The sequence below is a fragment of the Pseudophryne corroboree genome, assembly GCF_028390025.1.
Source record: "Pseudophryne corroboree isolate aPseCor3 chromosome 3 unlocalized genomic scaffold, aPseCor3.hap2 SUPER_3_unloc_63, whole genome shotgun sequence".
Lineage (NCBI taxonomy): Eukaryota > Metazoa > Chordata > Amphibia > Anura > Myobatrachidae > Pseudophryne > Pseudophryne corroboree.
This window is the reverse complement of record NW_026967556.1, coordinates 665,028-737,116: the sequence shown is the minus strand read 5'-3', so window position 1 is coordinate 737,116 and position 72,089 is coordinate 665,028. Positions and strand designations below refer to the sequence as shown.

Genomic DNA, 72,089 nt, shown 5'->3' with positions numbered 1-72,089 from the left:
CCGATGCATCCTTGCGTGTAACGCCTACTGCTGCTGGCGCTGCTGTTGTTGCTGCTGGGAGTCGATGGTCATCCCAGAGGGGAAGTCGTAAGCCCGCTTGTACTACTTCCAGTAAGCAATTGACTGTTCAACAGTCCTTTGCGAGGAAGATGAAATATCACAGCAGTCATCCTGCTGCAAAGCGGATAACTGAGGCCTTGACAACTATGTTGGTGTTAGACGTGCGTCCGGTATCCGCCGTTAGTTCACAGGGAACTAGACATTTTATTGAGGCAGTGTGCCCCCGTTACCAAATACCATCTAGGTTCCACTTCTCTAGGCAGGCGATACCGAAAATGTACACGGACCTCAGAAAAAGACTCACCAGTGTCCTAAAAAATTCAGTTGTACCCAATGTCCACTTAACCACGGACATGTGGACAAGTGGAGCAGGGCAGGGTCAGGACTATATGACTGTGACAGCCCACTGGGTAGATGTATGGACTCCCGCCGCAAGAACAGCAGCGGCGGCACCAGTAGCAGCATCTCGCAAACGCCAACTCTTTCCTAGGCAGGCTACGCTTTGTATCACCGGTTTCCAGAATACGCACACAGCTGAAAACCTCTTACGGCAACTGAGGAAGATCATCGCGGAATGGCTTACCCCAATTGGACTCTCCTGTGGATTTGTGGCATCGGACAACGCCAGCAATATTGTGCGTGCATTAAATCTGGGCAAATTCCAGCACGTCCCATGTTTTGCACATACCTTGAATTTGGTGGTGCAGAATTTTTTAAAAAACGACAGGGGCGTGCAAGAGATGCTGGCGGTGGCCAGAAAAATTGCGGGACACTTTCGGCGTACAGGCAGCACGTACAGAAGACTGGAGCACCACCAAAAACGCCTGAACCTGCCCTGCCATCATCTGAAGCAGGAGGTGGTAACGAGGTGGAATTCAACCCTCTATATGCTTCAGAGGTTGGAGGAGCAGCAAAAGGCCATTCAAGCCTATACAACTGAGCACGATATAGTAGGTGGAATGCACCTGTCTCAAGCGCAGTGGAGAATGATTTCAACGTTGTGCAAGGTTCTGATGCCCTTTGAACTTGCCACACGTGAAGTCAGTTCAGACACTGCCAGCCTGAGTCAGGTCATTCCCCTCATCAGGCTTTTGCAGAAGAAGCTGGAGACATTGAAGGAGGAGCTAACACGGAGCGATTCCGCTAGGCATGTGGGACTTGTGGATGGAGCCCTTAATTCGCTTAACAAGGATTCACGGGTGGTCAATCTGTTGAAATCAGAGCACTACATTTTGGCCACCGTGCTCGATCCTAGATTTAAAACCTACCTTGGATCTCTCTTTCCGGCGCACACAAGTCTGCTGGGTTTCAAAGACCTGCTGGTGAGAAAATTGTCAAGTCAAGCGGAACGCGACCTGTCAACATCTCCTCCTTCACATTCTCCCGCAACTGGGGGTGCGAGGAAAAGGCTCAGAATTCCGAGCCCACCCGCTGGCGGTGATGCAGGGCAGTCTGGAGCGACTGCTGATGCTGACATCTGGTCCGGACTGAAGGACCTGACAACCATTACGGACATGTCGTCTACTGTCACTGCATATGATTCTATCACCATTGATAGAATGGTGGAGGATTATATGAGTGACCGCATCCAAGTAGGCACGTCACACAGTCCGTACTTATACTGGCAGGAAAAAGAGGCAATTTGGAGGCCCTTGCACAAACTGGCTTTATTCTACCTAAGTTGCCCTCCCACAAGTGTGTACTCCGAAAGAGTGTTTAGTGCCGCCGCTCACCTTGTCAGCAATCGGCGTACGAGGTTACATCCAGAAAATGTGGAGAAGATGATGTTCATTAAAATGAATTATAATCAATTCCTCCGCGGAGACATTGACCAGCAGCAATTGCCTCCACAAAGTACACAGGGAGCTGACATGGTGGATTCCAGTGGGGACGAATTGATAATCTGTGAGGAGGGGGATGTACACGGTGATATATCGGAGGATGATGATGAGGTGGACATCTTGCCTCTGTAGAGCCAGTTTGTGCAAGGAGAGATTAATTGCTTCTTTTTGGGTGGGGGTCCAAACCAACCCGTCATTTCAGTCACAGTCGTGTGGCAGACCCTGTCACTGAAATGATGGGTTGGTTAAAGTGTGCATGTCCTGTTTATACAACATAAGGGTGGGTGGGAAGGGCCCAAGGACAATTCCATCTTGCACCTCTTTTTTCTTTTATTTTTCTTTGCGTCATGTGCTGTTTGGGGAGGGTTTTTTGGAAGGGACATCCTGCGTGACACTGCAGTGCCACTCCTAGATGGGCCCGGTGTTTGTGTCGGCCACTAGGGTCGCTAATCTTACTCACACAGCTACCTCATTGCGCCTCTTTTTTTCTTTGCGTCATGTGCTGTTTGGGGAGGGTTTTTTGGAAGGGCCATCCTGCGTGACACTGCAGTGCCACTCCTAGATGGGCCCGGTGTTTGTGTCGGCCACTAGGGTCGCTAATCTTACTCACACAGCTACCTCATTGCGCCTCTTTTTTTCTTTGCGTCATGTGCTGTTTGGGGAGGGTTTTTTGGAAGGGACATCCTGCGTGACACTGCAGTGCCACTCCTAGATGGGCCCGGTGTTTGTGTCGGCCACTAGGGTCGCTAATCTTACTCACACAGCTACCTCATTGCGCCTCTTTTTTTCTTTGCGTCATGTGCTGTTTGGGGAGGGTTTTTTGGAAGGGACATCCTGCGTGACACTGCAGTGCCACTCCTAGATGGGCCCGGTGTTTGTGTCGGCCACTAGGGTCGCTAATCTTACTCACACAGCTACCTCATTGCGCCTCTTTTTTTCTTTGCGTCATGTGCTGTTTGGGGAGGGTTTTTTGGAAGGGACATCCTGCGTGACACTGCAGTGCCACTCCTAGATGGGCCCGGTGTTTGTGTCGGCCACTAGGGTCGCTAATCTTACTCACACAGCTACCTCATTGCGCCTCTTTTTTTCTTTGCGTCATGTGCTGTTTGGGGAGGGTTTTTTGGAAGGGACATCCTGCGTGACACTGCAGTGCCACTCCTAGATGGGCCCGGTGTTTGTGTCGGCCACTAGGGTCGCTAATCTTACTCACACAGCTACCTCATTGCGCCTCTTTTTTTCTTTGCGTCATGTGCTGTTTGGGGAGGGTTTTTTGGAAGGGCCATCCTGCGTGACACTGCAGTGCCACTCCTAGATGGGCCCGGTGTTTGTGTCGGCCACTAGGGTCGCTAATCTTACTCACACAGCTACCTCATTGGGCCTCTTTTTTTCTTTGCGTCATGTGCTGTTTGGGGAGGGTTTTTTGGAAGGGACATCCTGCGTGACACTGCAGTGCCACTCCTAGATGGGCCCGGTGTTTGTGTCGGCCACTAGGGTCGCTAATCTTACTCACACAGCGACCTCGGTGCAAATTTTAGGACTAAAAATAATATTGTGAGGTGTGAGGTGTTCAGAATAGGCTGAAAATGAGTGGAAATTATGTTTTTTGAGGTTAATAATACTTTGGGATTAAAATTACCCCCAAATTCTATGATTTAAGCTGTTTTTTAGTGTTTTTTGAAAAAAACACCCGAATCCAAAACACACCCGAATCCGACAAAAAAAAACCGGTGAGGTTTTGCCAAAACGCGGTCGAACCCAAAACACGGCCGCGGAACCGAACCCAAAACCAAAACACAAAACCCGAAAAATTTCAGGCGCTCATCTCTAGTGTGTGACCCGTTACACTGAATAGGTGAGCTCAGGATACACTCTCATGCTTATTAGTTCCACTTACACAGGCTGTGTGCGTGACCCGTTACACTGAATAGGTGAGCTCAGGATACACTGTCATGCTTATTAGTTCCACTTACACAGGCTGTGTGTGGTGACCCGTTACACTGAATAGGTGAGCTCAGGATACACTCTCATGCTTATTAGTTCCACTTACACAGGCTGTGTGTGGTAACCCGTTACACTGAATAGGGGAGCTCAGGATACACTGTCATGCTTATTACTTCCACTTACACAGGCTGTGTGTGGTGACCCGTTACACTGAATAGGTGAGCTCAGGATACACTATCATGCTTATTAGTTCCACTTACACAGGCTGTGTGTGGTGACCCGTTACACTGAATAGGGGAGCTCAGGATACACTCTCATGCTTATTAGTTCCACTTACACAGGCTGTGTGTGTGACCCGTTACACTGAATAGGTGAGCTCAGGATACACTGTCATGCATATTAGTTCCACTTACACAGGCTGTGTGTGGTGACCCGTTACACTGAATAGGGGAGCTCAGGATACACTCTCATGCTTATTAGTTCCACTTACTCAGGCTGTGTGTGTGACCCGTTACACTGAATAGGTGAGCTCAGGATACACTGTCATGCTTATTAGTTCCACTTACACAGGCTGTGTGTGGTGACCCGTTACACTGAATAGGTGAGCTCAGGATACACTCTCATGCTTATTAGTTCCACTTACACAGGCTGTGTGTGGTAACCCGTTACACTGAATAGGTGAGCTCAGGATACACTGTCATGCTTATTAGTTCCACTTACACAGGCTGTGTGTGGTGACCCGTTACACTGAATAGGTGAGTTCAGGATACACTGTCATGCTTATTACTTCCACTTACACAGGCTGTGTGTGGTGACCCGTTACACTGAATAGGGGAGCTCAGGATACACTCTCATGCTTATTAGTTCCACTTACACAGGCTGTGTGTGGTGACCCGTTACACTGAATAGGGGAGCTCAGGATACACTCTCATGCTTATTAGTTCCACTTACACAGGCTGTGTGTGTGACCCGTTACACTGAATAGGGGAGCTCAGGATACACTCTCATGCTTATTAGTTCCACTTACACAGGCTGTGTGTGTGACCCGTTACACTGAATAGGTGAGCTCAGGATACACTGTCATGCATATTAGTTCCACTTACACAGGCTGTGTGTGGTGACCCGTTACACTGAATAGGGGAGCTCAGGATACACTCTCATGCTTATTAGTTCCACTTACACAGGCTGTGTGTGTGACCCGTTACACTGAATAGGTGAGCTCAGGATACACTGTCATGCATATTAGTTCCACTTACACAGGCTGTGTGTGGTAACCCGTTACACTGAATAGGTGAGCTCAGGATACACTGTCATGCTTATTAGTTCCACTTACACAGGCTGTGTGTGGTGACCTGTTACACTGAATAGGTGAGCTCAGGATACACTGTCATGCTTATTAGTTCCACTTACACAGGCTGTGTGTGTGGTGACCCGTTACACTGAATAGGTGAGCTCAGGATACACTCTCATGCTTATTAGTTCCACTTACACAGGCTGTGTGTGGTGACCGTTACACTGAATAGGTGAGCTCAGGATACACTGTCATGCTTATTAGTTACACTTACACAGGCTGTGTGTGGTGACCCGTTACACTGAATAGGGGAGCTCAGGATACACTCTCATGCTTATTAGTTCCACTTACACAGGCTGTGTGTGGTGACCCGTTACACTGAATAGGGGAGCTCAGGATACACTGTCATGCTTATTAGTTCCACTTACACAGGCTGTGTGTGGTGACCCGTTACACTGAATAGGTGAGCTCAGGATACACTCTCATGCTTATTAGTTCCACTTACACAGGCTGTGTGTGGTGACCCGTTACACTGAATAGGTGAGCTCAGGATACACTCTCATGCTTATTACTTCCACTTACACAGGCTGTGTGTGGTGACCCGTTACACTGAATAGGGGAGCTCAGGATACACTCTCATGCTTATTAGTTCCACTTACACAGGCTGTGTGTGGTGACCCGTTACACTGAATAGGTGAGCTCAGGATACACTCTCATGCATATTAGTTCCACTTACACAGGCTGTGTGTGGTGACCCGTTACATGGAATAGGTGAGCTCAGGATACACTGTCATGCATATTAGTTCCACTTACACAGGCTGTGTGTGGTGACCCGTTACACTGAATAGGGGAGCTCAGGATACACTCTCATGCTTATTAGTTCCACTTACACAGGCTGTGTGTGTGACCCGTTACACTGAATAGGTGAGCTCAGGATACACTGTCATGCATATTAGTTCCACTTACACAGGCTGTGTGTGGTAACCCGTTACACTGAATAGGTGAGCTCAGGATACACTGTCATGCTTATTAGTTCCACTTACACAGGCTGTGTGTGGTGACCTGTTACACTGAATAGGTGAGCTCAGGATACACTGTCATGCTTATTAGTTCCACTTACACAGGCTGTGTGTGTGGTGACCCGTTACACTGAATAGGTGAGCTCAGGATACACTCTCATGCTTATTAGTTCCACTTACACAGGCTGTGTGTGGTGACCGTTACACTGAATAGGTGAGCTCAGGATACACTGTCATGCTTATTAGTTACACTTACACAGGCTGTGTGTGGTGACCCGTTACACTGAATAGGGGAGCTCAGGATACACTCTCATGCTTATTAGTTCCACTTACACAGGCTGTGTGTGGTGACCCGTTACACTGAATAGGGGAGCTCAGGATACACTGTCATGCTTATTAGTTCCACTTACACAGGCTGTGTGTGGTGACCCGTTACACTGAATAGGTGAGCTCAGGATACACTCTCATGCTTATTAGTTCCACTTACACAGGCTGTGTGTGGTGACCCGTTACACTGAATAGGTGAGCTCAGGATACACTCTCATGCTTATTACTTCCACTTACACAGGCTGTGTGTGGTGACCCGTTACACTGAATAGGGGAGCTCAGGATACACTGTCATGCTTATTACTTCCACTTACAGAGGCTGTGTGTGGTGACCCGTTACACTGAATAGGTGAGCTCAGGATACACTCTCATGCTTATTAGTTCCACTTACACAGGCTGTGTGTGGTGACCCGTTACACTGAATAGGTGAGCTCAGGATACACTCTCATGCATATTACTTCCACTTACACAGGCTGTGTGTGGTGACCCGTTACACTGAATAGGTGAGCTCAGGATACACTCTCATGCTTATTAGTTCCACTTACACAGGCTGTGTGTGGTGACCCGTTACACTGAATAGGTGAGCTCAGGATACACTCTCATGCATATTACTTCCACTTACACAGGCTGTGTGTGGTGACCCGTTACACTGAATAGGTGAGCTCAGGATACACTGTCATGTATATTAGTTCCACTTACACAGGCTGTGTGTGGTGACCCGTTACATGGAATAGGTGAGCTCAGGATACACTCTCATGCATATTAGTTACACTTACACAGGCTGTGTGTGGTGACCCGTTACACTGAATAGGTGAGCTCAGGATACACTCTCATGCTTATTAGTTCCACTTACACAGGCTGTGTGTGGTGACCCGTTACACTGAATAGGTGAGCTCAGGATACACTCTCATGCTTATTAGTTCCACTTACACAGGCTGTGTGTGGTGACCCGTTACACTGAATAGGTAAGCTCAGGATACACTGTCATGCTTATTAGTTCCACTTACACAGGCTGTGTGTGGTGACCCGTTACACTGAATAGGTGAGCTCAGGATACACTCTCATGCTTATTAGTTCCACTTACACAGGCTGTGTGTGGTGACCCGTTACACTGAATAGGTGAGCTCAGGATACACTCTCATGCTTATTAGTTCCACTTACACAGGCTGTGTGTGGTGACCCGTTACACTGAATAGGTGAGCTCAGGATACACTCTCATGCATATTACTTCCACTTACAGAGGCTGTGTGTGGTGACCCGTTAAACTGAATAGGTGAGCTCAGGATACACTGTCATGCTTATTAGTTCCACTTACACAGGCTGTGTGTGGTGACCCGTTACACTGAATAGGTGAGCTCAGGATACACTCTCATGCTTATTAGTTCCACTTACACAGGCTGTGTGTGGTGACCCGTTACACTGAATAGGTGAGCTCAGGATACACTGTCATGCTTATTAGTTCCACTTACACAGGCTGTGTGTAGTGACCCGTTACACTGAATAGGTGAGCTCAGGATACACTCTCATGCTTATTAGTTCCACTTACACAGGCTGTGTGTGGTGACCCGTTACACTGAATAGGTGAGCTCAGGATACACTGTCATGCTTATTAGTACCACTTACACAGGCTGTGTGTGGTGACCCGTTACACTGAATAGGTGAGCTCAGGATACACTCTCATGCTTATTACTTCCACTTACAGAGGCTGTGTGTGGTGACCCGTTACACTGAATAGGTGAGCTCAGGATACACTCTCATGCTTATTACTTCCACTTACACAGGCTGTGTGTGGTGACCCGTTACACTGAATAGGGGAGCTCAGGATACACTGTCATGCTTATTACTTCCACTTACAGAGGCTGTGTGTGGTGACCCGTTACACTGAATAGGTGAGCTCAGGATACACTCTCATGCTTATTAGTTCCACTTACACAGGCTGTGTGTGGTGACCCGTTACACTGAATAGGTGAGCTCAGGATACACTCTCATGCATATTACTTCCACTTACACAGGCTGTGTGTGGTGACCCGTTACACTGAATAGGTGAGCTCAGGATACACTGTCATGTATATTAGTTCCACTTACACAGGCTGTGTGTGGTGACCCGTTACATGGAATAGGTGAGCTCAGGATACACTCTCATGCATATTAGTTACACTTACACAGGCTGTGTGTGGTGACCCGTTACACTGAATAGGTGAGCTCAGGATACACTCTCATGCTTATTAGTTCCACTTACACAGGCTGTGTGTGGTGACCCGTTACACTGAATAGGTGAGCTCAGGATACACTCTCATGCTTATTAGTTCCACTTACACAGGCTGTGTGTGGTGACCCGTTACACTGAATAGGTAAGCTCAGGATACACTGTCATGCTTATTAGTTCCACTTACACAGGCTGTGTGTGGTGACCCGTTACACTGAATAGGTGAGCTCAGGATACACTCTCATGCTTATTAGTTCCACTTACACAGGCTGTGTGTGGTGACCCGTTACACTGAATAGGTGAGCTCAGGATACACTCTCATGCTTATTAGTTCCACTTACACAGGCTGTGTGTGGTGACCCGTTACACTGAATAGGTGAGCTCAGGATACACTCTCATGCATATTACTTCCACTTACAGAGGCTGTGTGTGGTGACCCGTTAAACTGAATAGGTGAGCTCAGGATACACTGTCATGCTTATTAGTTCCACTTACACAGGCTGTGTGTGGTGACCCGTTACACTGAATAGGTGAGCTCAGGATACACTCTCATGCTTATTAGTTCCACTTACACAGGCTGTGTGTGGTGACCCGTTACACTGAATAGGTGAGCTCAGGATACACTGTCATGCTTATTAGTTCCACTTACACAGGCTGTGTGTAGTGACCCGTTACACTGAATAGGTGAGCTCAGGATACACTCTCATGCTTATTAGTTCCACTTACACAGGCTGTGTGTGGTGACCCGTTACACTGAATAGGTGAGCTCAGGATACACTGTCATGCTTATTAGTACCACTTACACAGGCTGTGTGTGGTGACCCGTTACACTGAATAGGTGAGCTCAGGATACACTCTCATGCTTATTACTTCCACTTACAGAGGCTGTGTGTGGTGACCCGTTACACTGAATAGGTGAGCTCAGGATACACTCTCATGCATATTAGTTCCACTTACACAGGCTGTGTGTGGTGACCCGTTACACTGAATAGGTGAGCTCAGGATACACTCTCATGCATATTTGTTCCACTTACACAGGCTGTGTGTGGTGACCCGTTACACTGAATAGGTGAGCTCAGGATACACTCTCATGCTTATTAGTTCCACTTACACAGGCTGTGTGGTGACCCGTTACACTGAATAGGTGAGCTCAGGATACACTCTCATACATATTAGTTACACTTACACAGGCTGTGTGTGGTGACCCGTTACACTGAATAGGTGAGCTCAGGATACACTCTCATGCTTATTAGTTCCACTTACACAGGCTGTGTGGTGACCCGTTACACTGAATAGGTGAGCTCAGGATACACTGTCATGCTTATTAGTTCCACTTACACAGGCTGTGTGGTGACCCGTTACACTGAATAGGTGAGCTCAGGATACACTCTCATGCTTATTATTCCACTTACACAGGCTGTGTGTGGTGACCCGTTACACTGAATAGGTGAGCTCAGGATACACTCTCATGCTTATTACTTCCACTTACACAGGCTGTGTGTGGTGACCCGTTACACTGAATAGGTGAGCTCAGGATACACTGTCATGCTTATTAGTTCCACTTACACAGGCTGTGTGTGGTGACCCGTTACACTGAATAGGTGAGCACAGGATACACTCATGCATATTACTTCCACTTACACAGGCTGTGTGTGGTGACCCGTTACACTGAATAGGTGAGCTCAGGATACACTGTCATGCTTATTACTTCCACTTACACAGGCTGTGTGTGGTGACCCGTTACACTGAATAGGTGAGCTCAGGATACACTCTCATGCTTATTAGTTCCACTTACACAGGCTGTGTGTGGTGACCCGTTACACTGAATAGGTGAGCTCAGGATACACTGTCATGCTTATTAGTTCCACTTACACAGGCTGTGTGTGGTGACCCGTTACACTGAGTAGGTGAGCTCAGGATACACTCTCATGCATATTACTTCCACTTACACAGGCTGTGTGTGGTGACCCGTTACACTGAATAGGTGAGCTCAGGATACACTCTCATGCTTATTACTTCCACTTACACAGGCTGTGTGTGTGGTGACCCGTTACACTGAATAGGTGAGCTCAGGATACACTCTCATGCATATTACTTCCACTTACACAGGCTGTGTGTGGTGACCCGTTACACTGAATAGGTGAGCTCAGGATACACTCTCATGCTTATTAGTTCCACTTACACAGGCTGTGTGTGGTGACCCGTTACACTGAATAGGTGAGCTCAGGATACACTGTCATGCTTATTACTTCCACTTACACAGGCTGTGTGTGGTGACCCGTTACACTGAATAGGTGAGCTCAGGATATACTGTCATGCTTATTAGTTCCACTTACACAGGCTGTGTGTGGTGACCCGTTACACTGAATAGGTGAGCTCAGGATACACTGTCATGCATATTAGTTCCACGTACACAGGCTGTGTGTGGTGACCCATTACACTGAATAGGCGAGCTCAGGATACACTCTCATGCTTATTAGTTCCACTTACACAGGCTGTGTGTGGTGACCCGTTACACTGAATAGGTGAGCTCAGGATACACTCTCATGCTTATTAGTTCCACTTACACAGGCTGTGTGTGGTGACCCGTTACACTGAATAGGTGAGCTCAGGATACACTCTCATGCATATTACTTCCACTTACACAGGCTGTGTGTGGTGACCCGTTACACTGAATAGGTGAGTTCAGGATACACTGTCATGCTTATTAGTTCCACTTACACAGGCTGTGTGTCGTGACCCGTTACACTGAATAGGTGAGCTCAGGATACACTCTCATGCTTATTAGTACCACTTACACAGGCTGTGTGTGGTGACCCGTTACACTGAATAGGTGAGCTCAGGATACACTGTCATACATATTAGTTCCACTTACACAGGCTGTGTGTGGTGACCCGTTACACTGAATAGGTGAGCTCAGGATACACTGTCATGCTTATTAGTTCCACTTACACAGGCTGTGTGTGGTGACCCGTTACACTGAATAGGTGAGCTCAGGATACACTGTCATGCTTATTATTTCCACTTACACAGGCTGTGTGTGGTGACCCGTTACACTGAATAGGTGAGCTCAGGATACACTGTCATGCTTATTACTTCCACTTACACAGGCTGTGTGTGGTGACCCGTTACACTGAATAGGTGAGCTCAGGATACACTGTCATGCTTATTAGTTCCACTTACACAGGCTGTGTGTGGTGACCCGTTACACTGAATAGGTGAGCTCAGGATACACTCTCATGCTTATTAGTTCCACTTACACAGGCTGTGTGTGGTGACCCGTTACACTGAATAGGTGATCTCAGGATACACTCTCATGCTTATTACTTCCACTTACAGAGGCTGTGTGTGGTGACCCGTTACACTGAATAGGTGAGCTCAGGATACACTCTCATGCATATCAGTTCCACTTACACAGGCTGTGTGTGGTGACCCGTTACACTGAATAGGTGAGCTCAGGATACACTGTCATGCTTATTAGTTCCACTTACACAGGCTGTGTGTGGTGACCCGTTACATGGAATAGGTGAGCTCAGGATACACTCTCATGCATATTAGTTACACTTACACAGGCTGTGTGTGGTGACCCGTTACACTGAATAGGTGAGCTCAGGATACACTGTCATGCTTATTAGTTCCACTTACACAGGCTGTGTGTGGTGACCCGTTACACTGAATAGGTGAGCTCAGGATACACTCTCATGCTTATTAGTTCCACTTACACAGGCTGTGTGTGGTGACCCGTTACACTGAATAGGTGAGCTCAGGATACACTGTCATGCTTATTAGTTCCACTTACACAGGCTGTGTGTGGTGACCCGTTACACTGAATAGGTGAGCTCAGGATACACTCTCATGCTTATTAGTACCACTTACACAGGCTGTGTGTGGTGACCCGTTACACTGAATAGGTGAGCTCAGGATACACTCTCATGCTTATTAGTACCACTTACACAGGCTGTGTGTGGTGACCCGTTACACTGAATAGGTGAGCTCAGGATACACTCTCATGCTTATTAGTTCCACTTACACAGGCTGTGTGTGGTGACCCGTTACACTGAATAGGTGAGCTCAGGATACACTCTCATGCATATTACTTCCACTTACACAGGCTGTGTGTGGTGACCCGTTACACTGAATAGGTGAGCTCAGGATACACTCTCATGCTTATTACTTCCACTTACACAGGCTGTGTGTGGTGACCGTTACACTGAATAGGTGAGCTCAGGATACACTCTCATGCTTATTACTTCCACTTACAGAGGCTGTGTGTGGTGACCCGTTACACTGAATAGGTGAGCTCAGGATACACTCTCATGCTTATTAGTTCCACTTACACAGGCTGTGTGTGGTGACCCGTTACACTGAATAGGTGAGCTCAGGATACTCTCATGCTTATTAGTTCCACTTACACAGGCTGTGTGTGGTGACCCGTTACACTGAATAAGTGAGCTCAGGATACACTGTCATGCATATTAGTTCCACTTACACAGGCTGTGTGTGGTGACCCGTTACACTGAATAGGTGAGCTCAGGATACACTGTCATGCTTATTACTTCCACTTACACAGGCTGTGTGTGGTGACCCGTTACACTGAATAGGGGAGCTCAGGATACACTCTCATGCTTATTAGTACCACTTACACAGGCTGTGTGTGGTGACCCGTTACACTGAATAGGTGATCTCAGGATACACTGTCATGCTTATTACTTCCACTTACACAGGCTGTGTGTGGTGACCCGTTACACTGAATAGGTGAGCTCAGGATACACTCTCATACATATTAGTTCCACTTACACAGGCTGTGTGTGGTGACCCGTTACACTGAATAGGTGAGCTCAGGATACACTGTCATGCTTATTAGTTCCACTTACACAGGCTGTGTGTGGTGACCCGTTACACTGAATAGGTGAGCTCAGGATACACTCTCATGCTTATTAGTTCCACTTACACAGGCTGTGTGTGGTGACCCGTTACACTGAATAGGTGAGCTCAGGATACACTGTCATGCTTATTAGTTCCACTTACACAGGCTGTGTGTGGTGACCCGTTACACTGAATAGGTGAGCTCAGGATACACTCTCATGCTTATTAGTACCACTTACACAGGCTGTGTGTGGTGACCCGTTACACTGAATAGGTGAGCTCAGGATACACTCTCATGCTTATTAGTACCACTTACACAGGCTGTGTGTGGTGACCCGTTACACTGAATAGGTGAGCTCAGGATACACTCTCATGCTTATTAGTTCCACTTACACAGGCTGTGTGTGGTGACCCGTTACACTGAATAGGTGAGCTCAGGATACACTCTCATGCATATTACTTCCACTTACACAGGCTGTGTGTGGTGACCCGTTACACTGAATAGGTGAGCTCAGGATACACTCTCATGCTTATTACTTCCACTTACACAGGCTGTGTGTGGTGACCGTTACACTGAATAGGTGAGCTCAGGATACACTCTCATGCTTATTACTTCCACTTACACAGGCTGTGTGTGGTGACCGTTACACTGAATAGGTGAGCTCAGGATACACTGTCATGCTTATTAGTTCCACTTACACAGGCTGTGTGTGGTGACCCGTTACACTGAATAGGTGAGCTCAGGATACACTCTCATGCTTATTAGTTCCACTTACACAGGCTGTGTGTGGTGACCCGTTACACTGAATAGGTGAGCTCAGGATACACTCTCATGCTTATTAGTTCCACTTACACAGGCTGTGTGTGGTGACCCGTTACACTGAATAGGTGAGCTCAGGATACACTGTCATGCATATTAGTTCCACTTACACAGGCTGTGTGTGGTGACCCGTTACACTGAATAGGTGAGCTCAGGATACACTGTCATGCTTATTACTTCCACTTACACAGGCTGTGTGTGGTGACCCGTTACACTGAATAGGGGAGCTCAGGATACACTCTCATGCTTATTAGTACCACTTACACAGGCTGTGTGTGGTGACCCGTTACACTGAATAGGTGATCTCAGGATACACTGTCATGCTTATTACTTCCACTTACACAGGCTGTGTGTGGTGACCCGTTACACTGAATAGGTGAGCTCAGGATACACTCTCATACATATTAGTTCCACTTACACAGGCTGTGTGTGGTGACCCGTTACACTGAATAGGTGAGCTCAGGATACACTCTCATGCATATCAGTTCCACTTACACAGGCTGTGTGTGGTGACCCGTTACACTGAATAGGTGAGCTCAGGATACACTGTCATGCTTATTAGTTCCACTTACACAGGCTGTGTGTGGTGACCCGTTACACTGAATAGGTGAGCTCAGGATACACTCTCATGCTTATTATTTCCACTTACACAGGCTGTGTGTGGTGACCCGTTACACTGAATAGGTGAGCTCAGGATACACTGTCATGCTTATTAGTTCCACTTACACAGGCTGTGTGTGGTGACCCGTTACACTGAATAGGTGATCTCAGGATACACTGTCATGCTTATTATTTCCACTTACACAGGCTGTGTGTGGTGACCCGTTACACTGAATAGGTGAGCTCAGGATACACTCTCATGCTTATTATTTCCACTTACACAGGCTGTGTGTGGTGACCCGTTACACTGAATAGGTGAGCTCAGGATACACTGTCATGCTTATTAGTTCCACTTACACAGGCTGTGTGTGTGGTGACCCGTTACACTGAATAGGTGAGCTCAGGATACACTCTCATGCTTATTATTTCCACTTACACAGGCTGTGTGTGGTGACCCGTTACACTGAATAGGTGAGCTCAGGATACACTCTCATGCATATTAGTTACACTTACACAGGCTGTGTGTGGTGACCCGTTACACTGAATAGGTGAGCTCAGGATACACTGTCATGTATATTAGTTCCACTTACACAGGCTGTGTGTGGTGACCCGTTACATGGAATAGGTGAGCTCAGGATACACTCTCATGCTTATTATTTCCACTTACACAGGCTGTGTGTGGTGACCCGTTACACTGAATAGGTGAGCTCAGGATACACTCTCATGCATATTACTTCCACTTACACAGGCTGTGTGTGGTGACCCGTTACACTGAATAGGTGAGCTCAGGATACACTCTCATACATATTAGTTACACTTACACAGGCTGTGTGTGGTGACCCGTTACACTGAATAGGTGAGTTCAGGATACACTGTCATGCATATTAGTACCACTTACACAGGCTGTGTGTGGTGATCCGTTACACTGAATAGGTGAGCTCAGGATACACTGTCATGTATATTAGTTCCACTTACACAGGCTGTGTGTGGTGACCCGTTACACTGAATAGGTGAGCTCAGGATACACTCTCATGCTTATTACTTCCACTTACACAGGCTGTGTGTGGTGACCCGTTACACTGAATAGGTGAGCTCAGGATACACTCTCATGCATATTTGTTCCACTTACACAGGCTGTGTGTGGTGACCCGTTACATGGAATAGGTGAGCTCAGGATACACTGTCATGCATATTTGTTCCACTTACACAGGCTGTGTGTGGTGACCCGTTACACTGAATAGGTGAGCTCAGGATACACTGTCATGCTTATTACTTCCACTTACACAGGCTGTGTGTGGTGACCCGTTACACTGAATAGGTGAGCTCAGGATACACTGTCATGCATATTTGTTCCACTTACACAGGCTGTGTGTGGTGACCCGTTACACTGAATAGGTGAGCTCAGGATACACTGTCATGTATATTAGTTCCACTTACACAGGCTGTGTGTGGTGACCCGTTACACTGAACAGGTGAGCTCAGGATACACTGTCATGCTTATTACTTCCACTTACACAGGCTGTGTGTGGTGACCTGTTACACTGAATAGGTGAGCTCAGGATACACTGTCATGCTTATTAGTTCCACTTACACAGGCTGTGTGTGGTGACCCGTTACACTGAATAGGTGAGCTCAGGATACACTGTCATGTATATTAGTTACACTTACACAGGCTGTGTGTGGTGACCCGTTACACTGAATAGGTGAGCTCAGGATACACTGTCATGTATATTAGTTCCACTTACACAGGCTGTGTGTGGTGACCCGTTACACTGAATAGGTGAGCTCAGGATACACTCTCATGCTTATTAGTTCCACTTACACAGGCTGTGTGTGGTGACCCGTTACACTGAATAGGTGAGCTCAGGATACACTGTCATGCTTATTAGTTCCACTTACACAGGCTGTGTGTGTGGTGACCTGTTACACTGAATAGGTGAGCTCAGGATACACTCTCATGCTTATTAGTTCCACTTACACAGGCTGTGTGTGGTGACCCGTTACACTGAATAGGTGAGCTCAGGATACACTCTCATACATATTAGTTCCACTTACACAGGCTGTGTGTGGTGACCCGTTACATTGAATAGGTGAGCTCAGGATACACTCTCATGCTTATTAGTTCCACTTTACACAGGCTGTGTGTGGTGACCCGTTACACTGAATAGGTGAGCTCAGGATACACTCTCATGCTTATTAGTTCCACTTACACAGGCTGTGTGTGGTGACCGTTACACTGAATAGGTGAGCTCAGGATACACTCTCATGCTTATTACTTCCACTTACACAGGCTGTGTGTGGTGACCCGTTACACTGAATAGGTGAGCTCAGGATACACTCTCATGCTTATTAGTTCCACTTACACAGGCTGTGTGTGGTGACCCGTTACACTGAATAGGTGAGCTCAGGATACACTGTCATGCTTATTAGTTCCACTTACACAGGCTGTGTGTGGTGACCCGTTACACTGAATAGGTGAGCTCAGGATACACTCTCATGCATATTACTTCCACTTACACAGGCTGTGTGTGGTGACCCGTTACACTGAATAGGTGAGCTCAGGATACACTCTCATGCTTATTACTTCCACTTACAGAGGCTGTGTGTGGTGACCCGTTACACTGAATAGGTGAGCTCAGGATACACTGTCATGCTTATTAGTTCCACTTACACAGGCTGTGTGTGGTGACCCGTTACACTGAATAGGGGAGCTCAGGATACACTCTCATGCTTATTAGTTCCACTTACACAGGCTGTGTGTGTGGTGACCTGTTACACTGAATAGGTGAGCTCAGGATACACTGTCATGCTTATTAGTTCCACTTACACAGGCTGTGTGTGGTGACCCGTTACACTGAATAGGTGAGCTCAGGATACACTCTCATGCATATTGGTTCCACTTACAGAGACAGATGGCATTGTGTGACCTCTCTGTTACAGTGATAAGCTGACCCCCAGAATATGTTCTCTTGCATCATAACTAAGCTATTATGTGACAGCAAACCCCCAGCAGACCGTTCCCAGTAGTTATATCACAGACACCGTTTTATAGATGTGACGCGCAAGTCTACTGACGTTATCAGAGATAATTTGCTCTTATTGAGACACAAACTGACATTTCTGAACTGTTAAAGTTTTAATGCTGTTAAATAAACTAAATGTACGGTTATCTTTGTCTGTACTAAGAACTATTGTTTATACCAAGGATTATCGGTTATCAGCAAAAGTTGTATTCAATTCAGGAGTCAAATGTAGATACATTTGTTCCAATATATATACATATATACAGGGGTAAAGAATGTGTGGGATTCAAACAATTACAGGCGCTGGAAACATTTTTTAAATACTTAACAATGCGTTTCTAGGGTAGATTTCACTCTACTGTGTGTATAGAATTTTGTTTTCTTCCACAGGACGTCCTTTCCTCTCGTGTGGATGTTACCATAGGAGAAAAATAATACAAATGTGTAATAAAGTTTTTAACTGCACATAAGTCTCTCTTGTTGCTATGCACTTTAAACAGCAAGGATAATGTTCGATTCTTTGAAGAGGCGTACCCCAACTCACTTTTCCACACAATGGGTTAAACCCATAAAGGTATCTTTTATCCACCACTGTGTCAGAAAAAATAAATCTGGTGATGAACCCTTATAACCACGAAGAATAAGCGTACCGCACTTACAGAAAAGGAGACTGGTTCAGCCACATAAAGGTTTCTTTCGTGGATGACTTTCTATTCCTTTCTGCAAGGTGCTTTTTCCTCTCGTGTGGGTGTCACCATGGAAGAGAAGAATTGTATATATATGTGTGTAGTAACGTTTTTAACTAAATGAAATTATTCTTCATTACTGTGTACATTCACACATAAGGAAGTGATAGTTATTTTACTGGGAAAGCGTACCCCAACTCACTTTTCACATAGAAGGTAAAAGCCGTAAAGGTATCTTTTATCCACCATTGTGTCAGATAAAAAGCAATCTAATGATGAGCCCTTTTGACCAAGAGGGATAAGCGTACCTCACTCACAGAAAAAGGAGGCTGCTTCAGGCACATAAAGGTTTCTTTCATGAGTGGCTCTCTATTTCTTTCGACAAGATGTCAAATCCTCTCGTGTAGGTGTCACCATAGAAAATAATTTGTATATATATGTGTAGTAATGTTTTTAACTAAACACCGTTCTTATTCGCTACTGTACACTTTCATATATAGGAAGGTGATGTTTATTTCAATGAAGAAACGTACCCCAACTCACTTCTCAAATAGATGATAGAAGACCATAAAAGTTTATTTTATCCACCACTGTGCTAAAACCATGTCAGTCTGGTGGTGAACCCTTTAACCCAAAGGAATAGGCGGACCTCACACAAGACAGAGCTGATAGAAGCACATAAAGGTTTCTTTTTGTGTTCAGTAGATAAATGTAAGGTGTACCCTACTCACAGAGAGGGTACACCTTACCCCGCACATCTGGGTTTCTTTGGGAGACTGAATGTGCTGGTCAAACAAGGCTCTCGTCTCCGTGCATAGGGGGTAATTCCAAGTTGATCGCAGCAGGATTTTTGTTAGCAAATGGGCAAAACCATTTGCTAACAAACCAACAAACCATCTGCCTCCAGGGGAGGCAGATTTAACATGTGCAGGGAGAGTTAGATTGGGGGGGAGGGTTCAATCTGCAATCTACTTTGCAGTGTAAAATAAGGCAGCCAGTATTTACCCTGCACAGAAACAAAATAACCCACCCAAATCTAACTCTCTCTGCAAATGTTATATCTGCCTCCCCTGGAGTGCACATGGTTTTGCCCATTTGCTAACAAAAATCCTGCAGCGATCAACTTGGAATTACCCCCATCGTGTTCCCCAATAGTGGTGTATTAGTCAGAAAAAAAAAATTCTCACCCACAATGGGTCCACATGAAATGGATATAGTTTTTATTAAAAAGAAAACAAACAGATATTTTTTAAAAAAATTACAGAGTCTGAAAAGGTGGTAGCAGCAAGACTCTAACATAAAATACAAAAAAACAATCCAAAAAGCACAAGGTAAAATTTGCATGTACAGAAAATTAACTTAAAAAAGTTTTTGGTTAATACCTAAGTGGTATATTGGAATGGATCCACACTCTCAGCTGGTGGACATGTTTCTGCCTGTCATAGGCCTTAATCAAGACTTCTGTGCAGTTAAAAACTTTATTACACATTTGTATTATTTTTTCTCCTATGGTAACATCCACACGAGAGGAAAGGACGTCCTGTGGAGAAAACAGGATTCTATCTACACAGTGGAGTGGAATCTACCCTAGAAACACATTAAGTATTTAAAAATGTTTCCAGCGCCTGTAATTGATCGAGTCCCACACATTCTTTATCTTTGATTTGTACAATCTTTGAATCATTGGTGAGGTTCATTTGTGGTGAATCATTTTGCGGGCGGCTCCTAGTGCGCCATTTATTGCGGTTCACAAAATTCTCTTTTCCAACCATTGTCATATATACAGGGGTGTAGCGAGGGTGGCTCCGGTGGAGTGCGAGCTCTGAGGGCGCACTGCCACCCCCTTCCGCGGGCCACTGTGCTGGCAGCCGCAGAGTAGAAGCAGTGGCGGCGCACACTAACTTGGAGACTAGGTAGGGATCAGGGCAGGCCAGAGGTGACAGCTGGAGACAATGACAGGCGGAGAAACGCGTCAAGTGGGACCCCTGCCTATGTGGACATAAGTAATCTTGAAAGCAGCCTTCACCTCTTCCAGTGCCGGTGAGAATCTGTGCGACCGCGCTCATCACGGGCCAGCGTCCAGCTGATAGCAGAGCCTGCAAACTTACTGCAAAAATGTTGTGGAAAAAAGAAATGGGAGCGCTGAATGAGTCTAATATATAAATTTATCAATAAAATGGTGTTTTAATAAACACATTATTAAAAATAAAATACATGAAATAGCCTAATAAAACATTGAAACAGTATAATGGTGAAAAATCACATAAGTGTATATAAATGAATAAGTAAATAAGACTGCAATATATCTCCTGAACCGATGTATGTAAAGAAAGTCTTATAGACCTTGATTAAAAGATGCACTGATGCTTCATAGAATTCATCCGTGCGTCCACGAACTGAAATAAGTGTAGGTGGGAGACTGATAAGAGGTACCTCTGTTGGAAATCACTTGAAATGTACGGTCTCTCCTCTCCTTATGCACATACAAGCCTCATTGGCGGACAGTGTCCCAATGTTGGAAATGCAGACACCGGCGCTGTATTAATGTGTAATGATACTTCATTTCATTTCCTTCTGATGAAACGGCCAGTGCTACAGGCCGAGAAACGCGTTAAGGTACTCCATTGACGGAATCCACCTGACTGCCATATTCTCCTGACACCTTTAGAGTTGTATACACTGAGTGGAGCTTAGCCGCAATCAACGGATATTTTTCCAGCGGCTAGATAACCTGCCTTCCCTCTACACTGTGGCGTTGCACATCCAGATTGGTACAGCGCTTACAGCGGAGAAGTATAGCCGCAAACAAACGGATAGTTCACCAGCGGCATGACCAGCTGTACTCCCATTGCATCGAGCCGCTGCATACCCGGCTCAGTACAGCAATCTCAACGGAGAGGCTCCTCCATCAGGTGATACACTACAAGAGAATTTGATTCCTTTATACCATTACCATCGACTCATTGCACATTAATACAGCGCAGGTGTCCGCATTTCCAACATTGGGACACTGTCCGCCAATGAGGCTTGTATGTGCATAAGGAGAGGAGAGACCGTACATTTCAACAGTGATTTCCAACAGAGGTACCTCTTATCAGTCTCCCACCTACACTTATTTCAGGGGACACTTGTTAAATTGTGGATATGGCACATCTTCACTAAGAACTCTCACTTGCACTGTATGTACTAAACGGGGACGCCCGTCAGAACATATACAGCTGGCATTAGCAGTTTTTTCAAAGGAGACCGTTAATCATTCTGACTTTAATTTGTAAATTTTAGCGTGTCTACCATCAAGAGACATTGCCTAGTTTATACATCACAACGCTGTCCCAGCGGGAGGATTCAAGCCATTGTGAATTTCTGTGTTACCTATCCCTCTAGATATGTCTGGGCTGTGAGTTATACAGTGATTTCATAGAGTTCTCAGGAGGCTGCGTATATCAGTGTGGTTATTGAGTGTATAAATGTGCATTGTGGAGAAAACTTGTATCACACAACCATATGATACATTGCTTCAATTAGAAGAGAAAGAAATATATCTGCTAGTGGAACCACTGTGTTAGCAGCACTAGTTATTGTAGGGAGGTTGCTTTAAGGTCCACATGAATTATTTATAGATTAGGGGGTATCCAATAGATCATGTGATATTGTTTTTAATGAACTTTTAAGAAAAAGCCTTTATTTTGTACAGCGCTTTCTATTTATTTTTATGTTTTTGTAATACTTTGGGAATCAACCCTTTGGGAGCAGCAGTCGTCAATAAGGCGAGGAGAATTACTTGGTATATACTAGCAGTCCTCAATAAGGCGAGGAGAATTACTTGGTATATACTAGCAGTCCTCAATAAGGCGAGGAGAATTACTTGGTATATACTAGCAGTCCTCAATAAGGCGAGGAGAATTACTTGGTATATACTAGCATTCTTGGAAGTTAGGACAGCGGACACATTTTAGCTTAGCGCTTTTTTCTAGTTTGATTTGGCACTCCGAGATTAGACATTATGGCATAATTAGACGGGAATATAAAACAGAATTAATAAAAGAAGCTATAATGCAATAAATAAATGCAAACAAAAGCTTTTATTATGAAATACAGGGGAGTATCCGCACCATATAGATGTAACATACAACAAACCACCGCAGATGGAACCCGGGTGACTCTAATGCACATGGTAATGTACAGGGTATATATGGACAGGATCTTGTATCAGAAAACACTCGGCACTCCTGATCAAGATGAGTGTCTGCAACAAGTTAGGCAAACTACAAGTGAAAACACGTTCCAATGGCCGCCATATTGTCGTGCAGCAATACAGATTGTGCAAACTGGTATTACACATTCACATTTACACAAAGCACAAGATACAAAATAAACAGCAGAAAAAAGACCTAAGCATTTGGGATGTATTATTTAGGAAGTAAATAGAGGTACATTAATGAAAAGCGTGAGTAACAGTCATCAGTCTGCTTGTGAAGGTCTCTAGAGTGGAGGCCTCTTGGACTGTGCAAGGCAGTGAGTTCCATGGTCAGGGCTACAAAGCTAAACGTCAACCCATAAATGAATGACAGGAGATTTTTGGTACTACTGGTAACAGTCCTTTATCTGTAGAAGCCAGCAAGCAGGGCAGTAAGGAGGCAGAAGCTGCTTCTAGTACCTTGGACCATGTAATGTTGGGCTGGGAAGGTCAGTTAGCCAATTATGAAATAGATTTGTCATCTTACAGGCAGCCGGTGAAGGGAGTAGAGAATGGGTGTTAGGAGGCAGGAACGGGCTGGTTAGGTAACAGCTTGGCTGCTGCATTCTGTACTAGCTGCAAGCTCTGTAATTCTTTTGCTGGGTGACCCAGGTAGATGGCATTGCAGTAGTCTATGAACTTCTGAGGGAATCAAGTGCCTGATTCTGGCTATGGTCCACAGATGGAAGAATGAGGATTTGTATGTGGCAGATACCTGATGTATGTGTCAGCCACAAACCAGGACAACACAAAGATTCAGCACATGTTTAGTATTTTGCAATTCTGAACACCAAAGCAAAAATCCAGATGGTTGGTAAAGCTGTAGTCTTGTCCTTTGTTGGTGAGCTTCTATTATGTTTCACAAAGACTGAGTCACAGCCAACTGGTATCATCCACCCCTGGCGCTCAGCTAGACAACCGTTTAGGATTGGTATTCGGTTCTCAGTACATGGAGCAAAAAGCAGGTCATCAGCATAGCAGTAGTAGACCAGGCCATGACGTCTGATTATATCACCCAGTGGTAGCATGTATATTTTATAAAGCATAAGAGATCGGATTCACCCTTGAGGAACATTGGACGGCAGTGATAATTATACTCCAGAAGATGTAAATGGTTCCGTACTTGGGTAATGTCTAATATGTTCAACAAGAGCAGATTTATTTCTCTCACAGCATGAAAATGGCTTCTCATCTGTGAAATCGCTGATGTTTAACAAGAACTGATTTCCGTGCAAAACATTTCCCACACTGAGAACAGGAAAATGGCTTCTCACCTGTGTGACTCCTCTGATGTCTAACAAGATGTGATGTCGATGAAAAACATTTCCCACACTCAGAACAGGAAAATGGCTTCTCACCTGTGTGACTCCTCTGATGTATAACAAGATGTGATGTCGATGAAAAACATTTCCCACACTCAGAACAGGAAAATGGCTTCTCACCTGTGTGACTTCTCTGATGTATAACTAAATGTGATTTGTGTGCAAAACATTTCCCACACTCAGAACAGGAATACGGCTTCTCACCTATGTGACTTCTCTCATGTCTAACAAGAGCTGATTTCTGTGTAAAACATATCCCACACTCAGAACAGGAATATGGCTTCTCACCTGTGTGACTTCTCTGATGCATAACAAGATGTGATGTCGATGAAAAACATTTCCCACACTCAGAACAGGAAAATGGCTTCTCACCTGTGTGACTCCTCTGATGTCTTCCAAGATGTGATGTCGATGAAAAACATTTCCCACACTCAGAACAGGAAAATGGCATCTCACCTGTGTGACTTCTCTGATGTATAACAAAATATGATTTATGTGCAAAACATTTCCCACACTCAGAACAGGAAAATGGCATCTCACCTGTGTGACTTCTCTGATGTATAACAAAATATGATTTGTGTGCAAAACATTTCCCACACTCAGAACAGGAAAATGGCTTCTCACCTGTGTGACTTCTCTGATGTATAACAAGATGTGATTTCAGTGCAAAACATTTCCCACACTCAGAACAGGAATACGGCTTCTCACCTGTGTGACTTCTCTGATGTATAACAAGAGCTGATTTCTGTGTAAAACATATCCCACACTCAGAACAGGAATATGGCTTCTCACCTGTGTGACTTCTCTCATGTCTAACAAGATATGATTTATATGTAAAACATTTCCCACACTCAGAACATGGAAATGGACTCTCACCTGCCTTAGCTGTCTGATTGGTAATACGCTTTGTGTTCTGTGTAAAACATTTGGCATCTACAGAACAGGGAAACACTGAATCTACTCTCAGAGCTATAACAGATGCACCAATATCAGAGTGATCAGGAGAACATTCCCCAGGATCAGGGGGATCAGCTGATAGAGCTGGATGTATAATTGGGGTAATGGGGTTAGCTCCTGGAGAATCCTGTCTACTGTCGTTATCGGTTATTTCAGAATCCAGGGATAACATTAGATGTCCTTCTGAGATGTTCCTGCTTGTGTGCCCATCTGCTGGAAATAAAATACATTAATATATAAAATGAATAGACAATACACAGGGTGTTACAGGACACAATATATAATTCTATAACTGACATGTTTTACCTGAAATCATTGCTTTTATGTTTATTAAAAAACAAAAAAAAGCTAGGATGCTTAGACTGGAGCTTGATCAACACTGAACGCTCATGTGGGATTACTAGAGGTGACATGGACGCTCATGTGGGAGTACTAGAGGTGACAAATGCAAAATCATGCACTTGGGTCTCAAAAATCCAAAGGCTAAATATAGTATTAATGGCACTATACTGGAAACTACTGAGGAGGAAAGGGATCTAGGAGTCACTATTTCAGATGACTTAAAGGTAGGTAAGCAATGTAACAAAGCAATGAGGAAGGCTAGTCAGATGCTTGGCTGCATTGGGAGAGGAATCAGCAGCAGAAATAAATAAGTAATAATGCCATTGTATAGGTCATTGCTACGGCCTCATCTAGAATACAGTGTTCAATTCTGGAGGCCATATCTTCAAAAGGATATTAATACATTAGAAACTGTACAAAGAAGGGCAACTAAAATGGTGCATGGCCTACATCACAAAACATACCCAGAAAGACTAAGAAATCTCAATATGTATAGTTTGGAGCAGAGAAGGGAAAGGGGGGACTTGATAGAAAACTTTCAAATATACCAAGGGTTTTAACAAAATCCAGGAGGGAAACATTCTCCAAATGAAGAGAAGCAATAGGACACGGGGACATGCACTGAGACTGGAGGGGGGGGGGGGGGTTCAGTGGAAATTTGCGGGAAAATTACTTCACAGGAACGGTAGTGGACAAGTGGAATAGCCTCCCATCGGAGGTGGTAAAGGCTAAGACAGTAGAGCAATTTAAACATGCATGGGATAGACAAAGGATATCCTTACAAAGAAATAAGGATCAAACAAGGTTAGAGATAAAAATAATGTAAAAAAAAAAAAAAGGGGGCAGACTAGATGGGCCAAGTGGTTCTTATCTGCCGTCAAATTCTATGTTTCTATGATATGGACGCTCATGTGGGACTACTAGAGGTGACATGGACGCTCATGTGGGATTACTAGAGGTGACATGGACGCTCATGTGGGATTACTAGAGGTGACATGGGCGCTCGTAGGTTTACTAGAGGTGACATGGGCGCTCATGTGGGATTACTAGAGGTGACATGGACGCTCATGTGGGATTACTAGAGGTGACATGGACGCTCATGTGGGATTACTAGAGGTGACATGGACGTTCATGTGGGATTACTAGAGGTGACACGGACGCTCATGTGGGATTACTAGAGGTGACACGGACGCTCATGTGGGATTGCTAGAGTGGACCATGGATGCTCATGTGGGATTACTAGAGGTTACATGGACGCTCATGTGGGATTACTAGAGGTGACATGGACGCTCATGTGGGATTACTAGAGGTGACATGGGCGCTCATATGGGATTACTAGAGGTGACATGAATGCTCATGTGGGATTACTACAGGTGACATGGGCTTTGCAATAATAAAACAGCAAAGAAGAGAAAGTGCTGTCCTGTTTGCGCAATAATAATAGGATTTTAATATACCTACCGGTAAATCCTTTTTTCGTAGTCCGTAGAGGATGTTGGGGATGCATCAAAGACCATGGGGTATAGACGGGTCCTGTGGAGCCTTGGGCACTATAAAATTTGAATAGTGTAGGTTGGCTCCTCCCTCTATGCCACTCCTCCAGACCTCAGTTTAGGAACTGTGCCCGAGGAGATGGACAACCTCGAGAGAGGATACTACAAAATTGTGTGGTGAGATTTCACCAAATCACACTGAATTTATAACATGCAACCACATGTAACTCAATGAAAACATGTCAGTATACATGACCAAAGAGTGGCAACAAATGCTGCCATTACTGAACAAGTAACAACCGTGCAGGAAAACATCAGCACTGGGCGGGCGCCCAACATCCTCTATGGACTACGAGAAAAGGATTTACCGGTAGGTATATTAAAATCCTATTTTCTCTTATTTCCTAGAGGATGTTGGGGATGCATCAAAGACCATGGGGCCTATACCAAAGCTCCCACTAGGGGAGGGAAAGTGCTGATGTACCCTGCAAACTAATTGACCCAACTGGAGGTCATCAGAGGCTAAAGTATCAAACTTGTAGAACTTAGCAAATGCGTTTGATCCTGCCCACGCAACTGCTCAGCAAATTTGTAGTGCCGAGACACCTCGGGCAGATGTCCAGAAAGAGCCCACTATACGAGTAGAGTGATGCTTTACCGATTTAGGTTCCGGCAAACCTGCCGCAGAAAACATGCTGAATAGTACATTCGATCCAGCGAGAAATAGTCTGCTTAGAAGCGGCACACCCAATTTTAATCGGGATCAATGCTCTTCACATATACCTTCAAAGCCCGGACCACGTCCAAGGACTTACTGAAGTAGAAATGTCAGTAGCCACTGACACCACAACAGGTTGGTTGATATGAGAAACCGACACAACCCGTAGAAGGATTTGTTGACGCGTCCTTAGCGCAACTCAAAATTCATGAAAAAACAAAGAGGGCTCTTGTGGGATAAGGCCCCGCATTCCAACACCCGCCTTGCGGATGTCAATGCTAACAAAGTGATCAGCTTTCATGTAAGAAACTGAAATTCTGCCTCTCATAAAGGTTCAATGAATCTGAATGCAGGACTTGTAACATAACAGCAACATCCTATGGCTCCGTAGGAGGCACACAAAAAAAAAGAGGCTGTATCCACAGAATCCCTTTCAAGAAAGTCTGCACCGCAGGAAATGCAGCCAATGGTTTCCGGAAGAAAAAACAAACAAGGCCGAAAACTGAACCTTGAGCAAGCCTAATCGTAGGCCCACAACCACACGGGACTGTGGAAAGAGAAGGAAAAGACCTAAGTGGAACCCCACTAAAGGAAGTTTCTTGGACGTACACCAAGACATCTTTCCTCCAATAACTATGGTAAAGTCTTGACGTGACTCCATCCCCTGCCTGAATAGCATAGGGATGACTTTGCTCGGAATACCATTCCGAGCTAATATCAGCCGCACAACTTCCATATCATCAAACTGATATGCGGTAAGTGTTTATTAAGAACTGACCCCTGCATACGCAGGTCCTTTTGATGATGCGGAAGCCTTCAAACCTTAGGAAGTAACCTGAGAGCCTGAAAACAAGCTCTCCTTGGCCGTCCCAGGGCAATGAGGGACGCTAGATTTTATGTTCCATTAAGTGTAACTGGAGAGAACACCTCCACTGACTAAACGCCCCTGGAACCAACAGAGGGCTGACTGCCACTGAATGTGGGTTTGTTCTGGAACCCAGTGTCCAAAACTTTATTTTGAGATAAAACATTCGTTCCACCCTACAGAGGAACGTACCAAATGTTTTAGTTTTTTGACGTAAACTATGTCAGTCCGACCTTCGTTACAGAATGCTTGTGCGAAGAAGTCAGACAAGTCGTGGAAGTTCTCCCCTTGCGCGAATGTCTGTCAAACTTTCTCCTGAGAGAGGAGGATCCAGGTCCGGCTTCTGAACCTGCGTTCCTCGAGTAGATGGAACCATTTTACCCCTTTTCATGGAATGAAATCTAGGTGGAAGCTCAACGGCGTGCTCACTGTTACATCCCAAGATGTGCTCTGAACACTTGTCCTAGAGATTTCGCTAGAAGAACTCGTTCTGGAATCGTTAAATTACGCCACAGCAGTGCTGTGAGATATTATGGGATTAGGGAAGATGTGAACATCTGGACAAGGATCCTCTGCAACTACGAGAGGCCTAAGAACCTCCGGAACTGATCTAACAGTGTCGCATTGCCAACCATATGTAGGTATGAAGCAAAGGTCAAGTGGGAAGCGGGCCTAGCCCCGCCAGTCGTAGAGACTGCCTTTCCAAATGGAAATCAGAGATTTAGTTTCCAAATTTCTTTTGATAATTCCGCCAGGTGGGAGCCAGTTAAGTCATTGACTTGCAACCGTAGGTAATGCATACCCGTAGCGGATCCCTGTCTCCCACCTGAGTGGACTTCCAGGGGGAAGCGTCATGCGAAAATAGTAGGTGGAACAGATGTCATATTCTGTTCCTGCCCCTCCTTTCCTGAAAAAAAGGCGGGGACCTCGTGACCTTACCGTTATCCGGCCCCTAGGGTCAAGAAAAGAGCATCCCTACCAATCGAACATTTATATACATATATAAAATTCTAACAGAGGTCCTGCATACTTTCCAATAGTACTGGAAACCCATGCACCCACAATAGGTGGCCTGAAGACAGTTTTACTGGCCGAGTATATAAATGGGAGTGTAGGCTCAAGTATGCGGCCAGCCTGTTCTTTCAGTGATGCTGAACCGGGGACGGGTCAGGTAATAGTAATCTGATAATCTGGACACAGCGGTGTGCACCACAGGAGAAATCCCCCAATATGTCTTATCCTTTTCAGGACACGGCTAAGCCGTGAAAATACCCTTAAGAATCAGGACTTATGTGCCTGGGATTTTCCAGGTGTGTTCAAACATAGCATCAGAAATAGGGGATGTTATCACAGGCTTCGTATTTATAGTAAAATAATCTCTCATCTCCTGTACAGGAGTGTAACAGCGATTTCTAACTCTTCCCCGAAGTTTGCATCATAGTTTGAATACACTTTGCTAGGATAGCATTCTGTCTACAGATCCCCTCTCACGTCCCCGTGTCGACATCTGACGACTTGCATTATACGTGTAAAAGCACGCTTCGAGGGACATGAGGGGTCTAAAGAAGTTTTCAAATTGTATAAATATATCATTCAACTGAGAAATTATAAACTTAACTTCTGTAAATCCTCATCATGGGGACCAGGAGACATGATACCGTCCTGTCTTACTGACATGAAGCAATAGCTGAATTACATTCTGCATTGACTGACGTATATATATATATTTTCCTTATAGACATGATATACTGTAATGTTACACATACACAGATACACAGTTTGTATACTGATTTATCAGATTAATAGGACAGGAATTCATACAGTCCACATTCTCTGATATACTCTTTAGACTGATAATGTGAACTTTCACCCTCATACCAAGACGGTCTGCAACATTTACCTCAGAGAATAATCAGATCAATACAGAAGTATGAACCAGCCACATACCAGCGCTACTAGAAACTTTTTTTATAACCTTCTACTGAATTAAGTAATACATTAACATCATCCCAAAATACATCCCCCTATACTTATAACACCCTGTTACCAGTGAGTTATGAGCAGCGGTGCAAGTATGCGGGTACGGGCAGGAACGGCGTACCCTTAAGAATTTAGCCGTGGGTATGCCGTACCCACACCGACGGGCTGCCGCTCCTCTTCCCTCCCTGCCTCTGCTGCTCCCCGCACCACCGCTGATGTGAGGGGAGGAGAGTGCAGCCTGCGCCTCTCCTTCCCCTCAGTCTCCGGCGGGTACAGGTGCCTTTGTTCAAGTCAGCGCTGCCCGTGAGCCAATCAGAGCTCGCGGGACCGATCCTCCCGAAGAAGTAAGGGCCATGGATCTTCCAACAGAAGATCCAGCAGATACGCATACCAACCCCTCCTTGGTCTGTCCCGAGCAATGAGGATTGCCAAAACCTTTATTCTTCTTACAAGTTGAAGAACTCTTGGAATCAGAGGAAGTGGGGGGAACACATACACTGACGTGAACACCCACGGTGTTACCAGTGTGTCCACTGCCAATGCCTGCGGGTCTCTCGACCTGGAACAGTACCTCCACAGCTTCTTGTTGAGATGGGAGGCCATCATGTCTATGTGAGGTACCGCCACCAATCAGGTTACCTCATCGAACACCTCAAGGTGGAGGCCCCTCTCTCCTGGATAGAGATGGTGTCTGCTGAGGAAGTCTGCTTCCCAGTTGTCTACTCCCGGAATAAAGATTGCAGACATCGCCACTGCGTGCCTTTCTGCCCAGAGGAGGATTCTTGACACCTCTGACATTGCAGCCCTGCTCATTGTTCCACCTTGTTGGTTTATGTAGGCCACTGTTGTCACATTGTCCAACTGCACCTGAACAGCTCGATCCTGTAAGTGGTGTGCTGCTTGAAGAAGGCCATTGTACATGGCCCTTAGCTCCAGGATGTTTATTGGGAGAAGAGATTCTTGATACGAACACCTTCCTTGGAAGGTTTCTCCCTGAGCGACCGCTCCCCAACCTCTTAGACATCCGTGGTTAGAAAAATCCAGTCCTGAACCCCGAACCTTCGGCCTTCCAGAAGGTGTGGTAGTTGTAGCCACCAGAGGAGCAAAATCCTGGCTCATGGTGACAGACGTATCCTCTGGTGCATATGTAGGTGAAATCCCGACCACTGGTCCAAGAGATCCATCTGAAAGGATCGAGCATGAAACCTTCCATGCTGCAGAGCCTCGTAGGAGGCAACCATCTTCCCCAGAAGGCAGATGCACTGATGAACCGATACCCGGGAAGGCTTCAAGACACCCCGGACCATTGTTTGAATCACCAATGCTTTTTCCACCGGTAGAAACACCCTCTGCACCTCCGTGTCGAGGATCATTCCCAGGAAAGACAGGCTCCTTGTTGGCTCCAGGTGAGACTTTGGAAGTTTCAGTATCCAACCGTGCTCCTTGAGCAGAGTGTCGTGAGAACAATGGATCTTAATAACTTCTCCCTGGACGAAACCTTGATCAGGAGATCGTCCAGATATGGAATTATGTTCACCCCCTGCTTGCTGAGGAGAACCATCATCTCTGCCATCACCTTGGTGAAGACCCTCGGTTGAAACTGATAGTGATCGTTTAACAGTGCAAACCTGAGATAAGCCTCATGCGGCGACCAAATGGGAATGTGGAGGTACGCATCCTTGATGTCCAGGGACACCAGGAATTCCCCCTCTGTCAGTCCTGAGATGACAGCTTGAACTCCCTGAGATAAGGTGTCAAAGACTTTAAACATAGAATTTGTCGGCAGAGAAGAACCACTTGGCCCATCAGTCTGTCCCATTTTTTATTACATTATTTTTATCTCTAACCTTATTTGATCCTTATTTCTTTGTAAGGATATCCTTATGTCTATCCCATGCATGTTTAAATTGCTCTACTGTCTTAGCCTCTACCACCTCTGATGGGAGGCTATTCCACTTGTCCACTACCCTTTCTGTGAAATCATTTTTCCGCAAATTTCCCCTGAACCTCCCCCCCTCCAGTCTCAGTGCATGTCCTCGTGTCCTATTGCTTCTCTTCATTTGGAGAATGTTTCCCTCCTGGACTTTGTTAAAACCCTTGATATATTTGAAAGTTTCTATCATGTCCCCCCTTTCCCTTCTCTGCTCCAAACTATACATATTGAGATTTCTTGGTCTTTCTGGGTATGTTTTGTGATGTAGGCCATGCACCATTTTAGTTGCCCTCCTTTGTACAGTTTCTAATGTATTAATATCCTTTTGAAGATATGGCCTCCAGAACTGAATACAGTATTCTAGATGAGGCCGTACCAATGACCTATACAGTGATTATTACTTCTTTCTTTCTGCTGCTGATTCCTCTCCCAATACAGCCAAGCATCTGAATAGCCTTCCTGATTGCTTTGATACATTGCTTACCTGCCTTTAAGTCATCTGAAATAGTGACTCCTAGTTCCCTTTCCTCCTCAGTAGTTTCCAGTATAGTGCTATTAATACTATATTTAGCCCTTGTATTTTTGAGACCCAAGTGTATGATTTTGCATTTTTTGGCATTAAACTGTAATTGCCACACTCTTGACCATTCCTCTAGTCTACCTAGATCCTCAATCGTTTGTTTTACCCCACCTGGTGTGTCTACCCTGTGGCATACCTTTGTGTCATCTGCAAAAAGGCATACTTTCCCTTTAATGCCATTTGCAATGTCACCAATAAAGACATTAAAAAGCACTGGCCCAAGTACAGATCCCTGGGGTACTCCACTGGTAACATTTCCCTCCTGTGAATGCACTCCATTTACCACAACTCTCTGTTTTCTATCCTTCAACCAAGATCTTATACATTCAATAATCCTAATATCCAATCCCAAACTTTCAAGTTTATTTAGCAGTCTGCGATGTGGAACAGTGTCAAAAGCCTTACTAAAGTCTAGATAAACTATATCCATGGCTCCACCTTTATCCATCACTTTAGTCACACAGTCAAAAAAGTCAATAAGATTTGTTTGACATGATCTCCCCCCAGTGAGTCCATTGTTTGGGATCCTGTAAATTGCCGGATTTGAGATAATCCACAAGTTTTCCTTTTAAGAGTGTTTCCATCAATTTCCCTACTACAGATGTAAGACTCACTGGTCTGTAGTTGTTTGCCTCTTCCTTGCTTCCACTTTTGTGCAGTGGGACTACATTTGCTCTTTTCCAGTCTTCTGGAATTACTCCTGTAGCTAATGACTGGTTGAATAATTATGTCAATGGTGCTACCAGCACCTCTAAGTTCTTTAGTATCCTTGGATGTATCCCATCTGGCCCCATAGATTTGTCCACTTTCAGCTTTGAGAGTTCTGTTAGGACCTTCTCCTCTGTAAATGTACTTGTTTCATTTTCCTGAATATCCCTGCAACTTAACTGTGGCCCCTTCCCTTCTCTTTCAATAGCGAATACTGAGCAAAAATAATCATTAAAATGATCTGCTATTACATTGTCTCCCTCAACAAGACTCCCAGTCTCTGTCTTTAGTTTTATAATTCCACCTTTTGTTTTTATCCTTTCGCTTATATACCTAAAAAAAAAGTTTTGCCTCCTTTACCCACTGACTGGGCCATTTTCTCCTCAGCTTGTGACTTTGCACATCTGATTACCTTCTTTGTCTCCTTCTGTCTAACAAGATATATATCTTTGTATTCATTATTTTGTGTCTGCTTATATTTCCTAAAAGCCATCTTTTTTGCTCTCACAATATTTGCTATTTCTTTCGCAAACCACACTGGCTTCCTTTTCCTTGTGTTTTTCCTAACACTTTTGATACAAAGGTCTGTTGCCTTTAATATTGCACATTTTAATGTTTCCCACCTCTCCTGCACTGTTTCCAAGTTCGTCCACGCTGCCAAAGAATCACTTACAAATTTTCCCATCCCTACAAAATCAGCCTTCCTAAAATCCAACACCTTTGTTTTTGTATGGTTTGAGTCATACTCTGTCTTTATGCTGAACCATACTGCTTGATGATCACTGGATCCCAGGTTTTCACCCACTTTTACGTCCGATATTCTGTCTCCATTTAAGTATTAAGTGTAATATTGCTTTTTTCCGAGTGGGTCCCTCACCAATTGGTGGAGGGATGCTCCCTGAAAGGAATTTAAAATGTCCCTACTTCTAGTAGAACAAGCAACAGACACCTCCCAGTTTAAATCAGGAAGATTAAAGTCTCCCATGATTATTACCTCTCCTTTTAATGCCATTTTAGTTATGTCCTGCAATAGGTTCTTGTCGAGTTCCTCTTCCTGACCTGGTGGCCTGTATATCACGCCAATACGAATAATCGACTTTTCCCCTGTTCCTATGGTCACCCAAAGGGCCTCCGTTTTTTGTTCAATACTTGTATTAATGTAGTATTTATGCTTTTTTTTTTTTTTACATACATTGCTACCCCTCCTCCGATTTTTCCAATTCTGTCCTTCCTAAATAAAGTATATCCCAGTATAGCTATGTCCCAGTCATGATTTTCATTGTACCATGACTCTGTAATTGCCCCAATGTCTAGATCATCCCTTGTCATTATTGCAATTAGTTCTGGGATTTTATTTCCTAAGCTCCTAGCATTTGCACACATAAGTTTTGTTTGTGCTTTTTCTTTTCCTAGCTATGTTCTTCTCTCTACCTATTTTTATTTGGTTTTGATCTGCATTATCTTCAGTTGCTGTGGATATGCTTCCTATTCCCTTTGCCTGCAGAAACAATACCTCTGTGTTATTCCTGTTTGGTTCACTGCCCCCCTTTGTTAGTTTAAATAGTTCTTGATGAAGCATCCAAACTGTTCAGTTAGTATTCTTGTTCCTCTTGAAGATGGGTGCAGGCCGTCACTTTTGTATAAGCTGCTATCTTGCCAGATGGTGTGACTTTGGCCTATAAATCCAAATCTCTCCTCATTGCACCATGTCCTCAGCCAAACATTGAATTTTCTGATGCAATGAGTTCTGTCTTCCCCTCGGTGTACTGTCAATACTTCTGAAAAAGATACAGTGGTTGCCACCTGCTTCAGAGCAGTCCCTAACTTCCTAAATTCATCTTTTACGGCAATGAGTTCAGCATTTGCCAGATTTATTTGTCCCTAGGTGGACAAGGACATCCACATCCCCAAGTTCAGAATTGGCCATACAGAACCTTCCGGCGTCGGTACCACGAAAAGGTTCGAATAGTAACCCCTGTTCCACCGATGAGGCGGTACTGGAACAAAAACCTCGCACACTACCAATTTTCGGATAGCTTCCAGAAGAATAGCTCTGTCTGCTGGCAAAGCCGGTAAGCCTGATTTAAAGAAACGGTGAGGTGGGAGAGTTTGAAACGCCAGTCTGTACCCCCTGGACACTATATCCTATATCAAAGGGTCCAGGCCAGACGACACCCAGACATGGCTGAAATGTCAGAGTCTTGCTCCCACCTGACCTTCCTCCAGGCTGTGCAGTCCACCGTCATGCGGAGGACTTGAGAGTACCAGAAGCAGGCTTCTGGTCCTGGGAACCTGCAGGAGCAGGCTTTTTTCCTATAGCACAACCACCTCTGAAGAAGGTGTGAGAAGGCTTGTTCTTTCTAGGCCTCGCGGGACGAAAGGCCTGTGACGTGACTGGTGTAAAAGGCTTCTTCGTAGCCGGTGCAGCTGAGGGGAGAAAAGGAGACTTACCCACGGTAGCCGTGGCAATCCATGCATCCAGCGCCTCCCCAAATAAAGCCTGACCTGTGTAGGGTAGGCCCTCCACGCTTTTCCTGGATTCTGCGTCTGCAGACCATTGGCGCAGCCTAGGACACCTGCGAGCCGAGACAGACATGGAGGAGATCCCCGCAGCCGTGGAACCCAGGTCCTTCTTGGAATCTACCAGGAACGCTGCAGAATCCTGAATGTTACGCAAGAATAAATCAACGTCACCTTTATCCATTGTAGTCAAGTCCTCCTGCAGAGTGATTGAACACCTGGCTATAGCTTTAGAAATCCATGCACAGGCAATAGTAGGCCGCAGTATAGCCCCTGAAGCCGTATATATGGATTTGAGCGTAGCATCCACCTTGCGATCAGCCGGGTCCTTCAACGCGGTAGATCCCGGGACTGGTAAAACCACTTATTTTGACAGCCTGGAAACAGAGGCGTCCACTATAGGTGGAGACTCCCATTTCATTCTATGATCCTCTGGGAATGGAAAAGCAGCCAAGACCCTTCTTAGGGATCTGTAATTTTTTCACTGGATTTTCCCAGGCCTTTTCAAATATAGCATTTCATTCCTTAGATGCTGGAAAGGTGAGAGGGACTTCTTACTGTCCGTGAAAAAGGCCTCCTCTACCTGCTCAGGAGGAGTGTCCGAAATACGCAACACATCCCGTACGGCCTCAATCATCAACTGCGTCCCCCACGATACATCCCCGTCACCGTCTGCAGTGTCAGAATCGGTGTCTGTGTCATCCTGCATAATCTTGGCAAGCGCACGTTTGTGAGAATGTACCGCAGGGGACCCTGAGAGAGCAGTATCAGACCATACAACCATAGAGGATTGTAATACATGAGTTGCATGCTCAGTTCTTGTAACCCTCTCAGAAATCTGAGGAATAGTTCCCCTAAGAGAGGCTAACCACTCCAGTTCTCTAGCTGGGATCTGCGCTACAACAGTGCAATCCTGATTACATGGGATGGGATCTTCCTGAGAAGATAAATCCTCTGCAGCATATGAGACAGAGTCTCTAGACATGTTTGCTGTTACACACCAATCACCCAACATACACACAGGGTACTGGCAGAGAGAGTCCCCCCCCCCCAAAAATGGCAGAGAGACGCAGAGATTGGAGCCCACCCACACACACACAGCGCTATTACAGGTATAGGGAGACCCCAAACCAGCGCTGACTGTGTCCCTTAATAGGTGACAGAGTCTTACACAGCCTCACCTCCCTTCTACAACCCCCTGGTACCGTACAGATAGCTGGAGTTGCACTGGAGGGACTGAACTTCCACTTGGCCTGAGGTTGTGTGTGCTGGCGGAGATCCGCAGACCCCGACAGGCTGGAATGGTCAGTGTAGGGTCAGGCGCTGGCTCGGGGCGCCCCTCACAGCACCGCACCTATGTACCGCTGAGCCGTCCAGGAGCACAGTTAATACTGCGCTCCTACCCTGTAGCCGCCATCTTCACACCGACTCCCTGCTTGTTAGGGGGGGACGGTGACTCAGCGCCACACTTCAGCTCTGTAAGGGGTTGGCGTTCCCCTGTGGCGAGGAGCAATCTATCCCCTCTGGACCTCAGTGTCCAGTCAGCGGAGACAGTGGCTCAGACCCCGCAGGGCGGACACTGCTCCCCCCCTCAGTCCCTCGATGCAGGGAGACTGTTGCCAGCAGCCTCCCTGTAATATAAAAACTCTAAGAAAAACTTTTACTAAGAAAGCTCTGTAGAGCTCCCCTAGCTGTGACCGGCTCCTCCGGGCACATTTTCTAAACTGAGTCTGGTAGGAGGGAGGAGCCAGCCCACTCTATTAAACTCTTTAAGTGCCAGTGGCTCCTGGTGGACCCGTCTATACCCCATGGTAGTAATATGGACCCCAGCATCCTCTAGGACGTAAGAGAAAAGACAATTTGTCCATTGAGTTCAACCTATTTGTTGTTTCCTGTGCAGTATTATTTTTGGACTAAATTTAGTCTGATGCTGATGTCAGCCGTTGTGTTTATTCCTTTTTTTTCTAATAACTATAGTGCGTGACTACGCACCATAATCCTGGATATCCTTATCCATTAGGAATTTATCCAACCCATTCTTAAAGGTGTTGACTGAGTCCGCCATTATAACTCTCAGGCAGGGAATTCCAAACATGTATTGTCCTTACTGTGAAAAAAACATTTCCCCGCTTTGTGCGGAATCTTCTCTCCTCTAAACTAAGAAAGTGTCCATGTGTCCTCTGTGCTGATCTTACCAAAAACAGGTCACGCGCAAGCTCTGTGTATTGTCCCCTTATATATTTGTAGATGTTGATCATGTCCCCTCTTAGTCTCCTCTTTTCCAATGTTAACATGCCTAGCCTAGCAAGCCTTTCCTCGTATTCCAGAGTCTCCATGCCCTTAATTAGTTTGGTCGCCCGCCTCTGAACCTTTTCTAGCTCCAGGATATCCTTTTTGTAGTACGGTGCCCACAACTGCACACAGTATTCAAGATGTGCCACAATAAAAGAAAAAATGGAAAGCGTAACTTATCCTGCGCTCGTCTTTGTTTCCATCGACAGTATTCAGATGCTCAGTGCAAATTATATTGGTGCATAAAAAAATGTAAAGAAATCGATATAGTGAATCACAATTTAATACATATAAAATTCATAAAATACACTTATAAAATCCATACACATATTCATAGCAGCAAAAATTTCATTAAATAGATTGCACAGAAATCCTCATGGGCAGAAAAGAGACTGGTGGATAATTACCAATGTGTATAGAACTGTGAAAACAGTTCTAAATCAGTACAAGGCAGCAGGAGCAGAGAGCAGCCATTGCTGTGTCTGGCAGCAGAGTTCCTGAATCACTGAACATCACACCTGAAAAAGACTCCGGTCTGGAGTAGAAACGCGTCGATGGAACGCACAGGAGCCTTGGGACATTTTACTGGAGGACTTGCCATTCTGTTCCAGGGATTCCCGGGATCCTCCAAAACAAAAACCTGCATGCTGGTTTAGAACTGTTTTCACAGTTCTATACACATTGGTAATTATCCACCAGTCTTTTTTCTGCCCATGAGGATTTCTGTGCAATCTATTTAATTAAATTTTTGCTGCTATGAATATGTGTATGGATTTTATAAGTGTATTTTATGAATTTTATACTGTCGATGGAAACAAAGACGAGCGCAGGATAGGTTACGCTTTCCATTTTTTTCTTTTATTGTGGCACTTATGGATAAGGGAGAAGGATCCTTCAGGAAAGTGTGTCTCTTCCAGCAGCTAGATTGCACACAATTTTTTTCCCTCAAACTATTGTTACAGTATTCAAGATGTGTCCTCACTAGTGATTTATATAACGGGAGTATAATACTCTAGTCCCTAGCATCAATTCCCCGTTTTATGCATGCTAATATCTTATTAACCTTCTTTGCTGCACTCCTACTTTGGGTACTGCTGCTTAGCTTGCTATCTATGAGGACACCCAAGTCCTTTTCCAGTACAGAATCCCCTAATTTTACCCCATTTAGTAGGTAGGTGTTATTTTTGGTCTTGCCCCCACAGTGCATTAACTTACACTTGTCTGTGTTGAAGCTCATTCTCGATTTGGCTGCCCATGCTTCTAGTTTAACCAAGTCGTTCTGAAGACTCAGCATCCCCCTCCGTTATTTATAACCTTACACAATTTGGTATCGTCTGCAAAAATTGACACTATGCTCCATAGACCTTCTGACAGGTCGTGAACAATAGTGGTCCTGGTACAGACCCTTGTGGCACACCACTTAGCACTTCAGTCCAATTTGAAAATGATCCATTAACCACAATGCACTGCTCTCTATTATCTAACAAATTACTGACCCAAGTGCATATTGTGCTCCCTAGCCCTTTTCCTTGTAGCTTATAGCTAAGACGCATGTGTGGTACTGTGTCAAAAGCTTTGGCAAAGTCTAAAAAGATGACATCCACCACCATACCTTGATCAAGGATCGCACTTACTGTTTCATAAAAGCCAAGTAAGTTGGTTTGACATGATCTGTCCTTCACAAATCCATGTTGGTTCCATTTAATGACCTTATTGAACTTCTGAATACTATCCCTTAGAATACCTCCCAATACTTTCCCCATTATAGATGTAAGACTAACTGGTCTATAATTACCTGGTTCAGCTTTACTCCCCTTTTTGAATATTGGCACTACAGATGGGTCCACGTTTATCTTGACCTTTAATAGGATTACCTGAGACTGGCCAGTCGGACTTAATCCCCTGCTGTATTGTATTGCTGCTGAGAACAATAGATGAAGGGTTTATGCTAATAAGTCATGTTGTGCCTAGGTGCAGAAAACTAGTCAATATAACAGTAGACCCATCTGTACTTCCGCTATACGCCAGTCTTTGGGAACCATACCTGATATAACTGAATCTTTAAAGATCAAAAATAGCGGCCTTGCAAGTTCAGAGTGAAGCTCCATAAGAACTCTTGGGTGAATTCCATCGGGACCCGGTGACTTATTAATCTTTACATTTATTAATCGGTCACAGACTACCTCCTCACATAAATAAGCACTTAGCAGTGGGACATTATCTTTGGTGACATTGTGTGTTAGTCCCTGCATTTGGTCTTCTCTTGTACATAAAGTTGAAAAAAAACTAATTTAGTTTGTCCGCTATGTCATTATCATTTTTGATTAAGACTCCCAATTTGTCTTTTAAAGGGTCTATAGCAGGAATTCCCAAACGCGGTCCTCAAGGCACACCAACAGTGCAGGTTTTAGTGATATCCAGGCTTCAGCACAGATGGTTACATCAAAATAACTGAGGTACTAATTAAGTCACCTGTGTTCAAGCCTGGATGTCACTAAAACCAGGACTGTTAAGGCACGTACACACTGGTCGATGTATCGGCCGTTGTCTTGAATAGCCGATATATCGCGGGACCGTCGGCCAGTGTGTACGGCCGATACGCCTGTGAACTCCGTCGTTCACAGACGTATCGCGTCGGCCGCGCAGCACAGCCGACAGCCAATATATCTACCGATATATTGACGCGTCGCTGTGTGTACGGGGCGGTTGGCCGACCGCCCGTACACATGCTGCGGCGGCCGGCGGTGATTGACAGCTGGACTGGGCGGGTGTGTGTACATGCCCGCCCAGTTCATGACGTCAGTCCCCGACAGATCGGGCAGTGTGTATGCTGAACACACTGCCCGATCCGTCCATAGATATATCTGCAGATCAACTGATCTGCAGATATATCTATTAGTGTGTACCCACCTTTAGTGTGCCTTGAGGACCGTGGTTGGGAAACACTGGTCTATACTCTCCTTTAATATCTTGCTGTTGATATACTTAAAAAAAAAAAATGGGATTTGCTTTGCTTTCCTTCGCTACTAGTTTTTCAGTTTCTACTTTAGCCTCTCTTATTTCTTTTTTGCGTATTTTGTTACAATCCTTGAGCCAGTATAGGACTGCTTATGAACGCTGATATTGAATGAGACCATATCGTGGTCGCTGTTTCCTATGGGCTCCCCTACTATAATATATGATACCAATTCCCCATTGTTTGTAAATACCAGGACTAAGATTGCATTGTACCAGTTGGTTCCTCGATTAATTGAATGAAGTAGATATCATTAGTGTGTGTAAAAACATATTGCCCCTAGCAGTATCACATGAATGGATTTTCCAGTTTATCTCTGGATAGTTAAAGTCTCCCATCACTACTATGTCTCCTACTCCTGCTGCTCTTTCAATTTGCTTCAGCAACAATTCCACATCAGACACATTAATACCAGGCGGCCTGTAGCATAACCCCAATAACTTTTTTATTGCTTTACCCCCGCATGCAATTTCTACCCATAACGTCTCAATAGTATTTACAGTCCCCTCTTGAATATCTTCCCGTATATGAGGTTTTAATAATGGCTTTACATAAAGACATACCCCTCCACCCCGTTTATTTAAGCGGTCTCTCCTGAACAGCGTATAACCCTCTAGATTGACTGTCCAATAATGAGATTCATCCCACCAAGTTTCAGTAATGCCTATAGTATCATACTGTTTGCTTGCTGCAAGGATTTCTAGTTCCCCCTCTTTTCCTGTAAGGCTTCTAGCGTTTACATACATACAACTAAGATCAGTATTTCCCCCTGTGCTAGGGGCATCATTCTCTTTATGCAGCAACGGTGACCCATAATCATTATTAGCTAGTGTTTTGGTAAAAACTTTAATACCCATGTTAATACTCTTGCCGGCTGCTCTTTCCCTACCCCCTACTCCTCCCCCCTTTCATTCACTACCGCCATCCCCAATATTCTCACTGCATTGTCTTACTGACCTATAGTTTCCTTCTTTATTGTCTTACTGACCAATAGTTTCCTACAGTATTGTCTTACTGACCTATAGTTTCCTTCAGTATTGTCTTAGTGACCTATAGTTTACTACTGTATTGTCTTACTGACCTAGTTTCTTCTGTATTGTCTTACTGACCTATTATTTCTTACTGTATTGTCTTACTGACCTATAGTTTCCTACTGTATTGTCTTACTGACCTAGTTTCTTCTGTATTGTTTTACTGACCTAGTTTCCTTCTGTAATGTCTTACTGACCTATAGTTTCCTACTGTATTGTCTTACTGACCTATAGTTTCCTACTGTATTGACTTACTGACCTAGTTTCTTCTGTATTGTCTTACTGACCTATAGTTTCTTCTGTATTGTCTTAACGACCTATAGTTTGTCTTACTGACGTATAGTGGCTTACTGTAGTCTTTCTGACCTATAGTTTCCTTCTGTATTGTCTTGCTGACCTATAGTTTATTCTGTATTGATTTACTGACCTATAGTTTCCTTCTCTATTGTCTTACTGACCTATAGTTTCCTTCTGTATTGTCTTACTGACCTATAGTTTCCTTCTGTATTGTCTTACAGACCTATAGTTTCCTATATACATAGTTTTCCTGTCTATGGAAGAGATACCTACCATACATAGACAGTATATATAAGCCTCAGCCGCTCCCTTCTGAAAATGATAATGAATAAGGTGTATGTGTGGATACCATGCACATGTAACTGATTCTATTTACAGGAAACAATAGGGAGAGCCCACGGCTGTCTGGCATTGTTCTAGATGGTAAAGTATTACACATATGAATATATTTCTTCTAAATAAAATATTTTTCACCCTGATTGATATAATACTGATAGTAAGACAATTCAGTCAATAGTAATCTTTCTTTTAATTAAGTAGGATCAATTTATATGAATTTTTAGTGAATATTTCCTAAAGGTTATATTTTATTTGCAATTAAATTAACAAGAGTGCTCCCAAAAAAACGTCCGAACTTACAGTCTACGGACCCAAAGGTATCAAACTTGTCAAATTTCACGAACGTGTGGGCTGAGGACCACGTCGCCGCTCTGCAAAGTTGAGTAGTGGAATTGAATGGGAGCAGCATTTGGAAGGCATGCTGTTCCTTGTAGTGCCAATGGGAGATCCTGGGGGTGACTCCAGGGTAAGTTAGCTCTCTGTCTGGAAGTGTTTTAGTAATAGCCTTTATCATGAGGCCTACTGTGACAAATTACATGGCCCTATGTGGGCACTGCTATTATGTAGGTTAGGACTGCTGTATCAGAGAAGGCGTGACGTGGCTCAGCAGCTAAACATGTGCTTGCAAACATTTGTGACTAATTCTCTGAATTTTATTAACAGATAGGTTCAGGTATGGTTACAGGGTAATTTTCAGTGTGCGGAAGGGAATTTAGGGGAGGGGATTTGCACCCACTCCTCTTTGTCTGTTGAGTAGTGGAAACACGTCTGGAAGCCGCCCATGAGGCACCCACTGATCTGGTGGTATAAGCACCCGTCTGAACCGTAACCTGTTTGCCACAGGAGAAATATAAGCTTGCCGAATGGCAAGTCGAATCCATCTAGACAAAGGCTGCTTAGATGCTGGCACCCCTTCTTTGGCCCATCATAAAGAACAAACAATGGTCCGACTTTCTGAAGGACGACGTAACTTGTACATATACCCTTAAAGCTCAGACAACATCCAAGGACACTTCCCCATCTGCGAGACCCTGAAAAGATGGGACCACAATTGGCTGGTTTACGTGAAACAAACCTTAGGAAGGAAACCTGGTCTTGTACGGAGTTCTGCCCTATCCTCATGAAACATTCATAGGACTCTTACACGATAAGGCTCCCAACTCAGAAACCCGCCTGGCCGAAACCAAGGCAATCAATAATGTGACCTTCCAAAAGAGATATTTCAGGTCTGTTCTTGCTAACGGCTCAAAAGTTGGAGATCTCAAAAATTCCAACACCAAATTTAAGTCCCATGGCGCAGTGGTAGGACGAAAAGGGGGTTGTATCCTCAGAACCCCCTGTAAAAAGGTTTGAACCTCTGGCAAGAATGCTAACCGTTTGTTGAAATAGTATAGAGAGAAACGAAATATGAACCTTCAGAGGGCCTAGCCTCAGTCCTACATCTAGACCGGCCTGAAGGAAAAGTAGAAGTCTGGATAAGTGGTAGATCGTTGAATTCCACCCACATTCTTGACATAAGTCCATGTACCTCTTCCAAATCCTGTAGTAGTGCATGGCTGTGACCGGCTTCCTAGCGGCAAACATTGTAGGAATGGCCGTTCTTGGTATCCTTCTGTTTCCTAAGATCCGGGTTTCAATAGCCACGCCGTTAAATGCAGCCTGTGCAGGTGTGGGTGTTGGAACAGTCCCTGAGATAGCAGGTCCTCCCTCTGAGGTAACCGCCAAGGATCTTCCACTAGTAACCCTCGCAGGTCTGAGTACCAACTCTTGCGGGGCTAATCTAGTGCGATTAGAAATGCCCACACTCGTTCTCGTTTCAACCGTTTCAGAACCCTGGGTATGAGTGGAAAAGGTGGAAAAATGTAAACCCTCCTGTAACACCAAGGAAGTGTTAATGCGTCCACTCCTTCTGCTGCTGGATCTTTTGTCCTGGACACATATCTGGGCAGCTGATGGTTTTGCCAAGACGCCATTAGATCGACTTGAGATAGACCCCATCTCCTCACCACCATTTCGAAAATCCGTGGATGTAGGCACCACTCTCCCGGATGCATGTCCTGGCGGCTGAGATAATCTGCTTCACAGTTTTCTACACCTGGAATGAACACTGCCGAGAGGATGATGTTTCGCCTTTTTGCCCACAAAAAGATCTTTGTGGCTTCCTTTAACGCCATCCTGCTCTTTGTTCCTCCTTGATGGTTTATGTAAGACGTCATTGTGACATTGTCCGACTGTATCTTTAAGTGTTGACCCATGACTAGGTCTGCAGCTAAGAGAAGCACATTGTAAACTGCTCTCAGTTCGAGAATGTCTATGGGTAGGCTGCTCTCCTGTAACGTCCATCCTTTATGTCCATGGATACCATGACCCCTCCATGTTCTAAACCCACAATAACTGACTGGATTTATTCCATCTTGAATCTGCAAACTATTAGGAATTTGTTCCACTAGGACGGCACCCCAACCTCTGAGAGTGGCGTCCGTTGTCAGGATCCTCCAATCCCAAATGCCGAATCTCTTGCCTGCTGCGAGATTCTTGTGCAACGACCACCAAATCAAGTAGGTTCGTATGTGTGGTGGAAGATGGATTCTTCGATGTAGAAGCCAGTGCGAACCTGCTCCCTGAGCAATGAGTTTCATCTGGAATGGTCAGGAATGAAGTCCGCCGTACCGGAGAGCTGCGAACGGCGCCACCCTCTTCTCGAGAAGTAGCACAGAGGTGTAGAGAACCCGTCTGTGTCCTTAGTACCTGAGCCACTAACCTCTGTGGGTCCTAGATCTAGTTCTCTGGTAGGAATACTCTTAATTGTATCGTGTCCAAGATGAAATCGAGGAAATTAATCTGTGGAGTTGGCATGTGGTTGGATTTCTGGAGGTTCACAATCCACCCATGTTGAATGAGAAATTGATGAGATGCTTGAGCATCCTTTATCAGCTGTTTCTGAGATGAGGCCTTGATCAGTAGATTGTCTAGATAAGGTATGATCGTGACCCCTGTCTCAATACTGTCACCACTATTGCTTTGATCTTTATAAAGATTCTTGGAGCTGATGATAGACCGAATGGCAGGGCACTGATTCGGTAGTGATCCCACACCGGTGCAAATCTTAAGTAAGCTTGGTGAGGGGTCCAAATCGGGATATGAAGGTATTTTGCACTACCAAAAGTTTTGAATAAAATCCTGTTCCTCATTGAGGATATGAGACTGGCGACTTAACCCTTTGTATGCAGGAGTCTTTGAAGTTGCCTCCTGTAACGCTCCTGCTCACAACGGGCACCTAGGCCAAATAAATGGACTGTGTGGACGCTCTTGTAACTATCCTGTAACCCTGGGAAATATCTGGATGATCCAGACGTCTGGTGATGTTTTGGTCCAGGCGTCCCGAAAACCTTCCAACTCTGCGCCCCCCAAGGGGGACCCCAGGTGAGCAGGAAAACCATCATACCACGGGTTTGTCAGCAGGTCTGTCCTGCTTTTCTGGTGTCGACTGTGAATGACCTCTACCACTGGTTCCACGAGTCTGTTGCTCCAAACCTCTTCTGGCTCGGTACGACAGCGATCAAATGAATTTAAACACTGGTCCCGAGCAACCTCCTCTAACGTGTGACGTGGTGCTCGAGTAAGAAGTAGGTAGAAAGGTAGATGTCACTGCAGTTGCTTGCGAAATCCACTTGTCTAACTCATCAAACATCATCTAACCCCCAAATGGAATAGCCTCTACTCTCTATAAAAGGGGAGCGGCGGAGGAGCTGCGCTGCTAGCCTACCAGGTGTTAAGTTATAAGGCAGCAGCGTATGAGAAGCCGCTGCTGCTCGTTCCCCCGTCATCTTTTCCAGCCCTCCGCGCCCTCGTACTAGCGCCGACGGTGGGAGGAAGTGTGCGGGGGATATAGCCCGGGTCCCGGCGAGTGCAGGAGAAGCTGCGGCTGCAGCAATGAGAGATATGTCGTTTCAGCGGGCGGCGGGAGGGGGCGCTCTTTTCAAGCGCCCCGCTGTGTGTTTAAGAGGCGGCGGTATACGCTGCCGCTGACAGCCGCGCTGCTTCTCCCTCAGCCCTCTGTCGGTAGAGGAAGGAGGGCGGGGGAGCTGACATGAAGCGGGAGTGTATAGCCGGCCAGGGAGTGTTTCAGACCGATTGTTCTGTCACAGCAGCAGCGGAAGGAGGGGGCAGCGGGGAAGCTGCGCTGCTGAGTCCCAGGGCTAAGAGCCAGAAGGTAGCAGCGTTGTGTGCGGTCCGTGGGAGGAAGTCTGTCAAACTGCCTCCTGGATCCATGAAGAAGCTATGGTTACCGTAAGTTTAACTGTAACTAGGGCCCCTTTACAACCAGTACTCACTGCTGACTCTGTGCTCCGGATTTTCTGAGGAGAGATGCAGATCCCCTTTAGTAGGGATCATTGTCTCTTTATTCTTAAGACTTTCGTCCCCCTTTACATTAGGTTAACTCAGTCTCAGTACTGAAATGGAGGAGGAGCTCCCTTCTTGTGCTTGTACCTCCTTGGCACAATTTTTCAAACTGAGGGATGTGAAGGGGAGGAGCCGGCTGTGCAGACAATACTAATTTTTAGATTGTGCCACACCTCCGGTTGCAAGCTTCACACCCCTACTGTATAAGACTCCAGTGTCCCCTAGTGGATGAAAGAGAAAGGATGTTTACTTCTTTCTTTCCCGACCGCTTTTCTATGCAGAAGGGAAATATCTGCTGTTTATTGAGAGATGCTCCCTGTAAGGAATATAGAAATTTGCCACTTGTAGCTGAACTTGCAAAAGACCCCTCCCAATTTGCATCAGTTAAATTAAAGTCTCCCATGATTATGACTTCTCCCTTTAAAGCCATTTTAGTGATGTCCAACAATAGATTCCTATCCAAATCCTGCCCCTGGCCAGGTGGTCTACAGATCACCCCAATGCGAATAATGTCCTTCTCCACGGTTTTTGTGGTGACCCAAAGGGCCTCAGATTTTCTTCAATGTTTTGTATTAATTGAAGTAGCATTTATGCTTTTTTCCCACATACATTGCTACCCTTCCTCCTATACTGACTATTCTATCCTTCCTAAATAAATTGTATCCTGGTATAGCTATGGCCCAGTCATGATTCTCATTTCACCATGACTCTGTAATTGACACAATATCCAGGTTATCCTTGGTCATTATCACAATTAGCTCTGGAATTTTGTCTCCTAAGCTTCTAGCATTTACACACATAGCTATAAGAATTATGTCTGTGCATCTGTTATTAGTAGCCATGTCCAGACAGTACAAAATAAATGACAAGTTTAAAGTTAAAATTACCTGTTTGGTGATGTTGCTCTGTATTTGGTATTTGTTTTTTTAACTAATCAGGAATCACACTCTGTCCTTTACACCACAACTACACCTCGCTAAATGTAAAGATAAAGTAAACCTGACCACAAATGGCCAAATAGGTCTACTATATACAAGAAGTTATTTAATACCTGCATCATCTAACAAAATGAAGGTTATTTAATAAAAGGTTGCTAAACTGAGAAATTTAGATCCCATACAAATTAGACGCTACACAAAAAACACAATACTACTTATATATGATCCCTAAAAATAAACTTCTGCTTGTTACTTTTAATAACACTATAGTGATGTGTGTAATAACTCTCTTCATCTGATGTTTGTCATGGATAGCCTTGTGTTATAAATACCCAACTGAGAACAGGGCTGATGGCGGAGGAGGGCGTAGAATAAAAGATTGCTGTAGTGACTGAGCAATGAGAATATGTGACTTCTGTAATAAGTGTTTATTACTCACCTGTGCTGATATCTGTAGGGATCTCCTCCTCCTTACACTGCTGATCACTCCTCACATACGTCTCTTCTTCTCCCTCTGTATATTCTGCCTTTATATCAGTCACAAACGTCTCTCCTTCTCCCTCTATATCTTCTGCCTTTATATCAGTCATATACGTCTCTTCTTCTCCATCTATATCTTCTGCCTTCATATCAGTCACATACGTCTCTTCTTCTCCCTCTGTATCTTCTACCTTCATATCAATCACATACATCTCTTCTTCTCCCTCTAGATCTTCTTCCTTTATATCAGTCACATACGTCTCTTCTTCTCCATCTATATATTCTGCCTTTATATCAGTCACATACGTCTCTTCTTCTCCCTCTATATCTTCTGCTTTTATATCAGTCATATATGTCTCTTCTTCTCCCTCTGTATCTTCTGCCTTTATATCAGTCACATACGTCTCTTCTTCTCCATCTACATCTTCTGCCTTTATATCAGTCACATACGTCTCCTCTTCTTCCTCTATATCTTCAGCCTTTATATCAGTCACATACGTCTCTTCTTCTCTCCTTATAGCTTCTGCCTTTATACGAGAAAGATTTTCTACCTAAATAACCCAAAAAATACAATCGCATTTGCATATTGTTTGATTAAATTGAGGTGAAACAGTATAATATTAATGTACTATACGCACACAGCTTCTCTGAACATCATATAGTGACAGTCACTTTGGTGTATTGGATGAGACCCTAAATCCCACCTACCTGATCCTCCTGTGGGGTCCTGTGATTCTCCTCTGTACAGTCCTGGGAATACAGAGGACGGGGACATCTCTCTGGTGTATCTCTGTTACTGGGCCCATCTGTAGGAGACACACAGTGACTGAGTACAGTGTATATATGTGATTATCAGGTGATGTGTGTATATAGGGGCCCCCATACCTGCTCTCCCCTGTACAATACATGACAGTCTCCTCTTACCCAGTGATGTGAGGGGCCGGTGATTCTCCATCATCACTTCCTTGTACAGACCCCTGTGTTCCTCTATATACTCCCCCCTCCTGCATGGAGACATAGACAGTGACATCCTGACACCTTATAGGAACCTGACACACACAGTGATACAGTCATCACCCAGACACATCCCCTGGTGTTACTGTATAATGCCCCATTCCCAGCAGTCACCTCTCCAGTCATCACCCAGACACGTCCCCTGGTGTTACTGTATAATGTCCCATTCCCAGCAGTCACCTCTCCAGTCATCACCCAGACACATCCCCCGGTGTTACTGTACTCCCAAGTCTCCTCAGACCCCAGTCATGTCCCTGTATTATTACTATAGATATAAGTGATGTCAATGTGACACTCCCGATCCCCTCATCTCCCCAGTCATGTCCCTGTATTATTACTATAGATATAAGTGACGTTATTGTGACACTTCCAGATCCCCTCACCTCCCCAGTCATGTCCCTGTATTATTACTATAGATATAAGTGATGTCACTGTGATGCTTCCAGATCCCCTCACCTCCCCAGTCATGTCCCTGTATTATTACTATAGATATTAGTGATGTGATAGCGGGGGAGATCACGGAGAAGCTTCCAGAGGTCCCGTGTGCTGAGAGAGGTGGCTGGCCGCGTGTAGTGGCGGGTTTGTTGTTGGTGGGCTGACTAAGGGGAGAGAAAAAGGCTGGCGGCTGAGACAAGGGAGCTTACAGGAAGGTGGTTCCCTGCGAGTGAGAGAGCCCCTGTGGGGGAAAGGAATTGGATGTCTTCCGCTGCGGGTGAGAAGCGCTGTGTTAATTTCCCCTGGTGGGCGCCGAGCAGGGACGTCCCGGTGCCTGGTTGTCACGGAGAGTGCTGGGAGGTAGAGCACTGGTGGGGCAGGCTAGTACATAGAAGGAGACCGCAGTACAGGCAGTAGCTACCAGGACTCCAGCAGTAGCAGACAGTTTCCCCCCCGAGGCAGAGCTGTGTCCCTCATCCATCCAACCTGCAGGAAGAGCCCGGTTGTTGGTGGATGCGGAGTCGGGGGGAGGTCCAGACCGGGCACACTATCATTGTAAGTGCAGGATGCCCCCATATAAATCCTGCTAATCTGCATATTCCCCTATCAGCCTTTAACTATTAAAGTACCAGCCCCCGGCACAGTAGCACAGGGACCAGCAGGATCGGTGGATCTGAGAAGTACAAATATCACCTCTAGAGACTCCATATCCATTAGAGCACAGGTTCTCAAACTCGGTCCTCAGGACCCCACACAGTGCATGTTTTGCAGGTCTCCTCACAGAATCAAAAGTGAAATAATTAGCGCCACCTGTCGACCTTTTAAAATGTGTCAGTGAGTAATTAATACACCTATGCACTTGCTGGGTTACCTGCAAAACATGCACTGTGTGGGGTCCTGAGGACCGAGTTTAAGAACCACTGCATTAGATAATGACCAGCCGGGTAGCAGTCATAGAGTGCGGTGGTGTATAATGATGAAAGCAGCTCGGAGAGGGCGCAGGGTCATCTAAACTTGGAAATGATACACTAGGGAGACTAAGCACCCCTTACCTATCAGAGACAGGTGCCAATAACCGGGACTTCTGTATGTTCTGGAGCCACCCCCATGGATCTACAGTCGGGCTATACTTATACTAAGACAGGTAACACAGATCATCACCCCACTATATGTAACGAGTAGACCACGGGTGTCAGGGATTCCAGGGTGGAGAGCTCTATGTACTACCTTCCTGTTTCAGGTTGTCTAGGAGCGCTACAATTAGATCTTCCATGGAAACCATGCTATTCATTGCCATGAAGTAGGGATTGCTCAACAATCGTGAGGACAATTGCTCCAAGTGGAGACCCATATAACCCAGAGTACTTCTTATACACAGACACGAAAGGGCCCCAACCGTGCACGATTATAGTAAGAGAACCCGGGTGGTTTATCAAACGCAGCCTCACAACTTTCTTGTGGAATCGTATGTTCTGTATTGCATGCATTACCTTATGTATAGGTGGGGTATATTATTATGTATAGGTGGAGTATATTATTATGTATAGGAGGGGTATATTATTATGTATAGGTGGGGTATATTATTATGTATAGGTGGGGTATATTATTATGTATAGGCGGGGTATATTATTATGTACAGGTGGGGTATATTATTATGTATAGGTGGGATATATTATTATGTATAGGTGGGGTATATTATTATGTATAGGTGGGGTATATTATTATTATTATGTATAGGTGGGGTATATTATTATTATGTATAGGTGGGGTATATTATTATGTATAGGTGGGGTATAGTATTATGTATAGGTGGGGTATAGTATTATGTATAGGTGGGGTATAGTATTATGTATAGGTGGGGTATATTATTATGTATAGGTGGGGTATATTATTATGTATAGGTGGGGTATATTATGTATAGGTGGGTTATATTATTATGTATAGGTGGGGTATATTATTATGTATAGGTGGGGTATATTATTATGTATAGGTGGGGTATATTATTATGTATAGGTGGGGTATATTATTATGTATAGGTGGGGTATATTATTATGTATAGGTGGGGTATATTATTATGTACAGGTGGGGTATATTATTATGTACAGGTGGGGTATATTATTATGTATAGGTGGGGTATATTATTATGTATAGGTGGGGTATATTACTATGTATAGGTGGGGTATATTATTATGTATCGGTGGGGTATATTATTATGTATAGGTGGAGTATATTATTATGTATAGGTGGGGTATATTATTATGTATAGGTGGGGTATATTATTATGTATAGGTGGGGTATATTATTATGTACAGGTGGGGTATATTATTATGTATAGGTGGGATATATTATTATGTATAGGTGGGGTATATTATTATGTATAGGTGGGGTATATTATTATGTATAGGTGGAGTATATTATTATGTATAGGTGGGGTATATTATTATGTACAGGTGGGGTATATTATTATGTATAGGTGGGGTATATTATTATGTATAGGTGGGGTATATTATTATGTATAGGTGGGGTATATTACTATGTATAGGTGGGGTATATTATTATGTATCGGTGGGGTATATTATTATGTATAGGTGGAGTATATTATTATGTATAGGTGGGGTATATTATTATGTATAGGTGGGGTATATTATTATGTATAGGTGGGATATATTATTATGTACAGGTGGGGTATATTATTATGTATAGGTGGGATATATTATTATGTATAGGTGGGGTATATTATTATGTATAGGTGGGGTATATTATTATGTATAGGTGGGGTATATTATTATGTACAGGTGGGGTATATTATTATGTACAGGTGGGATATATTATTATGTACAGGTGGGGTATATTATTATGTACAGGTGGGGTATATTATTATGTACAGGTGGGGTATATTATTATGTACAGGTGGGGTATATTATTATGTACAGGTGGGGTATATTATTATGTATAGGTGGGGTATATTATTATGTATAGGTGGAGTATATTATTATGTATAGGTGGGGTATATTATTATGTATAGGTGGGGTATATTATTATGTATAGGTGGGGTATATTATTAGAACGGTTCATGGTTTGAGTATTATATGATAGAACTGTATAAAGTGGCCTATAACTTCTTGCATATTAAAACTAGTATACTTACCGGTGGAACTGTCTCCGTATCTGTGGAAGAGCCTGAAATCACAAAGGAAAGGTACGATAGGTAAATGTGCATAGTCCTATCTGGTTACATCACATACTAATGTTATAGGCGACCACTACAGGGGTAGGTTATTTCCTAAGCGATTAGAGTATTGGGCTCTGAATAGCTTGGGTGGAGGCACATTGTACATATACACTTTACCCCCAGGTAAAAAAGGGGTTACATTACTATAGATATATGAACTCACTGTGACACTCCCAGTTCCCCTCACCTCCCCAGTCATGTCCCTGTATTATTACTATAGATATAAGTGATGTCACAGTGACACTCCCAGGTCTTCATACTGAGCAATATTTTCAATCCCCAAAATTACATATAATAAAATTAATAATAATAACGACACTAAAGGCTGCACCCCAGTATAAAAATAATAACAGATGTCTTTAAAAGCAGGACACCTCAGGCCATTCCTCCAGTATTGTAGGACATCACCAACACTCCCAATGTATAATAATAATACCTGGACACCACAAGCCGCTGTCCCTGTACAATAACCGTACACAAAAACCTGCTCCACCTGTATAACACTAATAGCAACAGGACACCACAGGCCGCTCCCCCTGTATAATAATAATAATAATAACCGGACACCACAGGCCACTCCCTCTGTATTATAATAACAACAGGAAACCACAGGCATCTCCCTCTGTATAATAATAACAGGACACCACAGGCTGCTCCCCCTGTATAGTAATAATAACAGGACACCAAAGGCTGCTCCCCCTGTATAATAATAATATCAGGACACCACAGGCTGCTCCCCCTGTATAGTAAGACGTCATTACCTGATCTCCACGGACACTGGGAGGCTGCAGCAGTCGACGAAAACTCACTTCCTGTATGTGGAACGCACAGTACGGAAGTAAGGTGGACCGCACAGACAGGAAGTAGGGTATGATTAGCACAGGCCGCTTACTGGTTGCTGGCCCCTCCCCTCCTTCACCCCGCCTACAGCCCCACCCTCTGTAACGATTATTACTGTACATGTCATCAGTGCAGGAGGCCGGCGGCCATTTTCTTGTAGACCAGTCTGGCAGCAGCAATAGGTTCCCTGGCTGTGTAATGACATCAGGAGCGGCGGCCATTTTCCCCTGGTCTTAGCTCCGCCTTCCTTCTATCATTCCCACAATGCAGCAGGAGCAGAGAGCAGCCATTGCTGTGTCTGGCAGCAGGTAATGATATTATTATTATTATTATTATTCTATAGGCTGAGCAGCTCTGGTGTCAGGTTCTGTACTACAGGGGGAGCAGCCTCTGGTGCCTTGTTATAGTGCAGCTGGAGCAGCCTCTGGTGCTGCATTATCCCTGTACAGGTGGCTGACACTCTAGTGTCCTGTTAGTGTAATACAGGTGGCGCAGACCCCGCCGTTACCGTAATACAGGTAGCGCAGACCCCGCCGTTACCGTAATACAGGTGGTGCAGACCCCGCCGTTACCGTAATACAGGTGGTGCAGACCCCGCCGTTACCGTAATACAGGTGGCGCAGGCCCCGCCGTTACCGTAATACAGGTGGAGCAGACCCCGCCGTTAGCTTAATACAGGTGGCGCAGACCCCGCCGTTACTGTAATACAGGTGACGCAGAGCCCACCGTTACTGTAATACAGGTGGCGCAGAGCCCGCCGTTACCGTAATACCGGTGGAGTATACCCCACCCTTACCGTAATACAGGTGGCGCAGACCTCGCCGTTACCGTTATTCTATACATATAATGGCATTGTACTATACAGGGGAGCGCTATGTGTTGTCCTACTCTACAGGGGGAGCGAACTGTGTTGCCCTTCTATACATTGGGAGGTGCCTGTGGTGTCGTGTTAGTATTATTATATAGGGTGAGCGGCATGTAATGTCTTTCTATACAGAAGGAGCGGCCTGCGTTGTCATAATATATAGGGGTAGCATCCTGTGTTGTCATAGTATACAGGGGGAGCGGCCTATGTTGTCATAGTATACAGGGAGAGCGACCTGTGCTATCATAGTATACAGGAGGAGCGGCCTATGTTGTCATAATATACAGGGGTAGCATCCTGTGCTGTCATAATATACAGGGGGAGCGACCTGTGTTGTCATAATATACAGGGGTAGCATCCTGTGTTGTCATAATATACAGAGTGAGCGGCCTGTGTTGTTATAATATACAGGGATAGCATCCTGTGTTGTCATAATATACAGAGGGAGCGGCCTGTGTTGTTATAATATACAGGGATAGCATCCTCTGTTGTTATAATATATAGGGGGAGCATCCTGTGTTGTTATAATATACAGGGGGAGCATCCTGTGTTGTCATAATATACAGGGGGAGCATCCTGTGTTGTCATAATATACAGGGGGAGCATCCTGTGTTGTTATAATATACAGGGATAGCATCCTGTGTTGTTATAATATACAGGGGGAGCATCCTGTGTTGTCATAATATACAGGGGTAGCATCCTGTGCTATCATAATATACAGGGGTAGCATCCTGTGTTGTCATAGTATACAAGGGGAGCAGCCTGTGTTGTCATAATATACAGAAGGAGCGGCCTGTGTTGTCATAATATACAGGGGTAGCATCCTGTGTTGTCATAATATACAGGGGTAGCATCCTGTGCTATCATAATATACAGGGGTAGCATCCTGTGTTGTCATAGTATACAAGGGGAGCAGCCTGTGTTGTCATAATATACAGAAGGAGCGGCCTGTGCTGTCATAATATACAGGGATAGCATCCTGTGCTGTCATAGTATACAGGGGGAGCATCCTGTGTTGTCATAATATACAGGGGTAGCATCCTGTGTTGTCATAATATACAGAAGGAGCGGCCTGTGTTGTCATAATATACAGGGGGAGTGGCCTGTGTTGTCATAATATACAGGGGTAGCATCCTGTGTTGTCATAATATACAGGGGGAGTGGCCTGTGTTGTCATAATATACAGGGGTAGCATCCTATGTTGTCATAGTATACAGGGGGAGTGGACTGTGTTGTCATAATAGATGGGAGGAGCAGCCTGTGGCATCCTACTCTACAGGGGGAGAGGCCTGTATTATAATATTCCTTTCTTTCCTCACACTCAGTGCTTGACCCATTCCAGTCTGGCTTCCGTCCTCCCCACTTCAGTGAACTGCCCTTACAAAGGTCTGCAATGACCTCCATGCTGCTAAATCCTACTCTCTACTTATTCTTCTTGATCTCTCTGCTGCTTTTGACACTGTGGACCACCCTCTCCTACTGCAAATCCTTCACTCCATTGGTCTGCGTGATACTGCTTTCTCTTCCTATCTGTCTGGCCGTTACTTCTCTGTCTCCTCTCATGACTCCACCTCCCCCCACTTCCACTAACTGTAGATGTCCCCCAAGGTTCTGTCCTTGGACCTCTTCTTTTCTCTCTCTATACGTCCTCACTAGGTAAGCTCATTCAATATTTTGATTTCTAATATCATCTCTATGCTGATGACACTCAAATCTATCTTTCCTGTATCCGGACCTCTCTCTTGCTCTCCTCACTCGAATCTCCAACTGTCTCACTGCTGTCTCTGTTTGGATGTCCCAGCGCTTTATTACACCTAACATGTCTAAGACCGAGCTGATCATCTTCCCTCCCTCCCGCATAACCTCACCTCCCACAATGTCATTATCTACTGATGGCACTACTATCTTCTCTAGCCGCCAAGTGCGCTGTCTTGGTGTATTCCTTCCCTCCTCCCTCTCCTGTACTCTCCTCCTGACTGGCAGCCCTAACACATACATATCTCCACTCCAATATACCCTCAATGCTGCTGCCTGGCTCATCTTCCTCACCAAATGTACTACGTCCACCTCCCCTCTCCTACAAGCCCTTCACTGGCTCCTGTTAAAGCTGATTAACTTACAGGACGAAAAAGCAACAACTTATTTCAATAAAGTTCCAGCCGCTGCGGCCGCTGAATATAATCCTTAACCTCTGTACTGTTTACGCACCTTACGTACACAAGCTAGCACCGTGTATGCACTATGCGTACTCATGCCGAACGGGCGTAATAAGTACACACTTTGTGTACACAAGCCTACATGCTGTGAGCACAATGCAGCAGCCCGAGTGGCTGAGATACACTTTAAACCTTTAGCAGGAAAGGAACACGACACCAATTGTATTTAAAATATGTTGGGGTCCGACCCACCAACGGTTATTTACTAGCAGGGGGTTACAACAATAATACAAACACAATAAGAGAAGAGGCTACAATCAATGGTACATACGTTTGTTCGCCAGCGCCACCCGGTCCTCAATCAATCAAGATAGATGACCTTCAGAGAATGTGTGTGGCCGGCCAGGCAGCTGGGTTTTTATACATTTGTCCAAAACATGATACAATGGAAACTGTAATCTCTTCACCTATAGGTCACTGGGATGGTCATTTACAGTACAGGAGGGGTCATAGGTCGGTTTGAATAGGTGGGCGATGCCTGGTCCGGGTGCAGTTACAGTTGTTCTCCAGTGGGTTCCCACCGAATATCATGTGTACAGTAAATACAGTAAGATATTAATATTCTGTTCCTGCGCATAATTATGCGCAGGAGCGTGCTACCTTCTGCAAACTGCTATCGGAATATTGCTCTTAATATACCTTACAGATGGATACCAAACACCACCTCCTAACCTAATTCTGTCCCCTCATATCCTGTAAAGTCGAATCCCCCTGTTGTTTTACCTTTTACATAAATGAAACTCGCTGGTGTGGTGCATGTGGGCTATGTGTAAATTCTGTGCTATGTGACTTAAATATAGAATATGTCTTTGAGGCTTTTCCATGCAAATGCATATGCTACCCTAAATACTCATACCACGCGCTAACACGCACGATCGCGGGAGTGATCATACGCAACTTGCGAGTATGCGCACGCACAGTGGAACAAGTACCCGCACGAAGGCCATCTGTGTGAAGTTTTTACGTGATGTGTATGGCTGTAATATATTCGACTTCGACACTCCCCTTCCCCTTCAGAATCCAATTCAAACTTCTCACACTCACTTACAAAGCCCTCACCCACTCCTCTCCCATTTACATCTCTGACCTTATCTCCCTTTACACCACCACCCGTCCTCTTCACTACTAATGCACGCCGCCTCTCCTGCCAACTGATTTCCTCCTCCCACTCCTAACTACAAGATTTAAAACCTGCTGCTCCCTTTCTCTGGAATTCTCTACCTCTCCCCATCCGACTCTCTACAAAACTTCAATTGAGCTCTCAAGACCCACTTCTTCACCAACCCCAGCCAACTATCCTCCTAACCCTCTTGTCCACGCTTGCAGTCTACCCATTCTATGTCACCATGGTCTGTTAGCCCTTCACCTTTTAGATTGTAAGCTCACAAGAGCAGGGCCTTCTCCATCATGTGCCTTGCCTTCTCTTACTTAGTGTTCACGCTAGGCTGTTTTAGCAGGGCGCCGCGCCCTGGCCGTTTTTTTTTTAAGGGCAAACTCCGCCCTGCCATTTCTGCGACGCCCTGCTAGAACAGCCACCCGCTTCCTGCCCTCCCAGTTTGTAAAGATGCCATGCGCATGCGCGCGGCATCCATTCACGCTGTGAGAGAGCTTGGGGAAAGCCCAGCACCTCCATAGGTGCTGGGCATGCCCCAAACAGTGACACCGCCAGCCGCTTACGCCCCGTTTTAACGTCTGTGGGCTGAACCGCCCACTTTTATTACGTGAAATGACCACACCCTTTATTTTGCATGGGCACACCCCTTTTTCAGCGCACACACTTCTGCCTCTCACAGTCCGGCGCCCTGCCCAAATCCTAGAGTGAACACTATTACTTACACTATCTTATACTTCATACTCCCTTTGATGGCACCTAACCCCTGTTTTTTTGCATGTACCTTGTATTTGTCCCATATTGTCTCACACTGTGTTTTCTGCTCATTTGTTTATGTACTGTGTAATGGGCGCTGCAGATCCCTTATGGCACCATATAAATAAAAGATAATACTAAATTGTTTTCTTTAACTGATAAAATTCACCATTATTGTTTCTTCTAAATACTTTGTATCCATTTATTGTTGAAACATTAGCATGCAAGATTTACAGTATGATCGTATCATTACAGTGACATGACTGGGGAGGTGAGGGGATCTGGGAGTATCACTGTGACGTCACTTATATCTATAGTAATAATAAAGGGACATGACTGGGGAGGTGAGGGGATCTGGGAGTATCACAGTGACATCACTTTTATCTATAGTGATAATACAGGGACATGACTGGGGAGGTGAGGGGATCTGGGAGTATCACTGTGACGTCACTTATATCTATAGTAATAATACAGGGACATGACTGGGGAGGTGAGGGAATCTGGAAGCATCATAGTGACATCACTTATATCTATAGTAATAATACAGGGACATGACTGGGTAGGTGAGGGGATCTTGGAGTATCACTGTGACATCACTTATATCTATAGTAATAATAAAGGGACATGACTGGGGAGGTGAGGGGATCTGGGAGTGTCACAGTGACATCACTAATATCTATAGTAATAATACAGGGACATGACTCGGAAGGTGAAGGGATCTGGGAGCATCACAGTGATGTCATTTATATCTATAGTAATAATACAGGGCCATGACTCGGAAGGTGAAGGGATCTGGGAGCATCACAGTGATGTCACTTATAACTCTAGTAGTAATTCAGGGACATGACTGGGGAGGTGAGGGGATCTGGGAGCGACACAGTGACATCACTTATATCTCTAGTAGTAATTCAGGGACATGACTGGGGAGGTGAGGGGATCTGGGGGTGTCACAGTGACTACAAAGTGGGTAGTTCCGCAACAGGTTGAAACATAAGACTATAACCTTTGATGGATATTAGTCCCTAACCAACCATATTACCAATTTACACATGGTGTGTTGATTTCAAATGTCGGTGGTGTTCCCAGAGTCAGTAAAATGCATAGCAAAAAGAAAAAAGAACAAGCCCACTTGAGGTGAAACGGTCCATTTGGTCCACGTGGGTATTGGGACTGCGCAGCCCATACCCACTCCAGGGGTTCTCCCGGTCCAGTAAGCGCCCATTTGGGCTTTTTTGATTGTACTCTATATGATTACTTTTAAGTGTCGTTTTCAAAGTTGCTGATTTAACATTTGAGTAATTAGTAGATACTGAGAAGTCGTACAATGTGAATGTTTCTATTTGGGTATGATTAGTATCTCACAGGTTACCATTCACTCTCTGGTATAACAGACATGTAATACAACAGCTGATCATCACATACTCCAGGACAAAGGTCCACCTATAATTTTATTATTATCTCTTAACCCTTGCTGGTAAACAGCAATTCAGCTGTAAGAAATAAGTGTTTTCTTCTTCTGCACTCGGACGATTAGTTTTTTGAGTGATATACCAGAATGTCTCTGCAGCAGGATAAGCCTCTGTTTTCAGTAAATATATCGGCCTCCCAATTATAGGAGCTGTCTCATTTATCAACCAGGTGCATCCATGGTGCAGATTTTCAACATACAGGGGTATATTTACTAAAATTCGTAATTTTCAGAATGAGGTTAAAGTTCAAACACGAATTACATCGAGTGTGTTAAACTGTAACTTTTTGAATTTTTTCCGACTAATTTACTAAGTTGTCGTATTTTAAATTTTCGTGTTTTCCGATGTCGATGTCATTCGTATTTTTTGGCAGTGTTTTACGGGAGTGAATAGTAAAACACTGCCGACATTAAAACAATGAAACTCGGACGGATCTGTGAGATCCGTGCAGGGTTTCATTGTGCATCTTTAAAAAAATAAAAAATAGTTTAAAGTCGGAAAAAAAATGCGTGGGGTCCCCCCTCCTAAGCAAAACCAGCCTCGGCTCTTTGAGCCGGTCCTGGTTGAAAAAATATGAGGAAAAAAATGACTGGGGTTCCCCCATATTTAATCAACCAGCAACGGGCTCTGTGCCTGGTCCTGATGCAAAAAATACGGGGGACAAAAAGCGTAGGGGTCCCACGTATTTTTTGAACCAGCACCGGGCTCCACTAGCCAGGTACATAATGCCAGAGCCGGGGGACGCTTTTATTGTGGTCCTGGCGGCCCTGGCATTACATCCCCAACTAGTCACCCCTGGCCGGGGTACCCTGGAGGAGTGGGAACCCCTTAAATCAAGGGGTCCCCCCCTCCAGCCACCCAAGGGCTAGGGGTGAAGCCCAAGGCTGTCCCCCCCATCCAAGGGTGGCGGATGGGGGGCTGATAGCCAAGTGTCAAAATTCAGAATATTGTTTTTAGTAGCAGTACTACAAGTCCCAGCAAGTTCCCCTGCAAGCTGGTAGTTGGAGAACCACAAGTACCAGCATGCGGTGGAAAACCCGGGCCCGCTGGTACCTGTAGTACTACTACTAAAAAAATACCCAACAAAAAACAGGACACACACACCGTGACAGTAAAAGTTTATTACATACATGCACACCTCTATACATACATACTTACGTTGTGGCACTCTCCTGATTGGCTGTGTGCTCCTGTAGTGTCAGTGAGCGGCACACGGCAGAGATACAATGTAGCGCCTATGCGCTCCATTGTATCCAGTGGTGGGAACTTTGCGGTCAGCGGTGATGTTACTCGCGGTCAGTTTCTTATATGATTCTTGAATTTAATTTATGTCACAATTTGGTCATTTTGTTGCCAATAAGACTGTGTAACCCTGGATTGCCAACCTCACGCATATCTTTACCCGTAAAACTTGGCTAGCTCCATTATCATCTTTCATTTTTTCTATTCTTCTTTCTCTTCTTTCTTCTCTTTTCTTTATTCTAAGCGTGCTCTCTCATCCGGTTGGACAGCAGAAGCTCTTGTTTCCTGCTTGGTAAGAGTACTCACTCATTCAGCAAAGATTACTGCCATACTCCATAGGATAAGCTCAATCTCTTCCGATCTTGGAAGCCAATCTCCGGTAGGCCTGGTCAGTAATTGATGGGGAGACCTGCAATGAATACCAGGTGCAGTAAACCTATATGCTGAACAGCAGAAGGAAACTACCCACCTACCATCTATTTTCCATCTAATTTTCACTGTCTACCTGGACACTCTATGTGAGACCTTCTTTATAAAAATACGAGGGGTATGTGATATGGATCCGTTTTAGGTATCATGAACCCCCACAACAAAGGGGATACCCCATACTAATAGCCCCCCTTCTGCAAGGGGCATTGAGAGATACGGGCTTTGTAACCAATGTCTTTTTGATGGTCACACCTCAATAGTGTTCATTCTAGCACCCTGCACCTTTCAAATCCTGTGCAGTTCCTCTTTGCTGCCTGAGGTGTCGCTCTCTGCTCTGGTGCTTCTCAGCACACACAGGCCTGTATCACAGCACTGACTAACAGATCAGAGTATGCTGAGAAGCACCACAGCAGAGAGCGACACCCCAGGCAGGAAAGAGGAACTGCATTGATTTTGAAAGGTGCAGGGTGCTAGAATGAACACTACCTCAAGGAGGTACTAATCCTTTGAATTAAAAAGCCTTATGGTAACACCACTGTCTCAACGTAGAGCAGCAGGTGTTTAAGTACCCATAGAGGCAACACTTTTACTCACTGAGATCTATGACTTGTACCGTTGAGAGTGATAATAGTAAGGAATTATTTGCAACTATACAGACCGCTGAACGATGAACCCTGTGGGGATAATTAATCTGTCTTGTGATACTGAGTATAGACAGTGACATTCAAGTAATTATTTATTAAGTCAAATATTTTCACCTAGGCAGTAATTCATTATCAAGTGCAACTCCATCTATGGGGTGCCAATTATGCAAAATAAACTGTTAATTTGCATATATACGTAAAATAAAGCTTTGAAGTTGTGTGCTACTTAATATTATTTTAATATTAAATTAAAAGTTACGTTTTATTGTTTGACTACAATCATAAGAGTGCCCCAACACAGAGTCTTTCTTTTTTCTTTTTCCTTTTTGGTGTCACAGTGACATCACATATAGCTATAGTAATAATACATTTACATGACTGGGAGGTGAGGGGGTCTGGAAGCATCACAGTGACATCACTTATATCTATAATAATAATACATAGACATGACTAAGGAGGTGAGGGGGTCTGGAAGCATCACAGTGACATCACTTATATCTATAATAATAATAATAATACATAGACATGACTAAGGAGGTGTGGGGATCTGGAAGTGTCACAGTGACGTCATTTATATCTATAGTAATAATACAGGGACATGACTGGGGAGGTGAGGGGATCTGGAAGTGTCACAGTGACGTCACTTATATCTATAGTAATAATACAGGGACATGACTGGGGAGGTGAGGGGGATCTGGGAGCTTCACAGTGACATCACTTATATCTATAATAAAAATACATAGACATGACTAAGGAGGTGTGGGGATCTGGAAGTGTTACAGTGACGTCACTTATATCTATAGTAATAATACAGGGACATGACTGGGGAGGTGAGGGGATCTGGGAGCTTCACAGTGACATCACTTATATCTATAGTAATAATACAGGGACATGACTGGGGAGGTGAGGGTATCTGGGAGCTTCACAGTGACATCACTTATATCTATAATAATAATAATACATAGACATGACTAAGGAGGTGAGGGAGTCTGGGAGCGACACAGTGACATCGCTTATATATAGTAATAATACAGGAGCTGGTAGCATCACAGTGACATCACTTATATCTATAGTAATAATACAGGATCATGACTGGGGAGCTGAAGTGATCTGGGAGCATCCCAGTGACATCACATATATCTAAAGTAATAATATAGAGACAGGATTGGGGAGGAGAGGGGATCTGGGAGCGTCACAGTGACATCACTTTTATCTAAGGTAATAATACATGGACATGACTGGGAAGGTGATCTGGGAGTATTTACAATGATATGATGTTTCCCTCATTTTGCAGGATTACACAGTAGTGAAGAAGACATCCAGCAGCCGTCCCTGTGTGTCAGGAGGACTGAGCAGGACCCAGAGCCCCATCACGGTGCCTCCACCTCACTCACTAATACATGAGAGACACAATGACCAAAAGATCTTGGAACTCACCAACAAGATCATTCAGCTGCTGACTGGAGAGGTGACTGCTGGGAATGGGGCATTATACAGTAACACCAGGGGAAGTGTCTGGGTGATGACTGGAGAGGTGACTGCTGGGAATGGGACATTATACAGTAACACCAGGGGACGTGTCCGGGTGATGACTGGAGAGGTGAGGGAATGGGATATTATACAGTAACACCAGGGGATGTGTCCGGGTGGTGACTGGAGAGGTGACTGCCGGGAATGGGACATTATACAGTAACACCAGGGGATGTGTATGGGTGATGACTGGAGAGGTGACTGCCGGGAATGGGACATTATACAGTAACACCGGGGGAGGGGGGTGTATGGATGATGACTGGAGAGGTGACTGCTGGGAATGGGACATTATACAGTAACACCAGGGGACGTGTCTGGGTGGTGACTGGAGAGGTGGCTGCCGGGAATGGGACATTATACAGTAACACCAGGGGATGTATCTGGGTGATGACTGTATCACTGTGTGTGTCAGGTTCCTATAAGGTGTCAGGGTGTCACTGTCTATGTCTCCATGCAGGAGGGGGAGTATATAGAGGAACACAGGGGTCTGTACAAGGACGTGATGATGGAGAATCACCGGCCCCTCACATCACTGGGTAAGAGGAGACTGTCATGTATTGTACAGGGGAGAACAGGTACGGGGGCCCCTATATACACACATCACCTGATAATCACATATATACACTGTACTCAGTCACTGTGTCTCCTACAGATGGGCCCAGTAACAGAGATACCCAAGAGAGATGTTCCCGTCCTCTGTATTCCCAGGACTGTACAGAGGAGAATCACAGGACCCCACAGGAGGATCAGGTAAGTGGGATTTAGGGTCTCCCCAGTATACCAAAGTGACTGTCACTATATGATCTGTAGAGAAGCTGTGTGTCTTATACACTGATATTATAATGTTTCACCTCAGTTTAATGTGACTGTATGCAAATGTCATTATAGTGTTTTTTTTTTCTTTTTAGGTAGAACGTCTTTCTGATATTAAAACAGAAGATATAAAGGGAGAGGAAGAGACGTATGTGACTGATATGAAGGCAGAAGATATAGAGGGAGAAGAAGAGACGTATGTGACTGATATAAAGGCAGAAGATACAGAGGGAGAAGAAGAGACGTATGTGACTGATATAAAGGCAGAAGATATAGAGGGAGAAGAAGAGACGTATGTGACTGATATAAAGGCAGAAGATATAGAGGGAGAAGAAGAGACGTATGTGACTGAAATAAAGTCAGAAGATACAGAGGGAGAAGAAGAGACATATGTGACTGAAATAAAGGCAGAAGATATAGAGGGAGAAGAAGAGACGTATGTGACTGATATGAAGGCAGAAGATACAGAGGGAGAAGAAGAGACGTATGTGACTGATATAAAGGCAGAAGATATAGAGGGAGAAGAAGAGACGTATGTGACTGATATGAAGGCAGAAGATACAGAGGGAGAAGAAGAGACGTATGTGACTGATATAAAGGCAGAAGATATAGAGGGAGAAGAAGAGACGTATGTGACTGATATAAAGGCAGAAGACATAGATGGAGAAGAAGAGACGTATGTGACTGATATAAAGGCAGAAGATATAGAGGGAGAAGAAGAGACGTATGTGACTGATATAAAGGCAGAAGATATAGAGGGAGAAGAAGAGACGTATGTGACTGATATAAAGGCAGAAGATATAGAGGGAGAAGAAGAGACATATGTGACTGATATGAAGGCAGAAGATATAGAGGGAGAAGAAGAGACGTATGTGACTGATATGAAGGAAGAAGATATAGATGGAGAAGAAGAGACGTATGTGAGGGGTGATCAGCAGTGTAAGGAGGAGGAGATCCCTACAGATATCAGCACAGGTGAGTAATAAACACTTATTACAGAAGTCACATATTCTCCTTGCTCAGTCACTACAGCAATCTCTTATCTTACACCCTCCTCTGTCAGTACAAACTAATGTGGAATATTTATTTCTGCTGCGGGGTACACTGGGCTCCACGAGGAATGACATTGGCATGTAGAGTAGGCTCTTGATCCGATGCACCAACAGGCTCAAAGCTTTGACCTTCTTCCCAGAATGCATAGCGCCGCCTCCTCTATAACCCCACTTTTGTGCACAGGAGCTCAGTTTTATAGTTGGTGCCATGCAGTAAGCAGGCATACAACAGGGGGGCTGCAGCCCCAGGAAAAAGCTTTTTAAATAAATTCACGCCTCACAAGAAGATGCCGGCTCGCTACCCCCTCGCTGCGGAGCTAAGTAAAAATTGGGAATCACACCCGCCAGTGGATTCGCAGGGTGGCGCAGCTGGTGGTATCCTCAGCTCTGCCCGTAACTATTGTCACATCCCTGAGAGAGCCGACGGATAAGCGTGTGGAGGGTTGTTTAAAGGCAATTTACACTCTAAGTGGTGCTGCACATAGGCCCACCATTGCAGCGACATGGGCTGCAGAAGCTGTGGAAGTGTGGGCTCAGGAGCTGGAGGCGGAGTTGCCGTCCAACGCTTCTGATCATGCTAGACAATGCTTGTCGTATATTGTCACAGCGTGTCATTACATTAAGGAGACGGCTTCGGATACAGGTATTCTGGCGGCCAAGGTTTCTACTACGTCCATACTGGCTCGCCGGATTCTATGGTTGCAGTCCTTGTCTGTGGATCTGTCTTCTAAGAAAACCCTGGAGGTACTCCCGTTTAAGGGAGACATTCTTTTCAGAGAAGACCTCAATAAGATAGTGGCTGACTTGGCTTCTGCTAAAACAACGTTTTACCTAGTACTGCCCCTTCGGTGCCGAAGGCTAAGAGTACTTCTTTGTCCTTCAGGGTAAGCAAAGGGTCAAGCGTACTCGAAACAGGTACGCACTTCCAAACCAAATAAGCCCAAACTGGCCTGGGCTACCCTTCAGCCTGCTTCCAAAACTAAATTGCCTGCCGCATGGGGGATCCCAGGGTGGGGGGGCGACTTCTAGGGTATACCCAGGAATGGTTGAAGACCACTTCCGATGCCTGGGTACGGGAAGTCGTCACTTGAGGTTACACCGTTTCCTTCAAAAATCACCCCTCTCATAGATTTTGCCTGACAGACATCCCTTCGGATCAGGTAAAGGCAAAAACTCTTCATTCGGTGGTACAGTCCCTACTGGACACAGGAGTGGTAGTACAGGTGCCTCTGGCTTTAGAGAGGCAAGGGGTACTATTCACCGCTGTTCCTAGTCCCGAAACCGAATGGGTCATCCCGGCCCATTCTCAACCTCAAGTCCTTGAACAAATTTGTGAAGGTCTCCAAGTTTCGTATGGAAACTCTTCGCTCTATTGTTCTGGCATTGGAACCTGGGGATTATATGGTCTCACTGGACATACAGGATGCTTACCTGCATATTCCCATTGCAATGTCGCATCAGCAATACCTGAGGTTTGCGGTTGGGAACCTCCATTACCAATTTTGGGCGTTACCCTTTGGTTTGACCATGGCTCCGCAAGTCTTCACCAAGGTTATGGTGGTCATGACGGCTGTGCTCCGCCGTCAAGGGGTCAGGATCCTACCATACCTGGACGACTTGTTGATCCTGGCAAATTCCCCAGAAACTCTCCTACGCCATCTGCATATGACTATCCAGTTTCTGCAAGCCCACGGGTGGCTCATCAACTGGAAGAAATCTTCCCTGGCCCCTGCTTGGAGCATGGTGCACCTGTGGGCAGAGGCGGATTGGCCACAGGGCTTGCAGGGAAGATTCCCGGTGGGCCGACGCACCTGTGGGGCCTGTTTTGTTTGAGGACATGTGGTCCTTTTTATAGACATAATGAATAAGATACAAAATAATTTGCATATATGAAAATGACTTTGCCACTTAGCCTGTGATTGCAGATGATCTAGTGTATGCTCTGTCTGCTTGGCTGACATATAAGATTGAGTGAATAGTGATTGGGATACGGTTGGTGTAATAAGCAAGAAAATATATCTACCTAAAGAATGATATAGTTTCCTAAATTCTGTAGGTGTATAATATAATGTGCTCATAATATGTAATTTTATTTATTTTTAACTTCCACCTTGATGCTGGACATGCCCACTATCTGGAAAGTCTTGGGGGGAGGGAGCTGCTGCCATGGCTAGACCTTACACCTCTGGTGCTGCCCATGTGGGGTCACTAGTACATATTTCTCTGACGTCCTAGTGGATGCTGGGAACTCCGTAAGGACCATGGGGAATAGCGGCTCCGCGGGAGACTGGGCACAAATAAGAAAGCTTTAGGACTACCTGGTGTGCACTGGCTCCTCCCCTATGACCCTCCTCCAGACCTCAGTTAGATTTTTGTGCCCGGCCGAGCTGGATGCACACTAGGAGCTCTCCTGAGCTTCTAGAAAGAAAGTATTTGTTAGGTTTTTTATTTTCAGTGAGACCTGCTGGCAACAGGCTCACTGCTACGAGGGACTAAGGGGAGAAGAAGCGAACCTACCTGCTTGCAGCTAGCTTGGGCTTCTTAGGCTACTGGACACCATTAGCTCCAGAGGGATCGAACGCAGGTCCCGTGTTATGCACACCAGTGCCTGCAGGAATGTACTGGTGTCTGAACAGAGAGGGATGCAAAACAAATGAACTAACAGACAGACTGGGAAATATGACATCACGTACACAGAAAGTGATAGGGTAACAAAACCAACACAAAGTGAACAGAGAAGCCCAGAGGCTAATAAACTGGGTGTCTCCCTAGTATTACAAATGCTCAGATGGAAAAAGCAAGATGTTGTGTTTTAATACGTAGAGAACCCGAAATGCTGTTGCTAAGGGCAACAGCAAAACCCTAAAGGGTTACCAACGGGTGTGGCAGCAAACTCCTTGGTCAGAGATGGAATAGTAGACACAAGGAGAGACTCCACAATCCTAATTCTCACTTGCAGGGCCCAGGTTCAGCTTACTGCCACTAAACTGACACATGGACGCCCTGCACAGTGAGAGAGGATTAAGCATGCAGGTCTGAAAGTACAGCCACAAACCTGCTGGGTTCACAGAATAGCAAAAGAACCTCAGCAGGCTAAACGACTGACTCCAGTCTTACTGCTAGGTCTGGATTGGCAGAGAGTAGTACCAAATCCCCAGGCCTATTTGCAGTAAGCAATAACAAATACAAAGCTACACAGTACTGGCTAATTTTCAGGAACTGACTAACCAACAAAGATTCAGCAGCATCTGCTTAATCTGAGAAGAGGCCTTATAAAGCAGGTGCTGTCCACGCCCCACTCAGACCTCACAGACTGAGCACAAAAACCAGCACCGGATCCCCTGCCTGTAACCACTGCACAGCAAAAGACCCGAACCGGAGTATCAGCTGCGCTCAGGTTACTCCGCTAGCACTTGTCTCCCGGTTGCCATGACGACGTGGCAGCACAGGGCAGGAGACCCTAACAGCCCGACCTCGATGTCCGTTCCCGGAGCCGCGCCGCCGTCCCCCTTACAGAGCCAGAAGCAAGAAGTGGTCCAGAAAATCGGCGGCAGAAGACATCAGTCTTCAACAAGGTAGCGCACAGCACTGCAGCTGTGCGCCATTGCTCCTCATGTACACCTCACACTCCGGTCACTGATGGGTGCAGGGCGCTGGGGGGGGGGGGGCGCCCTGAGCAGCAATAAGACACCTTGGCTGGCAAATATACACCATATATAGTCCAAAGGGCTATATAGGTGTAAATTAACCCCTGCCATTTTTCCAGAAAAAGTGGGAAAAAGTCAGCCGAAAAAGGGGCGGAGCTATCTCCCTCAGCACACCAGCGCCATTTTCCCTCACTGCTCCGCTGGAAGGATCGCTCCCTGGCTCTCCCCTGCAGTCCTGCACTACAGAAAGGGTAAAAAAGAGGGGGGGGGGCACTCAATTTAGGCGCAGTGTATGATACAAAAGCAGCTATAAGGGAAAACACTCTGTATAGTGATATCCCAGTATATATAGCACTCTGGTGTGTGCTGGCATACTCTCCCTTTGTCTCTCCAAAGGGCTTTGTGGGGTCCTGTCCCCTATCAGAGCATTCCCTATGTGTGTGCTGTGTGTCGGTACGGCTGTGTCGACATGTATCATGAGGAAAATTATGTGGAGGCAGAGCAAATGCCTGTAAATGTGATGTCACCCCCTGCGGGGTCGACACCTGAGTGGATGGACTTATGGAAGGAATTACGTGAAAGTGTCAACTCCTTACACAAAAGGTTTGACGACATGGGACAGCCGGCTACTCAGCTTGTGCCTGTCCAGGCGTCTCAAAGGCCATCAGGGGCTCTAAAACGCCCGCTACCTCAGATGGCAGATACAGACGTCGACACATACCGACTCCAGTGTCGACGACGAGGAGACTAATGTAACTTCCAATAGGGCCACCCGTTACATGATTGAGGCAATGAAAAATGTTTTACACATTACTGACATTACCCCAGGTACCACTAAAAAGGGTATTATGTTTGGTGAGAAAAAACTACCCGTAGTTTTTCCTGCATCTGAGGAATTAAATGACGTATGTGAATAAGCGTGGGCTTCCCCAGATAAGAAATTGGTAATTTCTAAACGGTTATTGTTAGCGTACCCTTTTCCGCCAGAGGATAGGGCACGTTGGGAAACACCTCCTAGGGTGGATAAAGCGCTCACACGTTTGTCAAAGAAGGTGGCACTACCGTCTCCGAATACGGCCGCCCTAAAGGAACCTGCTGATAGAAAGCAGGAGGCTATCCTAAAGTGTATATACACACATACAGGTGTTATACTGCGACCAGCTATTGCCTCAGCATGGATGTGCAGTGCTGCTGCTGCGTGGTCAGATTCCCTGTTGGATAATATTGATACCCTGGATAGGGACAATATATTACTGACTCTAGAGCATATAAAAGATGCGCTCTTATACATGCGTGATGCACAGAGGGATATTTGCCGGCTGGCATCAAGAGTAAGTGCAATGTTCATTTCCGCCAGGCGAGGGTTATGGACTCGGCAGTGGTCAGGTGATGCCGACTCGTAAAGGCACATGGAAGTTTTGCCTTATAAAGGGGAGGAGTTATTTAGGGAAGGTCTGTCGGACCTCGTTTCCACGGCGACAGCGACAGCTGCCCCCCAACAAAAGAAAGCACCGTACTATCAAGCACAGTCCTTTCGGCCCCATAAGGGCAAGCGAGCGAGAGGCGCGTTCTTTCTGCCAAAAGGCAGAGGTAAAGGAAAAAAGCTGCAGCAGACAGCCAGCTCCCAGGAGCAGAAGTCCTCCCCCGTTTCCGCCAAATCCA

At 45.1% G+C, this 72,089-nt stretch overlaps 2 protein-coding genes across 2 annotated transcripts in view; one reads left to right on the top strand and one right to left on the bottom strand.

The window, feature by feature from the left end:
• Positions 1 to 22,743: 22,743 nt before the first annotated feature.
• On the bottom strand, positions 22,744 to 50,128 carry LOC134984558 (oocyte zinc finger protein XlCOF22-like). Its single transcript, XM_063950114.1, has 4 exons — positions 50,057 to 50,128; positions 49,841 to 49,938; positions 49,092 to 49,683; positions 22,744 to 25,406 (listed from the first exon to the last, which is right to left on the bottom strand). The coding sequence occupies exons 1-4, from the start codon at positions 50,088 to 50,090 to the stop codon at positions 24,106 to 24,108; spliced, it is 2,025 nt and encodes a 674-aa protein (XP_063806184.1). The 5' UTR covers positions 50,091 to 50,128; the 3' UTR covers positions 22,744 to 24,105.
• A 16,259-nt stretch (positions 50,129 to 66,387) lies between these two features.
• Positions 66,388 to 72,089, top strand: part of LOC134984559 (zinc finger protein OZF-like) — a 28,164-nt gene continuing 22,462 nt past the window's right edge. Inside the window, exon 1 of the mRNA XM_063950115.1 lies at positions 66,388 to 66,703. Within this exon, the coding sequence (XP_063806185.1) occupies positions 66,562 to 66,703 (142 nt within the window). The 5' untranslated portion in view covers positions 66,388 to 66,561. The remainder of the gene's footprint in view (positions 66,704 to 72,089) is intronic.

Excerpts from the sequence above, each read along its gene's own strand:
- LOC134984558 (XM_063950114.1), bottom strand. The coding sequence starts at position 50,090 with ATGATGGAGAATCACCGGCCCCTCACATCACTGG. Across the intron at positions 49,939-50,056 it reads CCGGCCCCTCACATCACTGG|ATGGGCCCAGTAACAGAGAT; the intron begins GTAAGAGGAGAC and ends TGTCTCCTACAG. Across the intron at positions 49,684-49,840 it reads GGACCCCACAGGAGGATCAG|GTAGAAAATCTTTCTCGTAT; the intron begins GTAGGTGGGATT and ends TGGGTTATTTAG.